The sequence below is a fragment of the Macrobrachium nipponense genome, chromosome 33, assembly GCF_015104395.2.
Source record: "Macrobrachium nipponense isolate FS-2020 chromosome 33, ASM1510439v2, whole genome shotgun sequence".
Taxonomy (NCBI): Eukaryota; Metazoa; Arthropoda; class Malacostraca; order Decapoda; family Palaemonidae; genus Macrobrachium; species Macrobrachium nipponense.
Window position 1 is genome coordinate 14,916,651 of NC_087219.1, and position 68,308 is coordinate 14,984,958.

General features: G+C 37.6%; 4 protein-coding genes across 14 annotated transcripts; all 4 read left to right on the forward strand.

The window, feature by feature from the left end:
- The first annotated feature begins 14,787 nt into the window (after positions 1–14,787).
- LOC135202772 (SET and MYND domain-containing protein 4-like) lies at positions 14,788–20,516 on the forward strand. Its single transcript, XM_064232235.1, has 5 exons — positions 14,788–14,921; positions 17,520–18,267; positions 18,898–19,019; positions 19,522–20,002; positions 20,455–20,516. The coding sequence occupies exons 1-5, from the start codon at positions 14,862–14,864 to the stop codon at positions 20,514–20,516; spliced, it is 1,473 nt and encodes a 490-aa protein (XP_064088305.1). The 5' UTR covers positions 14,788–14,861.
- Positions 20,517–27,445: 6,929 nt separating this feature from the next.
- LOC135202954 (SET and MYND domain-containing protein 4-like) lies at positions 27,446–35,946 on the forward strand. Of its 5 annotated transcripts, none has more exons than XM_064232456.1 (5): positions 27,446–27,598; positions 30,632–31,418; positions 32,648–32,769; positions 33,732–34,202; positions 34,540–35,946. In XM_064232456.1, the coding sequence occupies exons 2-5, from the start codon at positions 30,644–30,646 to the stop codon at positions 35,113–35,115; spliced, it is 1,944 nt and encodes a 647-aa protein (XP_064088526.1). In that variant the 5' UTR covers positions 27,446–27,598; positions 30,632–30,643; the 3' UTR covers positions 35,116–35,946. The 5 variants fall into 5 exon arrangements, with proteins under 5 accessions (XP_064088526.1, XP_064088529.1, XP_064088530.1 ...); XM_064232459.1 differs by having other exon boundaries at positions 34,056–34,202; XM_064232457.1 differs by having other exon boundaries at positions 27,454–27,598; positions 30,625–31,418.
- A 1,053-nt stretch (positions 35,947–36,999) lies between these two features.
- LOC135202956 (SET and MYND domain-containing protein 4-like) lies at positions 37,000–47,894 on the forward strand. 6 transcript variants are annotated; one of them, XM_064232461.1, is made up of 5 exons: positions 37,000–37,143; positions 40,153–40,906; positions 42,671–42,792; positions 44,693–45,172; positions 46,544–47,894. In XM_064232461.1, the coding sequence occupies exons 2-5, from the start codon at positions 40,456–40,458 to the stop codon at positions 47,138–47,140; spliced, it is 1,650 nt and encodes a 549-aa protein (XP_064088531.1). In that variant the 5' UTR covers positions 37,000–37,143; positions 40,153–40,455; the 3' UTR covers positions 47,141–47,894. The 6 variants fall into 6 exon arrangements, with proteins under 6 accessions (XP_064088531.1, XP_064088537.1, XP_064088532.1 ...); XM_064232462.1 differs by having other exon boundaries at positions 37,017–37,113; XM_064232465.1 differs by having other exon boundaries at positions 37,036–37,153.
- A 3,404-nt stretch (positions 47,895–51,298) lies between these two features.
- LOC135202957 (SET and MYND domain-containing protein 4-like) lies at positions 51,299–60,614 on the forward strand. 2 transcript variants are annotated; one of them, XM_064232469.1, is made up of 5 exons: positions 51,299–51,394; positions 53,494–54,298; positions 56,337–56,458; positions 57,015–57,494; positions 59,315–60,614. In XM_064232469.1, exons 2-5 carry the CDS (start codon positions 53,506–53,508, stop codon positions 59,897–59,899), a joined length of 1,980 nt encoding a protein of 659 aa, XP_064088539.1. In that variant the 5' UTR covers positions 51,299–51,394; positions 53,494–53,505; the 3' UTR covers positions 59,900–60,614. The 2 variants fall into 2 exon arrangements, with proteins under 2 accessions (XP_064088539.1, XP_064088538.1); XM_064232468.1 differs by having other exon boundaries at positions 51,305–51,461.
- Positions 60,615–68,308: the final 7,694 nt, after the last annotated feature.

Sequence of the window (68,308 nt, forward strand, 5' to 3'; positions counted from 1 at the left end):
GGTGTCCCATTGAGTATCCGCCATATTTAGTACTAGCACCCTAGAGGTGATGCATAGGTGGATATATATACTGGGTTAATACCTTCTGTCACCTCTATCACTGGAAAATGTCATATTAACACCTGAAGTCTCGTCTGTGCTTTATCTTAAAGAGGGTCCTCATTTCCTGTAGCGTGAGAGAAGCAAGGTGCTCAGTTTCCCATTGAGCCTGGTTAGTGAAGACTGACTGTCATTCAGTGAATAGCTGACTAAGACCCCTTTACCATTTAGAGGGGATATAGTCTTAAGAATAACAGCCTTCAGTAAGGAAACTCCCTCTGGTCCCATAACTAGATATTGTTCCCAGACTACTATAACTAGGCCACAGATTCACATTGCTAGACTCTCTGAGGGCTCGTTCGAAGGAGTTGTTCTTAAATGAGAGATTACGATAGATCAGTGTAAAGTGAAAGATGTTACACAACCTGGCCAGGAGATAACAGAGAGTATGGATGAAAAGGAGACAGAATAAAATGCAACCTGGTCCTGAGGGATGCTTTAGTAAGTTACCATCTACAGTATATACCAAGTGAATACACTTTCAGAGAGGAGAGCTGATCTTAGGGCTAATTCCACTGCTTGTGAAGAGGGCTCGTTCAAAGGATTTGTTCTTAAATGAGGGATTAAGAAAGCTGAGCTTAGGGCTAACTCCACCTCTTGTGAAAACACTGAATTTTTCTAAAGACATTGGGAACCTGTTATCTGCAGGAATGGTTCCAATAGGGCCTATAAAACCCGAAGAGTATAGGACTATCTAGGCTTCGAGATATATCGGTACGGTCAGTTTTCTTATGCTCTGCTACAGACGGGTTGTTCCTTTCAAGTGACTTCCATGGGATATGCCTAACCACTAGAAATGAAATCTAGGGCGTTAATTAACTTTACGTCCAATCATAGTTAAACTATCTTTAAAAACTGAAGTTCCAACGAGGGTCATTTCTAAAGAAGTTCCATTTGTCATCTGCAAATATCTCAAGCTCCCAAATTATCCTTTTGTTATTTTCAAACACCTCACTATTGTAGAGGTTCCCTTTGTTGTTTGCATACACTTACACCTCACTCTTCTAGAGGTTCTCTTTGTTATTTGCGAACACCTCATTCTTCTAGAGGTTCTCCTTGTTATTTGCGAACACCTCATTCTTCTAGAGGTTCTCCTTGTTATTTGCGAACACCTCATTCTTCTAGAGGTTCTCTTTGTTATTTGCGAACACCTCATTCTTCTAGAGGTTCTCCTTGTTATTTGCAAACACCTCATTCTTCTAGAGGTTCTCTTGTTATTTTGCAAAACACACTCATTCGTTCTAGAGGTTCTCCTTGTTATTTGCAAACACCTCATTCTTCTAGAGGTTCTCCTTGTTATTTGCGAAACACCTCATTCTTCTAGAGGTTCTCCTTGTTATTTGCGAACACCTCATTCTTCTAGAGGTTCTCTTTGTTATTTGCAAACACCTCATTCCTCTAGAGGTTCCCTTTGTTATCTGTGAACACTTCAATATTTAAGAAGTTCCCTGTGTTATTTGCGAGCAACTCCCCCTTCCAGGTGTTCCCCTTAGTTATTCCGGAACGTTCCAGGAGCGCAGTTCGAAGAATTCTCGCTAACAATTACCCAACCTGCGTTAACTTTGCAAGAGTAGAATTTACGAGCGAAGTTCCGGGCGGTTTCACACTGTAAAGTGCGCATTTTCACGAAGCCAACTTGTTTTGGTGACAGCCGCAATCTATTGCCGCTGAGGCACCTCTGTCCACGACGAATTCGTTACTAAACACGGGATCCCAAATTTGTTTGATTATTGATGGTGGTATTTATCCTGAACGTGTTGTTGCCGACGAGTTTGGGTCTTAGAAAGTCTCACCCCAATTTACTATCTCCGATTTTCCTCCATTCATGTTTAAGTATCTGGCCATATATTTGTTTATCATCGCTGGTTTTGAAATAACAGATAGGGAGACAGACAGACAGACCGACAGACAGACATACAGATAGATAGATATATAAACGAGCAGAAACAGATAGTCAGCGAGTCGGAGAGGAAGAAAGAAGAAAAGGCAGGAGAGAATCGTACATATATTCATTATAAAACTGAGGGAATAGATAACCAGATAGATGGTTGGGCAATAAGAGACTGAGAAGGAGTTTTGCAATGGGTATAAAATAGATGCCCAGGCATATAAACAGGTAAATGGGCAGGGAAAGAAAAAAAAAAAGGCCGGGAAGACAGAGAAAGGGAGAGTTGGACGAGCAGTGTGTTAATGTCAGGATCCTGGTTAATGAGAGAGAGAGAGAGAGACAGAGAGAGAGAGACAGAGAGAGAGAGAGAGAGAGAGAGAGAGAGAGAGTTTGTAGTGAGGTGATTACAGACTCATCGCGCTTCCATAATCTTATTAAAAACAGCGAAGGAACTCCCTTGTTCATTCACGTGGCAATAAAGGGCCAATTAGTTAATAAACAAGTTTAGTGATGCTTCGCTGGAAAGCAAAAGTGAGAGAGAGAGAGAGAGAGAGAGAGAGAGAGAGAGAGAGAGAGAGAGAGAATGGAAGTTTAGATTGTGAGAAGCCAGAAGCGAATGATGTAACTGATGTGAGAAAGTGAGAATTTTGTATTGGGGCAAAATAGAGAGAGAGAGAGAGAGAGAGAGAGAGAGAGAGAGAGAGAGAGCTGAGACCGTATGATAGAAGCTGAAAACGTAAGACATAACTAATATAGGAAAGTGAGTGTTGTGGATTATACAGAAAACGGTGATGGGAGAGAGAGAGAGAGAGAGAGGGGGGGGGGGGAGGGAGGTTTGAATCATTACAGAAAATATGAAACATACGAAAAGACGAAAGGTTGTAAATGATGATGATTAGATAAAAAAGGGAGTGAAGGAGAAATAAGGGATTAGAGGAACTAAAACAGAGAGCGAGAGTTATTAAATGATGAGGGGAAAAGATGTATTTGAGAGAGAGAGAGAGAGAGAGAGAGAGAGAGAGAGAGAGAGAGAGAGAGAGAATTGGGAAAAATGGAGGAAGCCTAAGACTTTTGTTTAAAATGATAAGGACAAGTTCGAGACGTGGAATTAAGAGAGAGAGAGAGAGAGAGAGAGAGAGAGAGAGAGAGAGAGAGAGAGAGAGAGAGAATTGAATTCAAGTAATTAAATTTAAAAAAAAACAGAGAACTGAGAAGTTTGTTTGAAAAAATAAATAAAAGATGTGTGGAATTAAAGGAGAGAGAGAGACTGGTCTGAAATTATAAGAAGATTCATGAGAGAATTCCTAAGATACATACATACATACATACATACATACATACAAACATACGCACATACACTCATACTTACATACATACATAAATATAGATATAATCGTATATTACTGATGTCTTCCACTGACCTAGTACAGAACGAGTCAATTTACAACAGGAATGAATCCATTCTTTTCTCTCTCTCTTTCAGTGCACCTCACGTGATGCGCTGTAGGCATTACTTCAGGGCCTTTGCAGCATCCCTTGGGACCTTAGCTGCAACCTCTCTCACTCCTTTTACTGCGCCTCCGTTCATATTTTCCTTTTTTCTGTCTGACTTTCCAGCCTCTTTAGCAGTTGTTTCAACGATCAATTTCCCTTTCAGCGTTGAATGACCCCGTTTTTGGCCCTCTCTCTCTCTCTCTCTCTCTCTCTCTCCTCTCTCTCTCTCTCTCTCTCTCAGTTCAATTCCACACTTCTCTAATTTTTCTCCATTTTTTCAAACAAAATTCTCCGTTCTATTCTTTTATACAATTACTTAGATTCTCTCTCTCTCTCTCTCTCTCTCTCTCTCTCTCTCTCTTAATTCAATTCCACACATCTCTAATTTTTCTTTATTTTTTCAAACAAAATTCTCAGTTCTTTTTCTTTTATACAATTACTTAGATTCAGTTTCTCTCTCTCTCTCTCTCTATCCACACATCTCTAATTTTTCTTCATTTTTTCAAACAAAATCCTCAGTTTTTTTCTTTTTGCGATTACTTAGATTCAGTCTCTCTCTCTCTCTCTCTCTCTCTCTCTCTCTCTCTCTCTCTCTCTCTCTCTCTCTCTCTCTCTCTACAGTAGTTAGTTTTCTTCGATCTTGAAACCTACGAACGACATGAGGAGTCAGGTGTAATCTGCAATGAATGGTACTGAGAACAGAAAAGCAATTCTGTAGACAAAGTGTTCACTTTCATATTTCCTATATTATTAAACTGCAAAAAAAAAAAATCTGTAATGAGCTGATTACGCTGTAATTACGAGCAATAATGTTGTTAAATCAGCCACATAAACATTCTCTGTTAATGTACTCGACAATTATCCGACGATAAATTGTTGAAAATGAGTTCATTGATTATTTGGAGAGAGAGAGAGAGAGAGAGAGAGAGAGAGAGAGAGAGAGAGATGAAGGATGGAAGGCAGTTGGTTGTTTGCTGGAAAAGGACTGGGGCAAAGGTCTGGACATGCTTCCGAGGCTGGAGGATATTAGGCTACTTGGGTGGCAGCTGGAACAGGACTAAGGCAAAGGTCTGGTCTTGCATCTAAGGCTGGAGGATGAGAGGCAGTTGGTGGGATGCTGAAACAGGACCTGAGATGTTCGAAACTAGTCATCTCCGTAGGATACTCAAATATGTGGGCAACCCATGCATGTGTTTTTAAAAGAACCCAATTGTGCTCTGCTAAAGTATAGATATACGTCAGATATCCTGATTTAACTTGTATTTGAGGAGGTATTTATGAATTCATATATAGAAATTATACTAGGAAACCAATGATCTGCTTATAGCCATATAAGGCTATAAACCATCATCGATCATAGCATAGCCCTTTTTAATATAGTTTCTGTTTTTTTTTTTTTAAATCCTTCAAGCCGTGTAGCCGTGATTGAATAACAGACAGACATACAGACGGACACGACGCCCATTATAGTATGATTTGCAGACCTCCACCGAGGTAACCTTTGGTGGGTATTAACCAGGTATAATATATCCACGTTTGTCGAAGTCCACAGTAAACGCATTCACCTGCTTCGAGGTGTTTAGTACTGTATATACACCCATTTCTGTATTGTGCGGTCTACAGATTATTATATTAGTAAACGATAGCTTCGTGCGGCCGTCTACTTTACTTATAGCTTAAGTTTGCCCTGGACTTGGACGAAAGAGGAGACATGCCGGCCTAATACCCATTAGGCGTTGGCAAGAAACTGTTTCAGCAAAATATCTCAAGAACGAATGAACGAAGATTGATGGAATTTCACGGAAACCTTTTGAGGGTGACTCTACAGATGATACACTTCTTGTTTGTATCAATAAAGAACTGGTGTATTGCAAAGAACGTCAATTTTTCATTGATGCTAAAAACGATCCCCGTAGAGGCATAGTACTGCATGGCGCATTGTAGACATTACCTGAGGCTCTTTGCAGCGTCCCCTTCGGCCACTAGCTGCAACCCATTTCATTCCTTTTACCGTACCTCCATTCGTATTCTCTTTCTTCCATCTTATTTTCCACCCTCTCCTAACAATTGTTTCATTGTGTCCAGGGATTTTTCCTGGATAGTGACCCACTTGGTGACACCCCCACCCCACCCCGGGGGGAGGGGGAGTTTAACCAGGTATGTATCCACCTTTGCAAAGACGTATTTAGTACAAGCCCGTTGGGGATGACCGTGAAATTACAAACAAAACAGTGGAAATGTCATAAAGATAATGACACCCAAGAAATATTGTGAATGTTTCCCTGTGACTTTAATACCGACCACCATAAATGAATGTGACTTTTTTTCCTGACTTTTTTTCTAATCCAAACATTTTTTTCTGTAACTTTTTTCCTGAGACTTTATTACTGGCCACCGTAAATGAATGTGACTTTTTTCCTGTGACATTTTTTCAAAACCAAACATTTTTTTTTCTGTGACTTTAATACCGACCACCATAAATGAATGTGACTTTTTTTCCTTTGACTTTTTTTCTAATCCAAACATTTTTTTCTGTAACTTTTTTCCTGTGACTTTATTACCATCAACCATAAATGAATGTGACTTTTTTCCTGTGACTTTTTTTCTAAGCCAAACTTTTTTTCCTGTAACTTTTTTCCTGTGACTTTAATACCGACCACCATAAATGAATGTGACTTTTTCTTGTGACTTTTTTTCAAAGCCCAAAAAAAAATTTTCTGTTACTTTTTTCCTGTGACTTTATTTCTGGCCACCATAAATGAATGTGACTTTTTTTCCTGAGACTTTTTTTCTAAGCCAAACATTTTTTTCATGTAACCTTTTTTCATTGTGACTATCACCGGCCACCGGCGTCATTTTGTTCGGATTGAATTAACAGCAAGTCGGCCCCTTATTCACCTATTCCAGAAAGAGTCCATTGAGCAGACGAACCGACTAGATGAAAAAAGGAAAATGTTTTGCAATATTGGCAATACATTGCAAGTGACGCATTGCAGACGTGCAAAGTAACCGTCAGAAATGTGAGTTGGCAGGAAATGATTTGAAATCCTCTGTGTGTGTGTGTGTGTGTGTGTGTGTGTGTGTGTGATGTGAGTGTGATATTTCACGACTGCATTTATGCATTCGGATGTTAAGTATTCATCTATTTTTAAGGATTCATGTATTCCTCTCATTTGTGTGGCCTGGGAATAGAATCGTATTCCAAAAATTCCCACCAATTTCCGGCCCGTTTTCACCAATTTACATCTGCGGCTGCTTGCTGCTGCCTGCCAATTTCTGCTTGCTATACTGGTGGTGGTAGTTGATCACTGCTTACGACTGTCGACTATTATGGCTTTTGCTTAGCTTTCGCTCGCTCAGTGTCAGCTGCTTTCTGCTGACTGCTTTGCGTTAGATGACAGCTCTAGCTGCTGTTTGCTGCTTTTTTGCTCTGTGATAACAAGTAGCATATATAAACGCTAGGTGGTTACTACTGCTTATTGCTGTCTCTTGACTGCTTGTGAACGATACTGTCCCTAGATGAGCGATGAATAAGGAAAGGAGATCAAATTCGACCTTGGGTATTAATAACCCCCGTCATGTTAAAAAATGATTTGACCTATTTCATCGACTTTCGTACCGTTAATATTTATATACTAAATGATTATAATCACTTCAACATGTGATTCGTTTATTGCGTATTGCCACAGTTGTTCAAAATTTAAGTGTATTTTAGTTTTACCAGACCACTGAGGTGATTAACAGCTCTCCTAGGGCTGGCCCGAAGGATTAGATATTTTAACGTGGCTAGGAAACAATTGGTTACCTAGCAACGGGACCTACAGCTTATTGTGGGATCCGAACCACATTATATCGAGAAATGAATTTCTATCGCCAGAAATAAATTCCTCTTGCTCCGCGTTGGCCGAGCCGAGCATCGAACTTCGGACCACAGGATTGGTAGCCGAGCGCGATGTCCACTCGGCCCACGGGGAAGTACCACAGGTGGTAATATATATATATATATATATATATATATATATATATATATATATATATATATATATAAGAACTCTCTTTATACTTTTAATTGTAATTTTCATGTGTTTAAGGATAAAACCAGACCAGGCATGATGCAGAGATGAAAAAAATTACCAGAAAATTTTTACATATTGATTTTAATGTATGAAAGTGGAGCCAATATATTTTTCATTATACTTTTTTTTTCAAACACAAAACAAATTCATCATATTTATCCTGTAATGATTTATACATATTGCTATATAAGTTACTGGCTGGCGGAGTGGCGGGGAACCTCAGGCTGGCATTGTTTGAACCGCAATATCATTGATATTTTTGATCGCAGAAGAGAAGTAAGACCATATTTGGAATCTTCGTGAAAAGTTCTGTCAGATTAATGCTTTCTTTTTTCCTCTACGAATAATAATAAAGAAGTTATCTTGGCCGGATATCCGGATCAAAATGACACCCGGGTAAAAACCATCCCCTATAAAATCTACATACATGGTCTGATTATGTTTCATTTCGGTCCAGAGGTTTCCCCGTCTATAGAGAACATACATACACACTTACATACATACATACATAGTCTGACCGTCAGCTTTATATAAAAGATGTTAAGACAACTTCATTACTTTTCATTAGTTGTAAAAAACTATAGATTTTTCTAAGATGCCAAAACATCAATTAGCTAGAACTATATACCTATAATAATTGATAGTTGAATTAATTAGCCTGTTTACTGTAATATGGATTCAGTATTAATTTTATTAATTTGCTGACAGGTAAGGTAAGTGAATCTTGCATCTCCTGCAGGATCTTGGTCAAGGTAAGTGGGTTTTAAATTTTTTTTTCTTTCTAATTTATGTTGCTTACAAATGATACCATTTAAATTATTTTCCTGAGATTATACGGGTTTAATTCATTTACAGCCATTTTAATTGATGCCATTTTAATTTTTTTCCGGGAATTATACGATTTACATTTATTTACCGCTAATTTAATTGGCGCCATATTAATTTCTGTCTTGAAAAGACGACATTTTAATTGACTCCATTTGCAGTTCTGTCAAGTAATGCTGTCATTTTAATTTCTTTTTTTATAGACCACCATTTGAATTGACACAATTTTAATCTAATTATGGGAAATATATTATTTTGATTATTTTTTTTATATTTACCACCATTTCAATTCTCAGAAAAGCCCGCCATTTTAGTTTTGTTTGTGAAAATTCCACTTTTTTATTTCTTGTTTGATTTCCTTTTTGGGAAAATTGCAGCCACTTTTATTGTTTTCGGAAATACCGCCACAAGTTTCAGGAATAAGCCGTCCATTTTAACTGTTGGTGGGAAAAACAGTATATATAACAGTCACTACCACTTTCATTCAGATGGATGTCCTGAGTAGTTAATTTCGACATCATTAACCATATATAAATATGTATATATAATATATATATATATATATATATATATCATATATATATATATTATAATATATATATATATATATATATATATATATATATATATATATATAATATATATATATATATTATATATATATATATATATACATATATATATATATTACATATATATATATATAAAAGTGTATATATATATATATACTATGTTTTGTGTATACGAAGGAAGCAAGGAATTGATGATGAACCAGTTCCTCCTGTGTGGAAGTGAAGTGTGGTAACTACTAAAAGCAAACGAAATAGAAAAGATGAAAGATGTAGTAGAGATGAATTAATTGGGTCACAAGAAGAACTGAAAGGAATGATAATAATAAATGCTTATAATTCACAAGCGTTAGGAGGAAGACAGAGCAATATGTGAAAATATGTTTGTGTGTTATCTATTTATCTTGTCCCCATTTTCATTCGCGCATGAGAGAAAACCGCGAGTTCGATTCTCGGGCATTCCGTTGAGGGGTGAGAGATGTGTATTTCTGGTGGTAGAAGTTCACTCGCGACGTGGTTCGGAAGTCACGTAAAAGCCGTTGGTCCCGTTGCTGAATAGTTACTGGTTCCATGCAACGTAAAAATACCAAACAAACAAACAAACAAGCGCACGAGAGAGACACAAACATCAAGGGGAGGGAAAAATTTACTGCGGACGCAACCCGGCGCCATAATAGATTTCGGTTCATACGTTTTTGGCGGAGGATCGGCCGTGCCCTGTGGGTAACGAGACAAGTATGAGGTATCTCCCGCGTGGGACTCGTAATCCTGTCGGAAATGAAAGCACTGCTCTGCCTCATTACGGCGTGAAATATGTTTATCCTCTGTGAAACACGGCTTTGACTCGCCCCCTGAAATATTATATAGTTCAGTTGGGGATGAGAGCGCGCGCCGTCGACGTCGCGTAGAAAACGATGATGTCGTCGTCGCCGCCGCCGCGCCTCGCTGATAAATCCCGAAGCGGAATGGAAAAATGTGTCGGAATTAGGAGGTTGGTTCCTTGCTAACCCCCAGCAAGATACTATTGTGAGGAGTGTGGCGTGAGTGGCGAGTGGCAAGGGTCACAATGTGGCCTTGAGGGACCAAGAGCGTGAAGAGGGGGGCGTGTGGGGGGGGGGGCGATTTATGTGTGAATTCAATTAAAGCAACACCTTTAGCTAACGAGGAGTGCACAGATAATTTTGACTTATTTTTTTTTTTTTTAAATTCTGTGCCGCATCATTCCTTTATTCACCAGTTTTAAGTTCACGGTTGGCTAAAGTAATCATAAACCCTGAATTCACAAATAATTTAAATTCGTTCCCTAAATTCATAGTCCTTATTAATTCAAGGGCTCCCAAGTTCACTTGGATCTTAATTCACCTGCTTCAGACTAAGTGGCTCCTAAATTCATAGTGTCCTTAATTTTTGAGCTCCTAAATTCACATGGTTCTAAATATGTGGACTCCTAAGTTCACAGAGCTCTGAATTTTCAGGCCCATAAATTCACTGGGCTCCTAATTTGCGGGCTCCTAAATTCACAAGTCTCAGAATTCGGGGGCTCCTAAATTCACTGTGCTCAAAATTTGCGGGCTCCTAAAGTCACGGGGCCCTGAAGTTGCGGGCTCCTAAATTCACGGTACTCAAAATTTGCGGGCTCCTAAATTCACTGTGCTCAAAATTCGTGGGCTCATAAATTCGCAGGGCTCTGAAGTCACGGGCTTCTAAATTCACAGGGCCCTGAATTTGCGGGCTCCTAAATTCACGGGGCCCTGAGTTTGTGAGCTCCTAAATTCTGAGGAATACTGAATTCGTGGGTTCCTGAATTCGCGGGCTCCTGAATTCGTGCATGCCTAAATTCACAGGGCCATGATTTCGTGGGCTCCTTAATTCGCGGGTTCCTAAATTCACAGGGCTCTGAATTCGCTGCCTCCCAAATTCACAGGGCTCTATATTCGTGGACTCCTGAATTCACATGGCTATAAATTCCTTGGCTCCTAAGTTCACATGGCACTGAATTCGTGGGCTCCTGAATTCACGGGGCTCTGAATTTGCGGGCTCCTAAAATCACAGGGTTCCTGAATTCGTGATCTCCTAAATTCTCGGGACTCAGAACTAGCGGGCTCTTAAATTCACGGGGTTCGTGAATTCCCTGGCTCCTAAATCACAGGGCTCTGAAATGGTGGGCTCCTAGATTCGCGGGCTCCTAAATTCACGTGACTCCTTAATTCGCGGGCTCCTAAATTCACGGGACTCCTAAATTCGCGGGCTCCTAAATTCATCCGGGGCTCCTGAATTCGCGGGCTCCTAAATTCATGGGGCTCCGAATTCGCGGACTCCTAAAGTCACAGGGCTCCTGAATTCGCGGGTTGCTACATTCACTTGTTCTTAATTTGCTGGTTCTCAATGCTGATTTGCTGATCACTTGATTTTTAGCAATTATAATAATAATATTATTATTATTATTATTATTATTATTATTATTATTATTATTTACACTGGTATTATGATTACTGTTGCTGCTGTCTTTGTAAAACAACTGTTCGGGTCTAACTATTTATTACCATTATTATTATTATTATATATCTTAATTCTGGTTCTTGTGCGGTTTATACGTTGTCTGTGTCTGTATAGTATGTCCTTAAGCTGAAGTAAATATTATTGTTATTAATTTTCATTGCCAACACTTATTGTAATTACTGTTTGAGTGTAGCTGTTTACTACTATAAGTTGTCCCATGTACCTTGATTCTGTGTACTGTATTGGTTGAACGTTGTGTGTATATCTATATATGTCCCTGAGCTGGAATAAAGCATTTTATTATTATTATATTATTATTATTATTATTATTATTATTATTATTTGGGTGTAGCTGTTTATTATTATAATAAGTTTTCCCGTGTACCTTGATTCTGTGTACTGTATTGGTTCGACGTTGTGTGTATCTCTGTATATGTCCTTCAGCTGAAAAAAGCATTATATTTATTATTAATTAGTAGTCATTATATTATTATTATTATTATTATTATTGATTAATTATTATTATTATTTATTTATTTAAAATAATGACCTATATTCGCTTAGGGTCTAAATAATGGCCACTTTGGACGGACCCCACAAGCGCAGACGTAGAGGACATCTGAGCAGAGGAATAATAATAATAATAATAATAATATTAATAAATTGGGGGACACTAAACTGGCGCTTTTTGATGGCGGCCACTTCCTGGCGTCGCTTCCTCGGAAATCGACCAGGTGACGAATGGGCATTTCGAATGGGCATTTCGGGTTCCCAGAAAAGCAGACGTCGCGTTATCAGTTATCTGCCGCCGACGGTTGTTTGTTATCCGTTGTGTTATTACGTTCGGTTATCTGTTGCGCTTTCATGAAGGGGAATGTTGAATGTTGATTTTCATAATTTAATCTGTCGGCTACTTGACATTTTGCTTATTTTACGTGACATTTGTCCTTTGTGTCAAGACTTTTTATATTATTAATTGCTACTATCGTCTTATCTTGGGAATGATATTGGGACAACAGTTTATATATGTATGCATGTGTATATATATATATATATATATATATATATATATATATATATATATATATATCTGTATATATATACATATATATATATTTATTTATTTATTTAATTACTTATTTAATATATACATACATACACAAGTAATGTTCAGTATATATATATATATATATATATATATATATATATATATATATATATATATAGAGAGAGAGGAGAGAGACGAGAGAGAGAGAGAGAGAGAGAGAGAGAGAGAGGAGAGAGATGAGAGATGAGAGAGAGAGTGAGAGAGATCCTACGATACCGACTTAGCTGTACCTACTAGATTTTCCTGTCGAAGTCAAGTTCTGTTCCCAGAATCGATATCACCCAGTCTTAGCCCCACCACCACCCCTGACAGCTGATTATTGGTGCAGCTCATGATTACCGAAATAATCTTCGGTGAATAAAGGAAAAACTTTCCTGTTTCGCAATTCGTTATTTCACCAAATTTAACCGCTCATTTTCAAAGAAAATAATAAGAATTATGTGCCTGGTCGGTAGTTGACTGTGCTGTGCTCAAAAAATGGATGTAAACATGACCCTCACGGTAAGGGTGCCACCAAGAATAGCTATCCTTTTATTTTTCCCCACTTGACCAATCCACTACAGCCGAGTAACTACCAGGTGACATGTCCTCCTCTGTCTACAGCATCAAAGTGCATCGTTCAGGAAAAGGGTAAAAAAAAAAAAAAAAGGAAATTAAATAAAAACCAAATCGAATTCTCCTTTTCCTGGAACGGTGATATATATTACGGTTCTTGCAGTTGTGTGTATGTGTCTGACATACGTGGTCACTGTTTCTATTCTATCCGGCGAGGGTAAGTTAAGCCGCGATATTATGTATGTTACTTCTACAATGTAATGTATGTATGTAATGTACATAACATACATATATATATATATATATATATATATATATATGTATATATAAAAATATAATTTCTTATTATAATTATATTTATTTTATTATATATAAATGTATGTATATTATAATATAAATATATATAATAAATATTATATACAAAATATTATTATAAGTATATAATATTATATATATATATATAATATATATAATTATAAATATATATAATATATATTATAATATAGATATATATAATATATATTATATATATATATATATATATATAATTATAATAAATAAAGATATAATATTGTGTGGTGTGGTGCTTGTTTTATTTGTGTGTAACACCGTTACAATGACACGCTATTTTTAATGCAATGCAGCCGCAAGCCAGTAACAGCACAGTACAAAGGTGACATTGCTAATTATTATCACGATAGGAAGCACCGATAAATCTCGATAAAGCTTGCGATTCATCGCCATAATGACACGAGACGATAACGCTGCGTTATAACAGTTACGATAACCGTTATCGTCCTGCTTTGAATTTCTTGGAAGCCTGTATCACACAAATTTTTTTTAATGGGTGTCACCCATTCGTATGCTGACCACACCAGATACGTGAATAAATAAGATAAATTTTTTTTATTATTATTATTTTGTGGTTAGTCACTACGTTATCAGTAATAGCCGCCAGTGAAGGTGCAATGGATTTCATGGAAATCTATAATGATCACAATTATGTCTACTGTAATGGGTGCTATTTATTCCTGTGCTGGTCAGTCCAGATACGTAGATGTATTGTGAAATCAATTTTTGAGCGTTAGTCTTTTTTTTTTCTGTTGAAAAAAAAGCATAAGCTTAGGAATTTTTTTTATTCTACCAATGATAATAATAACAACAATAACAAAACAAAGGCAATAGATCAAGATAATAATAATAATAATAAAATTTTTATTTACAAAATATTTCCTGATAGAACAGGCGATTGCTATTTCATAATTTCTACTCATATAAAATATAAAAATGTGTGTGCGTGTGTAATATGAACATTGGTCCCCCGGCCACCCTCCCCACCCCATGAAATCTTTCTGGATCCGCTATTGCAAACTTGTTGATTGCAACCCCTCTTACGGGTACTGAACGAGATTCAACTTGAACATGTTCGGTAAGGGTAGCTGTGAGTTGGCCTAGGGAGCTGCTCGATGTTGCCAGAACAGACCACCCGCCCGATTAAAATATATTTTGAAGTTTGTGGGAATATACTTCGGCAGGGAGGAAAAAGATCAGAGTAAATTGAATGTATTTCTTGCAGTGAACATGTACGTACATGACAGTTGTTTGGATGTGGCTGTAAAATTCGCCGAAGATGATTTTCACGAGGGGAGAGTAAGGTATCGCTGTCGTGAGGATCTGGTAATACTGAGCCGTCATACGTTGCAGATAAGGATTGGGGGAAGTCTGCTATATAAGCACAGAGCGGTCGAATGTTCAATGTGCAACCAAAGTTTGTACACATTGTAAAGAATTGCCGAGTGGTGAAGATCGTAAGAAATTAGTGTTGAAAATAGTGTTGACTGGAGTTAACAGTGTATTACAATAGTGGAAATATGATTTCACAGAGAAATGTGACTTTGATCATAACGCATGTCGTGTAAAGCTAGTGCCATTGCTACGTGACCTTGACTTAGCCCAGCAATCCTGGTGAAGACATCGCCAGGCCGATGCTTTTGCTTGCATTGCAAAAGTAGTTGCTTCGGTTCCGTTGAATAAAACAGAGCAACATGCCTTTTCTAGGAATCAATTCTTAATTCAGATACTGAAATGAGTTAACGCAAATGACCATTAATGATGGGTATGAATTCAAAGCAATTTGCTCAGTATGGTCTCATGCTGCTCACGAGGTGTTTGTTCAGTGACGTGATGGCAATTTTTCTCTAATTATGTATATATATATATTATAAGTATGTATGTATGTATGTTTGTTATGTATGTATGTATGTATATCACACCGTATAGCATATTTGATGATATGTACGTATATGTATAGTATATATATTATATAATTATATCCCACTACCGTATGGCAGTCTTGATGATTATATGTTTGCCTTTACGATTTCGATTATTACATGTATAGGCTATATATATAAGCCTCTGTGAGTGAGTACGTGATTCAAGTAAGTTAGCCCTCATTACCAACAGGAAAAAAAAATTGTAAATCCTGACTGGGTGTGTTTCCAAGCCGTCGCGGTAAATAGTAAGGTCTTTAAATCTTTCTCTTCAGGCCAGCGTTCTCAGGAATAAGGAAAAATTATTCATGCATTAGTTTAAATTATATATATTATGTATGTATTATCAATACATAAACATACATGTTTGTGTTAAATTATATACTAGTGTCAACATTACTTATACACGTAACCATACATGCATTACACTTCAAATATTATATTGTGAATATATATGTGTATATATGTGTGTGTGTGTGTGTATAAAAGTAAAGAGAGACCGGCCTTCAACCTTACTTTCGATTTCTCTAACAAAGGTTGACCTCGTAACTGAAAACATGACATTTGTCCCCACCTCAGTCACAATCTAGGCAGGATTGATTGATTTTTTTTTTTTTTTTTTTTTTAACCTGGATTCGCTTCCTTTACCCAGGATTTTCTTGTACTTCCTTGTAACAACGCCACAGGCTGCTCTGATCACTAATCTATTATGTTCCGTTCACTAAATCCTGCTTATCCCGCCCACTGGCTGTTCCGAAGAAAGAGACCGCATTGTTTCATAAACGAACCTCGGTGGCCGCGAGTTCGATTCTCGGGCATTCCACTGAGGAGTCAGAGATGTGTAATTCTGGTGATAGAAGTGCACTCGCGACGTGGTTCGGAAGTCACGTAAAGCTGTTGGTCTTGTTGCTGAATAACCACTGGTTCCATGCTACGTAAAATCACCATACAAACAAATAAATTTAGATCTTAGAAACTAAATCAAACTTATCCAACCCTGTTATAAAAAAAGTTTAATTTATAATATCAATTTTCTTTTATTGCATTTTTTCTTTTGTTTACTGTAAATCATCCATGACTCGTCATCGAATTTCAGCTATTTTGCGCATTTTACGTCTAAAGTCTTAGAAACACAGAACATTAGTGTCAAGCTGTTTGTCCTTTCTGACTTGGTGATAAGGTAGATGTGGGAAATTTCCTGCCACATCTTCGCGATACCCCAACTTAGGTCAAGGCTTTATGAATGAAATCCTGGGAAAAGTTGCAACGTCTAAAACGTACTACATGTTCGTAGTCATTCTGGTTTGACTGTAGCAGCTCCACAGTGTACAGGTAACAATAGATGTGGGCTGTAACTCTATTCCCTAAATATTCCTCCTCCTTTCCATTGCTGGGTGAGGAAACTCTCAGTGGAAATATCTATGTTCTAATTCCCATTGAAGACTTAGTGAATTCCATGTGGACTTAGCCACTAAATAATTCGGGCAATGTAGATTCAAATCTGTTGTTCGATGGATATAGCAGTGATATAAAGTTTACTGTGTTATGTGTATATTAGGCAAAGCTAGATGGTGTTAAAACTTGATATGTTGATGTTAAGTTGTGTAGTGAGTTTTAGATAATGAAAATTTATTAGAAGTGTTATACAATAGATTCAGTCGTATTGCTTGTAATATAAGACTTTTTAGTCATTTTTCAAGTTCTATCAAATGTTGGAAATTTGTTGAATAATCAGTTCGTAGTACAGATTTTTAAATAGCATTGTAAAACAGTTGTTTGGTGTAATGCCTATTGCATAGAAAGAGATAAGGCAATAGATGGATAAAGGTATCAATACCAAACAGCCTTGTGCATCCGAATAAAGATCAAGACTTGTTAAAGCAATATACTTAATATCCAAATGGTAGTATATTTGAAAGAAAATGGAGAATGCATGTGGATGTCACCTGTTACTTGGAGCATGTGCTACTTGGAACTATTACATGTAAACACGACTTCTTGGGGTTTGCTACTAAGTAACTAATTGACGTAACAGAATTATAGCAATTCACCCTATGTTGCTCACACCTGTGGCTCGGTACATTGTTACTATGTTAGTACTTAAATGCTGTCATTGTTCATATTCATTTACAGGAAGCAGAAGAAATGGCAAGTTTTGACTTTGGCAGACGAGCCCCTGAGCTTACCCTTGCTCACTATCGGGGAGAACAGTGCTTGGATGAAATCTTGGAGTGGGTTTGGGACAATTGCAAGTTTGATTGCAAGGCCTTAGTAGAATCAGGAAAGTCTGAGGATAGAGCCAATATGTTACGATTGCATGGCAATCAGTGTTACAAGGCACAGAATTATGCAGATGCCTTAGACTTGTATAATCAGAGTATCATGGCTGCGCCACATCCAGTGTTGGATAATGTCGGAATTGAAAAGAGTGAAGATAACACAACGTTTGGTTTTCCTCGCATCGACCCTGCTAGGTATGGTGGCGTTGCTCTAGAGAAGTGTAGTGCCTTAGGAAAAGGATTTGCAAATAGATCAGCTGTTATGCTTTGTTTAGGGGAGTATGAGAAGTGTATAGAAGACGTTGATCTAGCTCTAGAGCATGGATATCTTGAGGAACTGCGTCCGAAGCTAGAGGAAAGGCGGTTTAAGTGCCAAGAAGCACAAAAGAAAGGGGAGCCATCAAACTGCAGGCACAGAAATGGGAATCTTCAGAAACTTATCCTACAAAACATTCTTGGGGAAATGAAGTCCACCTCAGCTAAGAAGCCTCCAGTGTTAAGAGATCCTAATCCATGTATACCAGCTGTCAGCAGTGCTGTTAGTGTGTCCCATTGGCCCAATAAAGGGAGAGGCCTTGTTGCAACGAGAGATATCAAACCAGGTTAGTATTGTGTAACCTGTGTAACTATTATTAAAGCAGTGGTTCTTCAACTTTTTATTGCCACACTACCCTCTGAAGAACTGGTCCTTCACTCTACGCCCCCCCCCCCCCCCCCTTGCATTTATGAGTAAAATTACCTCCCAGATTTAAAGGAAAATAAAAAAAGAAAGAAAGAGGAGTGTGTAGAGAAACCAACGTTCGATTCTATAATTAGTTTCTGTGCCAAATTTTTTCACAAGAAGAAATCATAATTGCTGAACAGACGAACAATATAATATAGGGAGGAGGAAAGTGATAAATTTTGAGATGTAGTTACAAGGCAATATGCCAAGAGAAGACTATATTGTTAAGAGATTAGTATAAGCAGTCGTCAGAGGATTTAAATTGTTGGAAGTGTCATCCACCACTTCTTCCATTCATGCTATATTGATAAGCCATAAATATAAAATGTTGAAATCATTACACCTTAGTTATAATGTACAATCAAGGGGAAATAAAAATCATTTGGGCATAAGGTGAAAGTTATTCTCAAGATAAAGAGAATTTGGTATTAAGGGGTATTTACTTGAAATAAAGAATCTTCGTAGAGTACCACACCTGTTTGAATTAATCTTAAATTTGCACCTCCAGGTGAGGTCCTTGGTGTGGAGAGGGCATTTGCCGTTTTTCTGAGGCAACATCTCCTGGGCACAAATTGTTCCACTTGTACTCATCCTTGTGTGAACCCCCTCCCTTGTCCTGGGTGTTCCAAGGTAGTGTACCTTTGTTACTTTGTAAAAATAAAATGCATGTCCAGGTACAATATTTTGTATTCTTGGGTTCCTAGGGAATGCATACTCATACCAGTTGTTGTCGTGAGTCAAAAGTTCGTTTTATATTGCGTGGTATTGAAAGTTTTTATACCTTTTACATCAGCTGATAAAAAGGCGAAATATTATTTGTATTTACCAGTAAATGCAGTACATAGGTGGAACGGGGTAAGATTTGATTAAATTTAAATCTTTTGAGTTACCTAACAAGAATAGTTTGATACATTCTCCTATTGATGTAGTTAGGCAGTATTCGTTAATTGTGGGTTAAAATTTTTAATGGATGTCTGAGACATTTTGAGATGTTCTGTTTTCCAGCCAAAATTCAAAAGTCTGAGACTGGCAGTTTAAAAACGTGTTAAAGTTTCTTGTGTGTTTTTCATCTTGAGAAGATCTGAAGCAGCGGGAATTTCTTGTTATTCATTCAATCCTTTTTATTCTCCAGGTGGTATTCTGCAGCAGATCCTGTAGGGTTAAGGGTCTTTCAGAAGACCATTGGTTAGAGTGCAAGATCCTGAGCTCAGTACTTGTTCATGGACTGGAGGAAAGGACATGTTCCTATAAACTGCTGAAAACTTGGAACTTCAGGCAAATGAAATCTATCTACAATAAACTGAAGAAGGATAAGCCTACTCTCCCTGAAAAGTTAGGATTTGATAAAAGTGGAAAATATAGTTCTTCCTCATTTCAAGCCATTTACCATCTTGATCAAGACTTGGAAGCTTTTCCTTTGGAAGAAGTGATATCCTTATGCATGGATGCATTTCGGTTGACCAAACTCTTAGAGTTGAGCAAAAGGTTCTTTGTGAATCACTTGGGCAAACCTGTACCAGTGACCAAAGAAGATTTTTTATACACATGCAAGATTTTGGTCAACAACTATACTAAGTTTATTCAGAATTCCTTTGGAAACCCAAGGCCAAGAGGTTAGTTGATCATTCAAATTGCAAAGTTGGCCTTCTCAATTGCCAAATGTTGACACTTAATACGTTTTTATTTGATGTCGCTTAAAGGTTGCACCTTAATTCCCAGGCACATGGTGACAAAGTTTTGACATTTTATTTTGGAACTTCAGAGATTTCAGTCCGTGTAATTGGCACCTCGAACTATGCTTCTCGTAGGCATAGCAAATAAGATGTGATCTACTTATACTAAATCGTCAGCAATTGTTTTTCCACTCGCGTCTCTCAACAAAATACATTAGACTTAAAATCATCACATATATTTAATGCAAATGGGAGTGATATAATATGTTATCAGTTGTAATGATAACAACGACTCTAAAATCGTTTGTTAATGTTAGGCCTGATTCTTTCTGAAATAGAAGGTTTAATTATTTCAAAGTGAGCCTGATTCTTTGTTCCTGTGTTTTTTTCAGGTGATGCAACTGTTCCCAGCGAAAAGTCTCATCAACCACTCCTGTTTTCCTGTTATATCTAATAATATCTTTGGTCGAGATGCGTTCTGGTATGCTGTAAAACCTATTGCAGCCGGCGAGGAGCTGACAGTTTCCTATGTACCTGACTTTAGCATTCTCCCAAGACAGCAAAGAAAAGGAGAGTTGGTGCCTGTCCAGAATATTGTCTGTAGCTGTCAAGCTTGTGAGGAGAACTGGCCAACGGTGATGTATCTACCTGTAATTAGGATGTTATGTGTAGATTGTAAGAAACCTTATTCAGGTACAGGAATGCATTGTAGTGAGTGTTCGAAAAGACTGAGAGGAAAATTAGATATTTTAAAAGCTTTCGAACTGAGCAGCATTTCTGAAAAGGTGAAGTCAGCCTTCAATGTTTTATGTCAAATGCAAAACAAAGTATCTCATGGGGTACCCATATCAAAACAAGACTTCAGACATCTTTGTGGAGCGTCAGAGGTATTTTTTGAACATTCAGCAATGCCTTCTAAAGTACTAGTAAGTTTCGTGAGGTTAATGGATGTTTGTTCTGAAACTGGTTTGATGTGAAGAGTGAAGTATTATTGAATTTCACGTTCGAAAGTGCAAGTTTGCACATCAACCGTGCATTTGACGTCTAGGCCCGTCCCCTACGACGCTCCTGATTGGCTTTTGATAAGCCAATCACAGGGCTGGAAACTAGTCTCTCGAGAGAGTTCACTTAAGCAGGATGTATGTTCCACCTCTCCTGAAAGACGTATCCATCAGGAGAGGAGGAACATACATCCTGCCTATGTGAACTCTCTCGAGAGACTGAGAGTTTCCAATCCTATGATTGGCTTATCAACAGCCAATCAGGAGCGTCGTAAGGGATGGGCCTTTACGTCAAATGCACGGTTGATGTGAATCTACTACACTTGTAACTTCAGTCGACTGTAATCGTGCACATTGGATCGTGGGAAGGGAAGAAGGCAGTATTAAGTGTAAGAATTAGCAGAGAGGTTTTGGTATAGTGAATAGTTCCTTGAATATTGTAATCAACCAGAAATAAATCCTATGTTGGTGCCAAAGTTTTTTTTTCTATTGTGTTCTGTGATTGACTGTCAGTGTTGTCACTTTTGATTTGGGGAGTAGTGTCAAGAGTATATATTGCCCTAAGTTCCAGATATACTATTTCATGTGTAACATGGACTGTGCATACTATTCAAAGTCTTCTTTCATAATGAGTTAATAGTATTGGTTTTTGGAATTCAGGTAATTTTCAAAAACGAGCTCTTTTTAAAGATGTATCATTTAGCGCTCTTCAATGCTTCAGTTTGTTTGATCGGTAGTAGTACACACTGGCATTGCTTTGTAACAATTCATTATCCTATATACATAGGTCAAGATCCTTAACTATTGTGGTGACGAATGCTGCAATATATTTCTGACAAGGGTAATGAGGTATGTTTATGATAGTTAACCAATAAAGTATGCCTCACATCTTGTTCCTTTGTTTTCGTTTGTCCATTTGAGTGTATGTGGTGTATATAAGGTAGACTGTTAAGATGACTTTTGATTAGACCACTGAATGTCAGAATTCAGAGAAGCACTTAACAGTGAAACACTTCACGTGACTTTGTCCAAAATATAATCTACAACGAATGAATACCCAAACACTTTGGCTGCCTGCACATGGGACGCTTTTAGTGGAATACTGCAGCGAGCCTGTAAAAGTGGATACCACTCAGAGTGGGTTTGAAGTGGCTACAGGATCTATTTTTTTGGCCACACCACATTGGCTCACCACTAGTGGCCAAGGATAGAAACCATTATTCCAGATCAGACTCTAAAGAAATGGTGTTACTGTCTTGAGCCCAAACTTTCTAAGGAAGCCAAAAACAATCGGATCTCTTTAGATTTAGAGACACTGTGGACCATACCTCGTGCGTTTTTTGGTGGCGTATAAGTTCCACCAAAGCACCTCAATGGCGTGATCGGCATGGTGTTGGCGTACCACCTCGGTGGCCGCGAGTTCGATTCTCGGTCATTCCATTGTGGTGTGAGAGATGTGTATTTCTGGTGATAGAAGTTCATTTTCGACGTGCTAACCGATTCTCATCGTGGCGTTAGACACAGAACAGGGCCTACTTTGAGTAAGAAGGAGTTTTCCAACACAAGAGAACGTTAAAAACAGCGTAAATCTTTTGTTTCCTTTGACAATTTTGAAATCTTGGAGCAAGCTGTTGGTGAAACTTTTCTTTTTCCATATCCTCGAATCGTTAACGATCAAACAAATTGTTACATCTTTGAATAGGCAAGTCTTTTTCTTTATAGCATAAGATGTTTCTTCTTGGTCACTCAATTTTCTTTCTGTTGGGCGTTACAATGGGTTTCACAGATGATGCAAGCACGTTTTTAGGCAATAACTCGATAACGAACTCTCGTATCAGTACGGGTTTTGGTGTAGTGTATTACACCTAGTGCCGTAATTTTTAAGAGTGTCATGAATTGTAAACAATAAAGACACTTGTCCCTGTACCAAGAGGCAAAAACTCGATTAGCCAGAAAAGGATACGAACATAGCAGTTTGAAAAAGCTCCGCCTACCTCTTCCCCCATTTCCACCTCTACCCCCTCCTTCTTCCTTCCCTCACCTGCCCTCCTCCCCACTCCCCTTTTCTCTCTCTCTCTCTCTACGTTGCTTCAGTTTAAACTTATTTTGTATTTTTTTTCTATCTATCTAATAGTTTACATTGTTGTATATATATCTAATGATCCACTCGGTTGTTACCTACCAGGTGACTGATTTATTTATGCATTGATCCATTCTCTCTCTCTCTCTCTAGTAGTAGTGGTACTGTAAATGGTTATTAGAGTGAGAGATATTTCAATGTATGGTGAAGTAGAACGAATAGTTGATGGTAAGGCGACTGCTATACTTGTGTTTGGTTACCTTCTTCGTAATCCTCATTTGGACTCAGGACGTCAGCCATATGGGACTTGTATTACAAAGGTGAAGAAGAGATGGCCACCTCGGTACATAACTGTCGGTCGGCATCGTTGCAAAAATGCGTTTGTCAAGCAACATTTCAACTTTTTTTAGCAAAGAGAAAGCCGCCAATTGCCTTCAGATTGGTTTGAATAGGTAACTGGTTATAGTTACTCTGTGTTACAAATAAAAATTGAGGCTTTCTACCGGACTTTCTTTAGAGTTAAAGCCTTGATTTACACCGATGCACATATATTTAACTCATGAATGTTTATTTTGTGTGTTCATGATACCACTACCAGAGAGAGAGAGAGAGATGAGTGGAAAACGCATAAATAAATTGGTCATCCGGCTAGAATCATACAAAAGAAGTTTAAACTGAAGCAACTTTCACAGAGAGAAAGAAGGGAAGGGGAGGGCAGGTGAGGGAAGAAAGGAGAGGTTAGGAAGGAGAAGGGGGAGGGGGGTTGCGGAGGTGGAGGGAGAAGGTAGGCGGAGTTTTTTTGTACTGTTGTGTTCGCATCCATTTCTGGCTAATCGAGGTTTTGCCTCACAGTACAGGGACAAGTCTCTTTATTATTTACAATTAGTGATACATGATGCTCTTACAAATTACGGCACTGGGTGTGATACACTATAATAAAATCTCGTGCTGATACGAGTGTTCCGTTCCAGAGTTATTGCCCAAAAAACGTGCTTGCACTGTCTCGGAAACCATATAGTAGGTTGGTTTTAACTTTAATGTTACGATTCAAATATCTATATTTTAACAATTAATCATTTTAGTGAGTCTTACGTATTGATTCCAACTGTTGTCACTTTTGTATTATAGCCCTGATGACGAAGCCATGCTTTGAAAAGCGTTGGCTGGAAATATAGTAGAAAGATGCCTCACCTCATTTGAGAGAGAGAGAGAGAATATGTCTTGCCAAAAGCAATATCAAAGTTTCTTTTCTTGTTTATTGGATTGCCTGATACTGAGGTCAAATGGCAGCAAGAGTTTGCGAACAAACACATAATGTGATGATCTTACCGTTTCATGATCATGTTATGCGATTCTAAACTTTTTTTTAATTAAGCCCAATCTGCATTACGGATCTATTTCTTCCCCTAAATGCGGTTGCCATCTCTCTCTCTTAATGATTTCACTAAGGTTAATCTTTTGTGACTTGGTGGATTACTACCCGTTTGTTTATCCCTTCAATCTTTAACTATTCTTTCTGCTATGTTTCTCTCTCTCTCTCTCTCAGTGGTGGCTCGACAGTGGAACTGCAGCACCCGCCACAGATTTCATATATATTCCCAAAATTATGATATATGCATGAATAAGAGAAATTAACTATAGATTATCAGTCATGAATAAGAGAAATTAACTATAGATTATCAATAATCCTTTCAAAAATTATTGCCATTCTCTTGTTTTTGTAAATAAAAAAAAAGCAAATGAACTGAAATCTATAATTAAGTGGAACAGCTGGTGCTCAGCAGTTCTAATCTTGCTAGCGGAGCGATAATGTGGTAGCCAGCCGAATCATTAAGGCGGCCAATACCATACTGCCCATACACGTACGCGACTGGCATGGGGTTTGTCCTGTCGGGATTAGCGCGCGCTCCAGTCCGCTTGGGTATTGCCCATACACGCAGAGGGGACTTGCTCTACGCATATTTTGAGAGGGCAGAGTTAATATGCAGTAGCCATGTTCCTTTCAGACCTGTAGTGTCCTGATATGGTGAGTGTTTTTAAATCATGGCACCAAGTAAAAGGAAGATAAGTGCAATAATGATAATAGCACTCCTGCAAGACGAATACGAGTATGAAATATGCAAGAAAAATCGTAAAGTATGGGTGAAACCATGGCTAATAAAGAGAAGTTTTACCATATCACATAGATAAAAGAATTAAAGGAAAATAACCCGGAAGATTGCAGAAGTTATTCAAGTATGACTGATGATGACTGGGGCGTTCCTAATTTTGGTACAGTAACGGGTAACGGAATCCATTCATATAGTTTAGGAGGACCTCTGAATATACAATATGCTTTTCAGCTTTTTCATTTTACTTAACCAACGCAAAAGTTTGCCTGCATTTCAGAATGTTTCTCGCTCGCTCAAGATATGGAATGCATCATTCTTAAACATACTTTACTTCGTATAACAGGAATCTAAGTTGACTCTATAGATGAATGAATTTGAATATCGATGAAAGGTGTGATATCGATCACTATGGACAGATTTCCTCAAATGTTTTACTAGTGAAATTCACAGTCGTTTAAGAATGTTAATGTTTTTATCGCCACGTTTATCCTTTAAAATGTTTTACAAATGATTTGTAAAACTCATTTATATTAGTCAAAAGATACCATGAAAGGCTGGCAGTTTTGGCTTTCACAAAAGCTGTTTGCATCTTTTATCTATTTTTTTACATAATTCCAGTAATTGCTCATAAGCTGCTTGTCTTTTTACTTACTTGGAATAATCCGGACTTCGTATTTTCCAAAAGCACGGTAGTGCTCTGTACAGGTCCAAAGAAATCAGAATGAAATCGTGAGATAAATCGTTATGAAATCAGCGTGCCAGTCGCGTACGTGTATGGGGAGGGGAGCATTGCCCTCTCGATCAGTGTCAGTCTTAGTGCTGTTAAAGGGGTGGGGGTTGGGGCGTGGGAGAGGTACGTATGCATTGAAATTCGTCAAACCTTGACCAATATGTACTATTAGTGATAGGGATCAAATTAGTGATGATACTGGTGATATGTTATTTAGTGCAGAATAATCAACTCAGTGGCGAGTTGCAGTAAATGAAAAAAAAAAAATATAACCACATTAATGTCAGTGAGAATATATCAAAATTACTAAAATTCAAAACAGTAGCTTTCGGCAGCGGTTCTGCTGCCTTCCTTAGCGAGAGAAAGAGAGAGAGACAAAGGGGAGAGAGAGTATGTGTGTGTGTGTGTGTTTTAGCTGGGTGTTATAATTAGTCCTTTTGTTTTATTTACGTCTATGTTTAAATGTGTTTATGCAGTTAATGTCAAGGAATTAAAAAAATATATATGTAACCGCACCCCTATGAATGATAGCCACGAGCCGCCACTCCTCTCTCTCTCTCTGTGTATGTGTATATATATATTTTTTCTTGACAGTCATCTGTTTAGAAATAAAAGTCATGTAAGTAAATTCACAAGCGTTTCTCTTATCTCAGTAAGGAAAGAGAGAGACGAAAAAGCTATAATGAATATGGGTATCGGGCACGCTCCCTTCTTAGACCCGGGTGTATGTGACTACATACACAGATTAGGCTTTTATTGGTGTGATTTCGACGTTTGACCTGGTCTTTCTAGACCGTTTTCTGTTTCTGCATAGAAACCCTCCCCCCCCAAAAAAAAAAAAAAAAAAAAAAAAAAAACTTTTGTCCTTTACTGCAATTAACAACCACCTAGACCTCAGTTTTTTTTTTTTTTTAAGCTCAACATACTTGAATTTACTATGTATATACATAAATGTACCCATACCTATACACTGTACATATATATGTACTCATTTCGCATACTTATACATCTGTATATGCTAAAATTTTATTGATTCTGTATATACATAAATTACATATGTTGTATATATATTTATTGTAAATAGACCTTTCAAGTGTGTTTTTATTTAATAAAAGAGGGAAAAGTTCCCACTTGATTACAGCTTTTCGTATGAGTAGTGGAGGCGTCAGGCAGCTGAACGTGACCGGTTCGGGTCAGTGGGACTTCGGGCCGAGGGAGGCGCTGTTGCCAGAGACCGTCCTGATTGTATATTTAAAAATAGGTAGAAATATACTCTGGGAAGGAGGAAAGATTCAAATAACGTGAATATGTTTCTTGCAACAAACGCCTATATAACTTTTGTTTGACTGTGGCCGATAATTTCGTCGTAGAAGAGACGATTTGCTAGTGTGGCGGGATGAAAGTAAGGTATCGTGGTTTTGCGGAATTGGGAATACTGGCTTGGTGCGTTGTTGACGCGAAGGATCGGTACCAGTTCGTTAAACTGTTGACGGCTTCTGTCCTTAGTAGTACGCAGTGCTCAACTGTGCTGTTCGAACCTCAATTAGAGAGATCTGCAGAGAATTGCCTATTGGTGGCCATCGTAAGAAATTAGGATAGACAGTTGTCGAAAAGGTAATGTTGATCAGAGTCAGGTATGTTTACGTTATTAAAAATGTGTATTATGGAAAAATGTGTAGTTTACCTGTTGCGTAAGTTGCCATTGTTCATTAATTAGGTGGTCTGCCTCGAATGACTGCCCACCGTAGGCCTTTTTTTTTATTATTATTTTCCAATAGGTGGTCTGCCTTGAATGACAGCTTAGCGTTGTAGGCCTATTTTCCTTGTTCATTAATTAGGTGGTCTGACTTGAATGACAGCTCAGCGTTGTAGGCCTATTTTCCTTGTTCATTAATTAGTGGTCTGCCTTCAATGACAGCTCTGCGTTGTAGGCCTATTTTCCTTGTTCATCAGATGGTCGGCTGTTACGGAAGCGGTACTCTAAACTGTGTATGAGGCAGCTTATAGGCAGCTTATGAAATAAATTCCTCTATATTGTGGATGATTTCCGATCAACCACGAAACCTTAACGGAAAACTGGTTCATGAAATATGTAACAGTTATGACGTTTCGTGCTGGCGTCACCACGCATATACAAATGCTGCAGAGACTACTACGCGTATATTCGTTTTTAAAGACGTCCTTAGCATTTATTTCCCTTTTACCCTAACCAGAAGAATTTTTTTTTCCTTTTACCTGTCCAGAAGAATACCCGTGTGACACCTTTAGATAGATAGATTCGGGTATTAAAAATACGGTACGAAATGTACTGGGAAATGGCTTATTTTCGTGGGCGCCTTTAATTGTATTGTCCAGGAACTATGATAACCTCCAGTATTTAGTTTCCTAAAGACAATATTTTTTAAGACTACTGTTTGGTCATTTTTAGTATGTCATTACGATCGAAGGGAAGTTTTGCATGAAAACAGGCTAATTTCTGGTCCCAGCTCGGCCCTAACGCTGTGCAAATGCTAATATCTCCAAAAGTATTGAGGATAGAAGAAAAATCTTTCGGCCATATAAAACCTTACATCGTTCAATTGCATCCCATGGAAGATTTTCAAAACTAACTCATATTCAAATGATTTATTAATTATTACATTAATTCTCTCAAAATTGATGATTGCAGCACTAAATTCGGTAGTTTCCTCGAAAAGGTACGACGCTAGGTTAACCGACCCATGTCTTCTCATCTCCACTATAAAGAATCATTTCTAATTGTGTTGTTTGTCTTATTATTAGCAGTTTGGTGGTGGTGATATTAGAATATTTGAAATGCAATTAACGATAAGTGACGGAGATTTTCGGGGTACCTATACTCTGTTTTTTCCATCTGTCCATCCGCCTGTGGTGGTCGTGCTTGGTAACACTGCGTTCTAGGCTTTGAATAGTTACGCTATGTATAAGTTATAGGTAAATAAAAGAATATCTTGGTGTACATTTGCAACTGAAAAAGTGTTTTAAAAATTTACTGTATGCAAATTACACCGTCAATATTCGAAATAGGATGTTATTTGAAGCCCGGGACGCAGTGTTACCATGCGCCAACACCACAGGCAGATGGACAGATGGAAAAAAACAAGAGTATAGTTAACCCTTTGATGGGCCAACTTGAAGGTTTGCGAGTTACCGCCCTTTGTGCCCCCTACTGGTGTTGGTTGGTTTGTGGGGGGGGGGGGGGTTTGGGAGTGGGCAGCCAATCAATCATTCTGGCACCACTGTAATACAGCATTTCATCTGTGGTCGCCTCAGTTATATTATTCGAACCTCCGCAGGGGGTTAGTGCCGTCAGCACACCTCATGCGGTGCACTGTAGGCATTACTTAGGTTCTTTGCAGCGCCCCCTCGGCCCCCTAGCTGCAACTCTTTTCATCCTTTTACTCTGTCTCCATCTACTTTCCACTCCTCTCCCAACAGCTTCATAGTGCAACTGCTTTGAGGTTTCCCTCCTGTAGCACCTTTCAATCCTTTTATTGTCCAATTCCTTTCTAGCGCTGAATGACCTCGTAGGTCTCAGTGCTTGGTCTTTGGCGTAAATTCACTATGTTTGATTCAATTCATTACATAATTCGATCACTAAACTATATATTTCACAAATCCAAACCTCCCTTAAAAAAAAGATAAAAAATCGAGGAGTCCACTTCCCTCCTGTTCTCTCTCTCTCTCTCTCTCTCTCTCTCTCTCTCTCTCTCTCTCTCTCTCTCTCTCTTCTTATATTAGTTAGCTGGTACAGCTACATTTTGGCATTTATAGATTTTTCTTAACATTACACAGAGCTGATGAACATCTAACTATGCTGCAACTCAACAATGCATAAGTAATAGATATGGTCTGTAACTATGGTGTAAACATTCTGTTTTGTATTTCCATTATGCCTTCCAGGCAATTTCTCGATACTGATTGACACTGAGCTCCCCCTTTCCTCCTCCCTATGTCTGTGTTTTGTGGAAACAATAATTTGGAGATATTTATTTTCTAGGTACCACTCAAACCTTGATTGAATTCCATGTAGTCTTTAACTACTAAAAAATTGGTAGCATAAATAATATAAAACTCTGTCTTGTGCATGTTGGGTAATAATAGTATTTGTGAAATCTTCATGTATTAATGGTTAGTAGTAATGTAAACTTTATTTTGAGAGTGCTGTACCTTGGATTCAGTTGTATCGATTGCCCTCTAAGCAAGTTTTAATACTTATTAAAGCTTGATCAATATTTAGAAATGTTTTTTAAAATTTAGTTCATAATAATTTCAGGTTTTTAAAAAGCAATGAAAAATAGTAGTAGCCCTTGGTGCCTACTGCGTTAAAAACGGTAAGGCAGAAAGATGGGTAAAGGTATGGATACAAAACTACCCTGTACGTCTGGAAAATGACCCGGACTAGATAAAGCAACATACTTAATATCCAAATGATAATTAACAAAAAAAGTTGAAAATACATGTGGATGTCACGTGATAATTTTGATACCTCATGATATTATAGTGATAGTAAATAAAGTCGAGATTACTACCTAATTGACATTACAAAGTTGAACCATTGAACCTTACATTGTGCATATCTGTGGATTTGTATTCTGTTACCTTATGTCATTGTTTGTTATTTTACAGGAACCAGAAGAAATGGCAAAATTTGGCTTAGGCAAACTGGCCTCTGAGCTTGGCAAACTAGTCCCTGAGCTTACCCTTTTTCATTACCGGGGAGAACAGTGCTTGGATGAAATTTTTGAGTGGGTTTGGGACAATAAGCAGTTTGATTGCAAGGCCTTAGAAGAATCAGGAAAGTCCGAAGAAACAGCTAATATGTTACGATTGCTTGGCAACGAATCTTACAAGGCACAGAATTATGCAGAAGCTCTAAGTTTCTATAATCAGAGTATCGTGGCAGCACCACATCCAGTACTAAGTAATGTCAAAATTGAAGAGGCTGATGATGGAGAATTTGGGTTTCCTCGCATCGACCCTGCAAGGTATGGTGGAGTTGCTGTGGGAAAATGTAGTGCCTTAGGAAAAGGATTTGCAAATAGATCAGCTGTTATGCTTGATATAGGGGAGTATGAGAAGTGTTTGGCAGATATTGCTCGAGCATTAGAGTATGGCTATCCCGAAGAACTGCGTCCAAAACTAGAGGCAAGACGGTTAAAGTGCCAAGAATCGCAAAGGAAGGAGAAGATATCATACGACACCCGTAGAAGTTTTGTTGACGAGAGGCTCGAGAGTAGTACTTTAAAGGAATGTCTTAGGCAAGAGAAGTTATACCAAGCTGGGAAGCCCCCAGCGTTGCCCCCAGTGTTAAAAGATCCTAATCCTTGCATACCAGCATGCAGTAGTGCTGTCAAAGTTTCTTATTGGCCCAATAAAGGGAGAGGCCTTGTTGCAGCAAGAGATATCAAACCAGGTCAGTATTGTTCTATTAACTCATGACTATAGCTGTACTATATCGTAATGGTTTAGGAAGCCCGCATGCACAGTCTCTCTCTCTCTCTCTCTCTCTCTCTCTCTCTCTCTCTCTCTCTCTCTCTCTCTCTCTCTCTCTCTCTCTCTACACACAAAATTATTGTGTAACCACGGACCTCTTATCATTGATTTTATAGTCTGATAAGTTCCTAGCTATTCATTCAAATTATGGAAATTTTGAGTTTTTCTAAAGGAATCTTCATTGAATAAAGAGCAAAATTAGGCCCTGTACGTACGTACGTATGTTGTAAGGTTTACCTGAAGGTCAAGAAATTAAATTAGATATAAAGCAGTAAAATGATTATACGGAATGAAATGGGAAAAAGAATTGCATAATATTTATCTATCTTGCACATGGTAGATTGAGAAGTGTATAAGTAGCTGTGCGTAAAGTGTAAAAACAAATGAGCATCTGACAAGTGGCGGCGAGATGAGAAACTACGTAATGGCTGGAATTTATTTAATGAAATTTCAGTGTATACAATTATTTTGTGTAAAAGCAGTACTCTAAGGTAATGGGAGGAATAGAGTTTTCAGTGCAACATGTAGGACCAAAAATATATGGAACAAAATTGCACAAATTACCTTCGGTATCAACTATGAACAAGTGTTGGAAGAAGAGGACCCCTCTGGTTTTGGTTTTCATTTAGAAAGTTTCTTTAGGATACTTTCAGTGATGCTTTCTCATGAACACAGGCCACAGTTTTCAGGATGATATCTTTATTTTAATTGTACTTACGATATTATCGTGTATCATTTGGTCTATATAAGCTTATTAGCTATAATAATTAAAATCTTACTGATTCACATGTGAAATAGTAGCCACATGTCATATGTTGTTTTAAGATGGTGGGGGAATGCCCCTTATAGTATTGCATAGCCTTGATCAGTTGTGTGTGTGTGTAAATGTGGTAATGCGTGAAGTTATAAATTTTGATAGAAGTGAGACTAATCTAGTTCATGTAAATACTGCATTTGTAAGTAAGATAAAGGTAATAGCTCAAGAAGCCTTAGAGCTGAGAAAAGTAGTGCACCTTAGTATAGTGTGCCCAAAGAAAAAAATTAGTTTGAACTTATTATCTTGTAATGGGTTTAAGTGAAGTTGTTCATATTGGGTATATTTGGGAATACTAACACCAGTATGATTTCATCGTAAATTTATTCCTGCAGGTGAGATCCTAGGTGTGGAGAGGTCATTTGCTGTTGGTGTTGGGCAAAATATGCTGCTTAAATGTTGTTCCACTTGTGGTGTACCATGTGTGAACCCTCTTCCTTGTCCTGGGTGTTCCAAGGTAGTGAACCCTTGTTACTTTGTAAAAGTATATTTCATGGTCTGGTACAACATTTTGCATTCATGAATTAAACCATGCTTAATTCAATTTTGTCTATAAAATCTTACCAAAGCATCAGGTATAGATTTTATTTTGGAAATAGCAATTTGAAGCCACAGTTAATTGCCTAAAATATGCAGTGATGTCGAATGTTGGTACTTATTGAACTTGGAGAGGGAAACAGCTAAATTCAGTAAGCATAGACAAAGGCTAGTTGTGACGTGAACTATGACATCAGACTTAATAGCAGGGTTCTCAGTAGCATGATAGTGATCATAGAAACAACTATTGGCCCCTCTTGTTCAATAAGTATATTTTAGCCAATTAGGCTGTGACCTCAAATAGCCATTTCCAAAATATGATCCAGCGGCGTAGTTGGTATGATATTAGCGTTCCACCTCGTTGTTCGCTGGTTGGTTTCGCGTCCATTCCGTTGAGGAGTGAGAGGTGTGTATTTCTGGTGATAGAAATTCACTCTCGACGTGGTTCGGAAGTCACGTAAAGCCGTTGGTCACGTTGCTGAATAACCACTGGTTCCATGCAACGTAAAAGCACCATACAAACAAACAAAATGTGATCCATATTTGATGCCTTACTAAGATTTTATCGACTAAAATCAATTAGACTCGGCACAGAAATGCACTGTAGTTTTATTAAATAGATGTGATTGTCGACGTACAGTTGTAGGTATTAATACAAATTATATTGGTTCACAAAAAGGTGAACCAAATTTTGTGGTTTGATGGTCCTAGGTACTTTGCTGGTTATTACCAGTGAACACATTACATAGCTGGAACTAGATTAAATTTTAATGCAATATAAAATCTATCTGGTTAGTTAGCTAGAAAGGTTAAATACAACAGAGTATAATACAGATTTTGTAAATTGAGGGTTATTTTCATTCAGTCCCTCTTATCCTCCAGGTGGTATTCTGCAGCAAGTCCTGTCGGGTAAAAGGTCTTTCGGAAGACCATTGGCTAGAGTGCAAGATCCTGAGCTCAGTACTTGTTCATGGCCTGGAAACAATGGCACATTCCTATAAATTACTGAAAACATGGAACTTCAGCCAAATGAAATCTATGTACGATAAGCTGAAAAGGGATAAACCTACTCGTCCCGAACAGTTAGGATTTGATAAAAGTGGAAAATACAACTCATCATCTTTTCAGTCTGTTTACCATCTTCCTGAAGCCTTTGAAAGTCATCGTTTTGAAGCAGTGATTTTCTTATGCATGAATGCTTTTCAGATGGCTAAGCTCTTAGAGTTGAGCCAAAGGTTCTTTGTTGATGAGTTGGGCAAACCTGTTCCAGTGACTAAAAAGGATTTTTTGAGCACATGCAAGATTCTGGTTAATAACAATTCCAAGTTTATTGACACTTCGTATGGATACCAAGTGAGTTTTCACAAATACAGCAGTATATTCGAAATCTGCTACTTCAGAGTTTATCTTTATTATTAAAGTTTGCCTTCTCCTTTTTAAGTATTGAACACTAAGCTTTATATTGGGCCACTTTTAGTTACAGTTTTGTCTTCTGTTCTTTTATTGTATGACTTCGCGTAATTACGTATAATCTTGCTTTGTTGCACGTCAACTAGCAAAATGTTATGATGTCAGATTAATCTTCACAACAACTCCAAAATAGTTAGTAAACATTGGGCCTGATTCTATCTGAACAGTAGACACACTTATTTCTAAGTAAGCCTAAGTCTTTATTCCTTTGTATTTGCAGGTGTGGGAACTGTACCCAGTAAAAAGTCTGATCAACCACTCCTGCTCTCCTTCGATGTCCTCTATTCGTTTTGGTCGAGAGTCATTCTGGTATGCTGTAAGACCTATTGCAGCTGGCGAGGAACTAACTGTTTCCTATTTTGGTAAAGATGATTTCAGCAGTCAACCTAAGCAGCAAAGGAACGGAAAGCTGTTGACTGCCTCAGAGTTTCTCTGCAGCTGTCAGGCTTGTGAGGAGAACTGGCCAACTTTGCGGTATCTACCTTACATTAGGTGGTTGTGTGTAAAATGCACTAAACCGATTTCAGATGCGGGAATGCAATGCAATGAGTGTTTGGAAAAACTTAGAGGAAAATTAGATGTTAAAAAAGCTTCTGAAAAGATGATGTCAGCCCTTGATTTTTTGCTTCGAATGCAAAGCAAAGTTGCACTTGGGGAACCCATGTCGAAACAAGAATTTAGACATCTTTGCAAATCGTCAGAGGTCATCTTTAAGTATTCAGCAATGCCTTCTATAACGCTTGTAGGCCTCATGAAGTTAATGGAAGTTTGTGCTGGAAATGGATTGATGTGGTGAATGAATACTCATTGAAATTAGTGTTGAAGTTAAATTTCAGTTGTCTGTGTAGGAGAGTTTTATTAAGTATCCAGTGGGTTATTCCCAGTAGCCTGTAATCATAAGCATTGTATCATTAAGTTTAATGTAGTAATTGTTGGGTACACTTTTTATTAATAATTAGAGGTACAGTATTTTGTTATGGAAATAATAGTACAGGTGGAAGTCGGTTGTATTCTGCAGTGTCTTGAAATTGTAGAGATAAATATGTTGAAGACCAAGAAAAAAAAGTTGCTAGTGAGTATCAGTGTTGTTATTGCATTTGAGCACCAGTTTCTAATTCGGTTGTGTATCTTGTTTGTACAACCTGCTTGTCTGCATGCCAGAAATTTGCAATGTATGTATAGGCATGTGCAGTATTTTTTTTTTTTTTTTTTTTTTTTTTTTTTTTTTTTTTTTTTTTTTTTTTTTTTTTTTTTTGCCTAAAATTAAGCAGGTGCAGTATTTTTTTTATGTTTACCTAAAACTCAAATTACTCTTATCATTTAAGGATGTGAGCACATGGACTGTATTTTATTTAGATTTTCTTTTTCTTGGAATGACCTGTGGTAATTTTTTTTTTTCTTGGAATGAACTGTGGTCATTTTTGAAGGAAGTGTCTTATGCAAATATATATCATTTATTATTTTTTAATGCCTCGCATTGGCAATGCTTTGTAACAGTCAATTTCCCCTGTAACATACAATTATTACATAGGTCAACATCCTTAACTTTTGCAATGAGGAATCCAATAATTCTCTGACAAGGAGTAAACTATGTTCTTAATAATCAACCATTAAAGTATGCCCCATATATTTGTTTCTTTTTCTTTTGCCCAGTTGAGTGTATGGAGGCAGTAGGCTGCCAACAATTCCTTTTGCTTAGGTCACTAGAAGTCAGAACCCAAAATAACACTGAACTGTCCAATCAGTAAAGTATTCGCAAATAGACACTTCCAGTCCATTAGCATATAAATTCAAGTACATTACAAGAGTCATATTTTTGCCACCCATTTCAGAAGCAACTTTGTCGACCCTTCCAGCTTTTGACTGACACACAACAAAAAAAAAAAGACAAAACAAATATTCCCGTATTTCTGGTTATGCTTCCACCGGAAGTTTGTTCACAAGTCATTAAGTTCTTTTGTTTGGCTTCAGTTCTCTCTCTCTCTCTCTCTCATACATATATATATATAATAATATATATATATATATATTTAATTTATGCATATTTTTTGTTCATTGCCTGCATGTTTTCATATACAGTAAGTCAATATGAACTATTTCTCATATATATATATATATATATATATATATATATATATATATGTTTGGCTTCAATTCTCTCTCACACATAAGTCATTATGAACTATATATATATATATATATATATATATATATATATATATATATTATATATATATATAGTTGTATCCATAGTTTTGTTCATTCACTGCTTAACATGTCTTCATATACAGTAAGAACTTATTTCATTTACTCTGCTGTTTGTTAAGATGTAATATGTCAATTTGTGCTTAAAGGCAGATAAAAAGAAAAAAAAATTCATTCTTTCCCTTGCCTGCGTTTGGTGGAGACCCAAACATCATTGATTGCAGCTTTTCGTATGAGTAGTGGACGTGGCAGGCAACTGAACGTGATACGTACGAGATAATGTGATGTTCGATGTTGCCAGAAGACACTCCCACTATTATATTTTCGAAATATATATAGGAGTATAATTTGTGTAGGCGGAATGCTTCATGTAACGTGAATGTATTTCATGCTGTAAACGCTTATATAACTTTTGTTTGAATGTGGCCGATGATTTTGTCGTTTAAGTCCGGTTTTCTGGTTGAGACGGTGAGGTAGTGTGGTCTCGAGGATTTGGTAATACTGGCATAGTCCATTGACGGGAGGAGCGAGCGGTGACGACGAGTGTTTTAAGCTTTGCAATGTAGATGGTGCAACGTCCACTGCTCAAGTTCGTGTCTTTTGCTATATCTGTGAAGAAGTGCGTAGTGGTGAAGAACATAAGAGTTTAGTGTTAAATGTTATGTTGATTAGAATCAGCAATTGTATACCATAGTGGGTGGAATTGTCAATTAAGAAGAAATCTTTGGTGTGTTGTGTGTAATGTTGCCATTGCTGTTTGTCCTTGACTTCGAGTGTGACGTTTCCCGAACAGTTCTGCCGACTGTTGGTGTCGTAGGCCTATTTTCCTTGTTCACTAAACTATGTATGAGTCAGCATGTATAATGAGTCAGCTCCTCCCATTTCAAGAATTGCCGTTCTCCCACGAACGTAAAAACCGAAAGAAAAAAAAAAATTGGGTCGCGGAATTCGTAACGTTGTCGACTTTTTCTGCTGGCGTGCACCACGCCCTTATAAATGCAACAAGGAGTACTCATTGATTCGTTTTTAATGACTTACACACACACACACACACATGTGGGGTATGTTATACTATATTATCCACTATAATTATATATATATATATTATATTATATATTATATATACGTATATATTTGTATGTATATTATTTTATATTAAATAATCTATTGCTTTGAACAGGTTTTGATAATTAGTTGTAATAAATTGAGTATAGTACGGGAGTCATGATCAAATCTATCGCAGATTCATATTCTGATATATTTACTGTCTTTTGTTAATGATTTACGCTTCATTTGCAATGTGTGCTGGTACTGAAGACCTGAGGGAGACTTTCACCCTTAATCCTTTCCCTTCTCCAGAGGTTGCTTCACAAGGCAACAGGACAGTTGTCACTGCCCCAGTCAAATTTCAAGTGCCGAGTTGCTTATGAACCTCGTGCAGAAAACTTCCACATCATCCGCTTCCCACTCTAACTTAAAAGCTCACCTCCGGTGCATCGAAGCTACTTACGGATTTCCATCCACTGGGATCTAGCATGTACATGCTCACTTTTACCTTTCCACTACCTGTTCCATCTTATCAACCCAGCATTTTGTTGTACTTCCTCATAACACCACGACATTGTACCCATTTCACCAATCTATTGACTTTCATTCTTTACATATGACTAAACCATATCAATTTCCAGACTTACCCTCGCCAAACATACACCAAACCTAGACGTGTTTAGCACTTAGAAATGTTTTCACGTCTTGATCACTAGATTTCTCACTATGCCAGGTTCACTATTCATTTTTATATTCAATGCCATCAAGTGGTTTGCTTTCATTTTCATCAAACAACCACATTTAGCTTCCACATAGAACTCTCGACAATCTTGGTTCACCAATTCCTTGATTTAGCTTCTCTCATGTCTTATCTTCTGTTACATTTACTTCCAAAATATTCTGCAGGTAGTTGACTCCATTTGATCACCATCTATATTACTAGTCCCTGGTTCCCGTAGGGGGTTAGTGCCATCAGTGCACCTCATGCAGTGTAATGTAGGCATTAAGGTTCTTTGCAGCGTCCCTTCGGCCCCTAGCTACAACTACTTTCATTCCTCTTACTGTACCTCTTTTCGTAACTTTCCTCATCTTGCTTTCCACCCTTTCCTAACAATCGATTCACAGTCCAACTTCGAGGCTTTCCTCCTGTTACACCTTCTAAATCTTTTCACTGTCAATTTCGGTTTCATCGCTGAATGGCCTTACTTGCCCCAGTGCTTGGCATTATGCCTAAAACCCATAAGTAAATCAATCAAATCAATCACTAGTCCTCTACTTCATCAATTGGTTTATGATTCAGCAGCATATCCTTACTTTTGCAAACGTTCATGAAGTTTTCACTAGTTTCTTTATCCCCAGTCTTATCTGTGGCATGTACACCTTTCAACCATGCTGTGCATTAGTCATGACAGCTGCCTTTCACATTACCTTGTGCCTACACCCTTTGTTCTGCCTTAGACCTCTACACCCCACTTTGCATTAAGTTTTTAAATAGCAGTATGTGTTAAGAAGTTTCCCCTATACATGTGACTCCTTTCCGTTGGGTCTACTTACTCTGGTCCGGCTGCAGAACTGCGGGTCATGCTTAAATAAGACACGGTGGGTAAATTTACCAATGACCTGTATTATCTAAAACTGACGGAAGATCCCAAGCATTTAAGGTAACTAATAATTACAATTACAGTCAATTAGCAGTGACCGGCTACAGCAGGGGAATGTGCTGTACTATGGGCACATCATTACCCTTAGAGTGCCCAAGACCAAATCCTCACAAAGGTGGCCGAGAGGCATCAGTGCACTGGCTTTTTCTCAGCCCCTCAGGGTTGACGTTGGTTGATTCCTCCTACCAGGGATGTCTGACCAATCATATTTCAGATATACCCATGCCAAAAGCTAAGGTTTTTTTATTTTGGGGGGGAGGATATTTTGAGGGTGTCTGTGTTTCCTAATGTCCTGTGGTCGTGGAAACTCTGCAATAATTTGGAGTTATGTATTTATTTTCTAGTTACCACCCAAACCTTGAGTGAATTCCAAGTAGTCTTTTACTACTAAATAATTTGGGCAATTTAGATGTCCACAATGACAATAATTTAATGTTATATTAAGTATATATCTGTGTTTTGTGTTTTGGACAATAATAATGTGTTGTGTTAAACCATAAGTATTGGCTAGTAATGTAGTAAAATTTAGATGATACAAATTTACTTTCAGAGTATTATACCTTGAATTCAGTTGTATTATTTGCCATATAAATATGTTCTAGTCATTTGTAAAGTTTGATCAGTGATTCGAAGAAAAAGTTCACATAACCAATATTTAGGACGCATTGCAGAAGTAGATTAGGGTATATTGCCTAATGCTTGGAAAGAGATACAGCAGAAAGATGGATAAAGGAATTGATACCAAACAACTCTGTGTATATGAAAAATAAACTGAACTGGATAAAGCAACTTACTTGATATCCAGATGGTAATATTTTTGAGAGAAAATTGAGAATGCATATGGGTGTTGCTTATACCTGTTGTACTGTTTACTGTTACCTTGCCAGCTCTTTCATGTCATTGTTTGTGTCACTTTACAGGAACTAGAAGAAATGGCAGATTTTGACTTGGGCAAACTGACCTCCGAGCTTACCCTTTTTCATTATCAGGGAGAACAGTGCTTGGATGAAATCTTTGAGTGGGCTTGGGACAATTATCAGTTTGATTCAAGGCCTTAGAAGAATCAGGAAAGTCTGAGGATAGAGCCAATATGTTACGATTGCTTGGCAATGAGTGTTACAAGGCAAAGAATTATTACAAAGCCCTAGAATCTTATAATCAGAGTATCATGGCAGCGCCACATCCAGTATTGAGTAATGTCAAAATAGAAGTGACTGAAGATAATGCAGAGTTTGGGTTTTCCTCGCATCGACCCTGCCATGTATGGTGGTGTTGCTTTAGAGAAATGTGGTGCCTTAGGAAAAGGATTTGCAAATAGATCAGCCGTAATGCTTGATATAGGCGAGTATGAGAAGTGTTTGGAAGATATTAATCTAGCCTTGGAGTATGGATATCCCGAAGAACTGCGTCCAAAACTAGAGGCAAGACGGTTGAAGTGCCAAGAAATACAAAGACAGAAAGTGTCAAACTGCAGCCATAGAAATTTTGTTAATAAGAACCTTGAGAGTAGTATCTTAAAGGAATGTCTTACGAAAATGAAGTTCTTCCAAGCTCAGAAGCCCCCTGTGATCAAAGATCCTAATCCTTGCATACCAGCATGCAGTAGTGCTGTCAAAGTTTCTTATTGGCCCAATAAAGGGAGAGGCTTTGTTGCAACAAGAGACATTAAGCCAGGTGAGTATTATTCTATAAAACCATGACTAGTATTGTATTATATCGTATGCTTTAGAGCACCTACTCGTACATTATCTCTGTCTCACTCAGTTGTTGTATAACCACTGTCCTTTAGTCATTGATTATATAATCTAAAATCTAAATGATAGTTTCGTGGCTCTAATTCACATGCAAAGTGTTGTCCTTCAAATTATGCAAAGTGCAGTTTCAGAGGAATGATTATCATAAGTATAAATTTAGGCCTTGTGTGGGAAGCGGCAGGTGAAGGTGAAAAATGAAGTCCAATGTAAAGCAAGTAAAATTAGTATAAGAAATGAAATGGACGAAATAACTACACAACATTCGCTTGTCCTTCAAACGGCAGATTGAGAAATATAAGTAGTTGTACTATAACTTGAAGAAACGAATCATGAGCGTCTTACAAATATCAGAGGGTTGGCAATGACAAGTATGTTTGCTGCAATGTCTTTAATTTGTTAGTTAATGAAATTTTAAGTATATATTTACCATTTGTGTGAAAAGCATTCCTATGTGACGATTAGAGGAAAAAAGTTTTTAGTGCAACTAGTAGTTTATGATGCAGATTCAAAGTCATGACAATGAGTTGTAGGAGACCACGAATTGTAGTGCCGTTTCGATGATCACAGGTACCATGTTTTCGGTGCAATATGCCAAAAGTAAAATTAACAAGCACCCACATCTCCAAAGGGCATTCTCTCTTAACCAATATTAAAGTACGAGGCACTCGCTGATTTTGATGTGCTTTTAGAAAGGTATGGAATACTCTGCACTAAAATTTTACTTACTTCTTATTTTTGAAGGAAGAAATTTAAGGGGAATGCCAAGGGTTTATGTAACTTTGAGTATGAATAGGTTGCAGCATCTGACAGAGGACTTGACAGTGGTTTAGTGGCATAAAACCATATTAGGCAAGAATACAGTAACAGTGCTATAGTGAGAGTATTAGAGAAAGTGATAAGTTTTATAAATGACAGACCAATCTGTGGTTCATATAAGGAATGTATTTGAGAGTAAGCATAAAGGAAGTAGATCATCAAGTAGAAGAGCTGAGAAAAGTAGTGCACCTTAGTAAAGTGTGCCTAGAGAAACAAAAGTGTGAATTTATCATGGGTTTTTATGCAAAGGTTTTTTTTGGCAGAAGGAAATTACAGTTGTTGAACAGAAGTACAGTTCGGTAAAAGGAGGGAAATGATAACTGATCGAGGTGATCTACTTGTAATGCAGTATGTCAAAAGAAGAATAATGTAATGTTAAGAGATTAGTGTGAATGGTCTTGAGATGATCTAAAATTGTGGCAAGTGTCAGGGATGGTGTAGAGTATGTGAAAGCACTGATGTCCCATTTTATTATGTAAAAGCCTTGGTGTATGTACTGTAAAAGTTACAGGCAGATTGCAGAACCAGGCATTTCATGAACTGCTTAAAATTTAAGGCAGATAATAAAATGCACTTAGGGACATTTGGTGAAATACATTTGTCCCACGAGGCCCTAGTACTAAACACGGCGAAACAGTGTAGGTGAGTCACTGTTTTGCAGTGATTGCAAAATGCCTGGTTTCGCTATCTTGCCCGTAACATTTGTTCATTAGCAATAACTTACATTCAAAGATAAATGGAAATCCTTTGGATGTTGGGTGCAAGTATTCTGAAAGTAAAGAGAAGTTGTTATTATTGGATATGTTTTGGGAAAAATGTCGAGTGAATACTACTCCAATTTGAATTCATCTTGAATTTATACCTGCAGGTGAGGTCCTAGGTGTGGAAAGGTCTTTTGCTGTAGTTGTTTCTCAAGAACTGCTAGTTACACATTGTTCCACGTGTACTCGCCCATGTGTGAACCCTCTTCCTTGTCCCGGGTGTTCCCAGGTAGTGTACCTTTCTAGTATATTTCGTGTCCAGATTCAACATTTTGTATGCAAGTGTTCCAAGAAATGTACGAACAAACTAGTGGTTGTCATGATTCGAAAGTTAGTATCAAATTACTGAATAGTGAAAGTTATCTTTGCACTGAACTAGTTTTCATTAGATAGATGTAGCTTAATTGTTGAATACACTACTATGAGATTCAGGGTCTCTGTAACACGGTTTTTTGGACTTTGCTCCTTGTCAAAGCATCGGATGTAGCTGAAAGTTGACATATGTATATTTCACAACCACACACAAATTTTGTCAGCATTATCAATAACCTAAACCCGATAGTTTTGATTTTTATAGAGTAAAAATGAACTAGCCGACGCCATGGCCAATGATTACGAGCCAAGAGTCGAAAAACATTCATTACGTAAGCAAGGTAAACAAACACCTTTTGAGTAAATGTTGCCCCGCCCATCCACCAGACAGAGATGCCATCGGCTCTGAAACCCAAAGACTTTATGAATGGCGGAACGATACATAGATGTGGGTGGGGTATCAGTGCTAGCGTAGTAATACTACTGTAGCAGTAGTGCCGCAACAGTATAGCAGTAATATACATGAATTAAACGTTTAGACCAACTGCTGGGATCCTTGAGGATCATTTAGCACTTCTTACAACTACTCGAGAAATAAGTTTTTATAGCCAGAAGTTAAATTTTCTAATCCAACAATGCCCATGGTAGCCTTCAGTGTTATCCTGAATTATAACGAGGCGAAAGTGGGTGGAGCCTCATGAAGTCACCATTCTGACGATAATTATTGGTGAAGGTTTAAAGCCAATATACGGTACCGGCTATTTTTTTTTTCAGTAAATAGGTAGATAGCCAATAAATAAAAATTGCTTGACATTGGATATAGCAGTTATCAAATCAAGCTTGTCTACTATGTTTTTTGGTAATTACCAACTATTCCCTACATCTTGTCAATCTGATTGTGACCTATAAAGTAGACTGTAATTTCTTTGGAAACTTATTTTGGGAGTTAGACTAATAATCGAAGTGTTTTTGTATTTATTAACATATTTTGTTGGTTTGTTCATTATGACAATTATCAGTGGGGAGGTTCCAGAGTTCATAAAGGTGTACTGCTTTGCTTGTATTTAAATTTGTATGTCATTGTTGCCAGAGGTTTAGCCTTCGTTACGTATAGCCAATCATCCATCGAATAGAGGGAAGAAATGCTGTCATAAGTTACATAACGAGTGCGTTCGAAACCTTTTCTCTGAGTAAGTTGGCCCGTCTTCAAAAAAGGTCACTTTTACATTATAAGTACCAAATTTATTCAACCTACGTAGTGCAGAATACACTCAAAATTTATGTGTTGATATGATATGTATTCTGAATAAGCGTTATATTTATGAAATGCATAGATAAAAAGTTATTGCGAAAAAACCGTGTTACAGAGGCCCTGAATCTCATAGTAATAGTTAATACAATGATATGTCAGTAACATAAGTTGATAAATAGTTGAAACTTTTATTTTTTTCATTTTCCCAGGTAGTTTGCAGGTGTTACCGTGAATATAGTACAAAGCTGGAACTAGGTGAAATTTTAATGGAATTTAAAATCTGTCTGGTTAGTTAGCTAGAAAAGTAAAGTCAGGCCAATACTTGGTAGATGTGAATTACAGTGGCAAGCTCATTTTAAAATAAATTTAAAACCCATTAAAAATGCTCATGTGGGGAGATTTTCAATGTATGTACTGGACATATTTTAGGTGCTGTTTTCCAGCCCACATTCTAAAGCCCGAGATTAGCAGTTTAAAAACATATTAAACACTGTTCTGTATGTTATTCATCTAAGATTTGAAATCATCGTGATTTTTTTTTCATTCAATCCTCCTCCTCCTCCAGGTAGTATTCTGCAGCAAGTCCTGTCGGGTAAAGGGTCTTTCGGAAGATCATTGGTTAGAGTGCAAGATCCTGAATTCAGTTCTTTTTCATGGACTGGAAACAGTGGCGTGTTCCTATAAACTACTGAAAACATGGAACTTTAGTCAAATAAAATCTATGCAGAATAAACTGAAGATGGATAAAGCTCTTCTTCCTGAACAGTTAGGATTTGATAAAAGTGGAGTATACGACTCATCATCTTTTCAGTCCGTTTACCATCTTCGTCAAGACTTGGGAACCTTTCCTTTTGAAGGAGTGATATCAGGATGCATGAATGCATTTCGGTTGGCCAGACTATTAGAGTTGAGCAAAAGGTTCTTTGTTGATGAGTCAGTCAAACCCGTACCAGTGACTAAAGAAGATTTTTTGGACGCATGCAAGATTCTATTCAACAACTATGCAAAGTTTACTCAGAGTTCATTTCGATCACGAGAGGAAGAGGTTAGTAACAGGAATGCAGCAGACTATTAGGTATCTGCTCCTTCGTAGTTGATCTGTAATGGTAAAGTTGGCTTTCTCTTGTGTAAATGTCGAACACTATATGCTTTGTTCTGTGTCACTTTTACAGGAAGTTTTGTCTTGGTTCAATGCACATTTTTGACCAAAATGTATTGTAATGTATTTGTAAAGTTGCAGGCAGTTGTGAATGTTGAGAGCTCTGCATTTGCAATATAAAAATATTGGAAAATGTCAAATAACATATTTGAGACTAGGCACTGTTGTGTATCCAGTACTGTATATATGACCCGCTAACAATTCCATTTCTCTTCTTTGACTGTTATCCTCTCCCAGACTCTGGAGATCTTCAGGTGTCATTTATATTTCATATATATGTGTGTGTATTTTGGCTGTTGGATCTTTATCCTCTTACAGCATATCGTCCTGATTTCTATTTGTTTTTAGCTTTTTTTTTTTTTTTCATTACCATTCTTATGCATTACTCTTTTTTTTTTCAAATTGATTTTTATTTTTCTACATGCTTGCCTCTTCAAAATTTTTTCTTCCATTTCAAGTTCAGCACAAAGAAACCATGTTATATTTGATACTATTTCATTGGACTAGATTTGTTATTTTGAAAATTCACAAATATCCGTATAGTTATTAAATATATCTACAGATTTGCAATGATAACGAGTATTCTCAGCATCTAAGTTTATAGTGACAAAATGAGGTCACACAAATGGAGGTGGTTTATATTATGAATTTAATTATATATATATATATAGTATATATATAATATTATATATATATATATATATATATATATATTACATTTATTACACACACACATACACAGCGTCGACCACTGGTATTCGCGGGAGATGCGTACCGCAGCCACCCGCAAATAGTGAAAATCCGTGAATCCCATAAACCCCCTGAAAATGCTTATAACTGCCTATTTTAATAGTTAAACGACAAATGAACCCCCCATAAAATGCTTATAACTACTGATTTCAATAGTTCAAACACCAAATATACTATAAATCCATCATCCTCAAACAGTTAATCATGAAAATAATATGAAAATACAATAACTGCTTTATGAAAAAATCCGCGAATAGACGAATTTTCTGCTAATAGTGTGGATGCGTGTTCCACGAGAAAATCCACAACTCAATGAACCTGCGAATTGTGAGACCGCGAATAGCAGGGGTTGACATGTAATGCAAATGCTTTTCCAGAATTGCGATGTTTAGCAGTGCAATCTTCACTCTAAAATGGTTTCTTACAATCTTCACTCTAAAATGGTTTCTGAACAGTAGGCATTATTTTTTTAAGTATTCCTAATTCTTTGTACCTTTATTTTTGTAGATACTTGAGGTGGTTGAATTGTACCCAGCGAAAAGTCTGATCAACCACTCCTGCTCTCCTGTTATGTCCTCTAAGCGTTTTGGTCGAGAGTCATTCTGGTATGCTGTAAGACCTGTCGCAGCTGGCGAGGAACTAACCATTTCCTATGTACCTGACTTCAGCATTCAACCCAAGCAAGAAAGAAGAGGAAATTTGGTGCCTGTCTATAATATCGTCTGTAGCTGTCAAGCTTGTGAGGAGAGCTGGCCAACTTTGCCACATCTACCTGAAATTATGTGTTTGTGTATGAATTGCAAGGAACCCTTTTCAAATGTAGGAATGTATTGCCAGGAATGTTGGGGAAGACTAAGAGAAGAATTAGATATTATGAAAGCTTTTGAACTGAGAATTATGTCTGACAAGGTAAAGTCAGCCCTTGATTTTTTGCGTCGAATGGCAAACAAACTAGTGCAAGTGGAACCCATATCGAAACAAGAATTCAGACATCTTTGCCAAATGTCAGAGTTCATCTTTAAATATTCAACATTCCCATCTCAAGCACTTATAAGCTTCATGAAGTTGATGGATATTTGTGCTGAACAGGAATTGTTGTGGTGAATGAAGTGCTCGCTGAATTAAGTGATGAAGTCAACTTAAGATTGTCTGTGGAAGAGAGTTTTAATAGGCATCCGGTTGGTAACTTTCAATAGTGTAATTATAAGCACTGTATCATTTAAGGGAAATATGATAAATTTTTGTGTCCGTATTTTGTAAAGTCTTTAGTGAAAGTAAATTCTTACTGAAATCAAATACATACTGATATATTTGGAAGTCAGTTTTAATCTAAAGTCTTTTTATTATTGTAAATAAGCTGAAACAAATAGTATGTTGATGTCAAAGAAAATTTTTTTTTTTGCCAGTATCAGTATGTATTTGATTTCAGTAAGAATTTTCAAAAGAACTGTATCACCCTGAGTTTCAATTCAAATTTAGTGGTTTCTCTTGTAGAACGTGCTTGTTGTCTCTTGACAGTTTTCTGTTGCTCTATGGCCATGTGCAGTATAATGATCTGGGGTCATTTTTTAAGACGGCATCTTCATAAAGGTATATGATTTAGTGCTCTTTAATACCTCGCATTAGCATTGCTCTGTAACAGTCTATTATCGCATAACATCCATTGATTGCATAGGTCAAGATCCTTAACTATGATAATGATGAATTCAATATTTCTCTGACAAGGGGGTACAAGGTATGTTCTTGATACCACCATTAAAGTGTGTCCAATTGAGTCTATGGGGTCAGTAAACTGCTTATAGTCCATTTGCTTAGTTCACTGAATGTCAGAACCCAAAATAACACTGAACTGTTGAAAGCTTTGTGTCATTATCCAAAATACAATTGACAACGAATGAATACCCAACCACGGGATAGCCTTTGGGAGACAGGCTCCCAAGACATTCATTGAGGCATGGATCCCACAGCCTCAATCCAAAAGTTGCTGCATTAAGATTTGCGACATGGCCCTAATTAGAGACCAGTTCGAGCAGTAGTGAAACTTTTATAAAGAACAGTAAGTACATGAAGCATGAGATTTTCATCCTAAGTAATTTAATATTGTTGACTATAGTAGGTTCACATCAACAGTGCATTTGACGTCTAGGTCAGTCCCTTACGACGCTTGTGTGTGTTCCACGTCTCCTAAGGGATACGTCTGTCAAAAGTATCCCCCAGGAAACGTAGAACATACATCCTGCCTATGTGAACTATCGAGAGAGAGAGACAAGAGTTTCCAGCCCTGTGATTGGCTTATCAATAGCTAATCAGGAGCATGGTAAGGGACTGGCCTAGACATCAAATGCACGGTTGATGTGAATCTACATGCAATGTAAAAACACCATACAAACAAAATCTACTCTAGTACCGTTTTTTTATTTGTTTGCCAAAGTAAACCACAGTAATTGAGCTACGTTTGCATACAAATAAAGCCGTTCAAGGTGGAAATTCATGCTGTCCCATAAATGACATTTTGAGGATGTTATGAGATTTTAGTTTTTAAAGGTAATTTGTTTATAAAAATTAGATCAGTAATTCCAGTGACTATGGAGTTATAAATGTTAAAAGCATTTACAATATTGTCAAACCAATAGGTCCATGAAGTCAAGAGATGTAATGTACCACCCAACTCTTAGAAGTAAGAAGATGATGCTTTGGGTTGCGGAACTCAGGTCATAGGAATCATGTTTTCTCAGTGCACCCCGAGTTTTAGTGTACATTACTCAATAACAACCTGCCACCAGCATTACATTCCGGTTTCATAAAGTCCTTTGTACTTGTTATGCACTCTTGTCATTATTACCATATAGCAGAGTGCTTGTGATGAGGGTACAGATGCAAGCATGGTCAGTCTAGAATTTAGTACAGCCCTTGACCATGGAAATCATGAAGCTCTCACCTACAGGCTAAGAGTACTGGAAAATTTTGGGTCTTTTATCAATATTCTTTATGAATTCTTACTAGGCAAAACCCGAAGGGTCTAGTCTTGATGGATAGTATAGTAGCTTTAGTAAAGTCATTTGTCTTCCTGACGATAGTGTTCTTGTACTTTTTTTATACTGATTTTAGAAGTGACATGCGGCAAGGCCTAGAGAAAAAACTGATTGCATACGCCCACGATGCTACAGTGTACCTGCTGTTTTCTCTGTGCACCTTAGGCGTGCTGATGCAGAATCCTTGAAAATACATCACCCCCCCCCCCCCCCATTCATGAGTGGAATAGGGTATGGGGCATGGAGCTGAAGAGTATGGTAGTCGCTCCAGAAATCTTTAGCCTTTGCATCCTGATTTACATTCAAGTGGTCTGGTTTTAAATGTCAGTAGTAACTCATTTATGAAATAGACTTTTGGCCAGCATTTTATGTAATAATGCTTCCTCTGTTTCTCGGAAAGTTGACATCTTTTTGAAATGGTTTGGTATGAAGCTGGTATGTCTTAAGTGTTTGAACTCATTCTTCTTCCCTGGTTGGAGTACTGTTCTGCAGTGTGGTCTTTTGGTGCTGGCTCTCATCTCGAAGTCTGTGATAGTTACATCATCAGTGAAGTATATTTTGCCAACTCTTTAATGCTGACAACGACAAACATCCTATGCAGTCTTCTTTACCTGACCTTGGTGTGTTTGCTGACAACATCAGGTAAACTGCTGCTGCTGCTGCACACATTGTGATGTTTTCTAGCATCAGGTTTAATACTAGTCAGTTTGCTAGGAGTTTTATCTTTGCTACAGTTATAACGATCTCCAGTATTTAACCAAGGGGCAAATTCATTCCTGCTTGCTTGGTGACACCCCCTGAATTTCATTTTTTTTTTAATTTTTTTTATTTTACTGTTCCCTTCTTTATTTATCACCTTATCCTATAACTTGTCTCTGTCTGCAGACTGATTTCTCATTGGAAGATCATCCAAGTTTATATATAAGTTATGCTAGGCAACTGAAATAAGAATACCTGCTCTGTAAAGGGAAATTAATGAATTATAATTTTTTTTTAACAATTGAACTAGCTTAGCTCTACTTTTGTTACTTAGATATTGTTCCAGAATACCATATAGACAATTGGGTATTAATGGGCATGTCTTCAGTGATGCACCGTCTTGTGATTACTGGACGAAATAATATCTTTTTAAGTTGGATATGAGATGTGTTAAAAGTTTTAAGATTATGACACAACAGAGAAGATCTGCAATCCCTTCAATGCTAGAGAAGTCCCAGATGAATCTGAAGAAGCTGCTCAAAGGAGAGGTACAATTATTAGTTGTAACTGCTTAGGGAAGTCTCGGAATTATTTCGGTGGTGTAATAAATACTCTCTCTCAACCCGTGATAGCATAATTAGCGATAACATTTGCGAAATAAAAACATGCATATATTTGAAGCACTGTCCCCACGGTCTAGTTCTAGAGCTAGACCGTGTCTGTCCCATCTGATAAAGCATTCACGAATAGAAATCTAAAGGCCATTAACATGCAAATAAAAGTCCATTATAGAGTAATTTTTGCCATCTATATTAGAAGCAACTTTGCCACCCAATTCCCCCCTACCTCCTGGCTCCACCCCCCACCCCCAAAAACAGTAAGTAGAAATAAATATTCCCGTTTTCATGATCAAACAATAGGTTCTTTTGTTTGGCTTCAGCATTCTCTCTCTCTCTCTCTCTCTCTCTCTCTCTCTCTCTCACATACATACATATATATATATATATATATATATATATATATATAGATATATATATATATATATATATATATCTTTCTAATATAATGTATATATAAACTGTATATTCATATTTTTTGTTCATTCACTGCATATTTACAGTAATAACTGCTGATTTCACCTAGCATTTTGTATAAATCTATGCTGTTTTTAAAGCATGTACAATGTCAATTTACACATAAAGGCAAAGCAAAAGAATAAAAATATAATTTTGTCCTTTACTGCGGTTGGGGAAGTCCCAAACATTGATTGCAGCTTTTCGTGTGAATAGTGGACGTGTCAAGCAAGTGAACGTGATCCGTACGAGACTTGCGATAGTCGATGTTGCCAGAGACAGGCGCCTTATTATATATGTGTAATTTATAGGAATGTACCTTGGGAATGAGAAAAGCTTCATATAACGTGACTAGTATAATTCTTGCGGTAGACGTGTATATAACTTTTCTATGAATGTGTCGGTTAATTACGTCTAGATGTCCGTTCCTTGGGGTGAGACCGAGGTAGTGCAGTCGTGAGGATTTGGTAACACTGGCTTGGTGCGATGACGGGAAGGGAGGAGCTTAGGAGCGGACGGACCGACGGTGTCGATTGCAGTCTTGATGTTTTGCTGTGAGTGCCACACACTCGGTGCTCAAATTCAACCAGTTTAACCATCTGTTGAGAAGTGTTGAAAATCGTAAGAAATTCATCTTGAAAGTTATTTTGATCAGTCACAGTGCATACCGGAGGGGAAGTGTGATTTATAAAGGAAATGTGAACATTGATCTGTAATGCATTGCACAAGGTTGCTGCCGTTGGTGGTTGTCCTTGACTTTTGAGTGTCCCGTTTCCTGCCAAGATGAAGCGCGACTGTCGGCGTTGTTGTAGGCCTATGTCACTTGTGCATCATCAGATGGTCTGCTTGGAATTACGAAAGAGTTGCGCTAAACTGTGTATTGAGTTAGCACATTCATATATAGTACATCAACTCCGAACATGGCAACCCAATAACGAAAAACTGGTTGCCGGAATGTGTATAATTGTGTCCTTCTGTCATGCATCAAGCACATGACATGCAACAGGGAGTATACTCATCGATTCGTGTTTATTGACTGTTCTATTGGCGATACACACAATATTATTTATATATATAATATATATATATATATAGTATATATATGTATATATATATATATATGATACATATATATATATATATATATATATATATATATATATATATATATATATCTTATAATCCGATTAAATCATCTGTATTCGTCATCATATTTCTGTTCTTTCGCTCAATTTTTCGTCTTCAGTATTAGAACACGGAACAATAGTTTCATGCTGTTTAACCCGTATTTCTGACCTGGTATATATATAAGGAAGATGTGGCAACGTTTCCACCACACCTACACGATATCCCAACTTGGGTCAAGGATTTTTAGAATCTAATCTGGGGAAAAAAAAGAGGAGACAGCCAGGCCATCCTGCCACCTCGGTGGCCGCGAGTTCGATTCTCTGACATTCCACTGAGAGGTTAGAGATGTGTATTTCTGGTGACAAGTTCACTCTCGACGTGGTTCGGAAGTCACGTAAAGGCGTTGGTCCCGTTGCCGAATTACCGCTGGTTCCATGCAACGTTTAAACACCATACAAACAAACAAACAGTCCGGCCATACCCGTAATTAGACGCTTATATCTCCGAAAGCATTATAGTCAGATGGGAAAATTCTTTCAGCAGAAGGAAATGTTCATCTTTAAAAATTGGTTCCACATAAAAAATATGAAATTCGAATTTTTAAGATTTAAATAAATGCTTAAGTCCATGTGAATTGTATTTTATTGTTGCATTAAAGAAATTCCCCATTGTTATTGTAGAATGTCCCTCAAATATTTCAGAAATGAAGTTAAACGAGTTGAAAACACATGGTGTGCCATAATAACAGATTTAGATCTGGTCAGTTAGTCTATTTTAGATTCATTATTTGTTCGGGCGTTATCGCCTACAGGCGTCTTGCTTATCTTCTAAGTACCGCTCAAAATATTCAGTAAAGTCCATGTGGTCTTTAGCTACTAAGTAATTTGGTTAATGTATATGTCAACAATTTACAAACATTTCATGCAAGTTCATATTGTTTGATGGGTAGCAGTAATATCAAATTTAAAGTTTTCTGTAGATTACGCGATACTGGATAGGATTAAAAGTTGATGTATGAACGTGAAGTGATGTAGTAAATTTTAGATGATAAAATTTTTTAGAACTTATACAATTGGTTCAGTCGTACTGTTTATACTATGAGCCTTTCAAGCCACTTTAAGTTCTATCAAATGTTAGAGATTGGTTATTGAATAATTAGTTCAAAGTACTGATTTTTAAAAACCATTGCAAACCTTTGTAGTGTGCAATGCCTGGTGTATAGAAAGGGATAAGACAGTGAAATGGATAAATGTATCAATATCAAACATCCCTGTATATCCGAAAAGTTAACAAGGGTTGATGACGCAACATACTTAATATCCAATTGATAATATATTTGACCTTGTAGGTGTCAAGGCTTTTTCGAACTATTACATATAATTGGGAAGTAAACACGACTTCAGTGTTTACCACCAAATGGACATTATAGAAATAGTGCATTGCACCTTACGTTGCTTACACCTGTGAATCTGTTACTAGTATAATAATAGCACTTGATGCTGTCATTGTTCATATTACTTTACAGGAAGCAGAAGAAATGGCAAGTTTTGACTTCGGCAAACTGCCCTTTGATCTCGGCAAACTGCCCTTTGAGCTTGGGAAACTGGGCTCCCAGCTTACCCTTTTACATTATCGGGGAGAACAGTGCTTGGATGAAATCTTACAGTGGGCTTGGGACAATTATCAGTTCGATTGTAAGGCCTTAAAAGAATCAAGAAAGTCTGAAGATAAAGCTAATATGATGCGATTGCTTGGCAACGAGTGTTACAAGGCAAAGAATTATACAAAAGCTTTAGAATCCTATAATCAGAGCATCTTGGCAGCACCACATCCAGTATTGAGTAATATCAGAATGGAAGAGACTGACGGTGATGCAGAAGAGTTTGGTGTTCCTCGCATCGACCCTGCAAGGTATGGTGGCGTGTCTTTAGAACAATGTAGTGCCCTAGGAAAAGGATTTGCAAATAGATCAGCTATTCTGCTCGATTTAGGGGCGTATGAGGAGTGTTTGGAAGATATTGATCTAGCCTTGGAGTATGGATACCCTGAAGAATTGCGTCCAAAACTAGAAGCAAGACGGTTGAAGTGCCAAGAAGCGCAAAGGCAAGAGGAGACATCGAACTTCAAACAGAGAGATTTGCTTGATGGGAATCTTGAAAAACTTGTCTTGCGGGACGCCTTGAAGGAATTTAAGTCCGTCGTAGCAAAGAAGCCTCCAGTGTTAAAAGATCCTAATCCATGCCTACCAGCTTTCAGTAGTTCTGTGAAAGTGTGTCACTGGCCCGACAAAGGGAGAAGAGGCCTTGTTGCAACAAGAGATATCAAACCAGGTTAGTATTGTGGAACCGTGTGTACTAGCTGTTGAAGCATCACTAACACTTTTATTATATGGTTACGTATGTTTTAGATCACTTGGATACACGCTATCTATTCCTCTCGGTTATTCTCGTGCAAAGTCTTCAAATTATACTAAGTGGTTTTGTAAATGAATTGTTATCATAAATTCTAAAATAATTAATTACTAGGTACCATTTTAAGAGACAGGTGCAGATCAAGAAAATACCTTTTGATTTAATGCAGGTAAAATTGGTATAAGGCATTAAATGGGAGAAAGTATTCCTTAATATTTACTTGCCCTTCGGGTAATAGGTTAGGAATCATAAGTAAGCATCTTACAAACAGTAGAGATGAGAATGCTGTTGACAGTAAGAACATGCATTTGTTTAGTAATGACTGGATTTTATGAGACCAAATTTCGTCGGACATTTACCTTATCTCTTAAGAGCATTTCTATGTAGCAGGTGGAGTAATAGCAAACCTACTGAGTAAGTTGGAGTAATTGAGGGTTTAGCACAAAATTTAGGTTGTGATGCACTTTCAAAGTCGCAAATCTAAGTTTGTAGAGAATACACACTACGAAGTGAAAGGAACGAAATCACATGTAACTCCAAAGTACTATTTGTACCAGCTGATGTTAGGAAAAGTTGCTTCCTTAGATATTTAAAATTATTTTTCGAAAGTTATTCTGGAATAGTCTTCACCAAAACTTAATTTTGTTTACATTCATAGGGAGCTGCTTTCTGTATGACATATGAATACTTTCAGTACTGTAATATGTAATATAATCTTTTCTTGTTAATCTTATATAAGCTTCAGTAGTAACAGCTATAATCCTGCATTTACAAAACAAAGTTGAGAGTCAGACAAACACACATCTTGTGCTTTACCTTTAGGTATTGTGGATACAATAAGCTTATTGCAAATTCATTAACGATTAAAAAGCCACAATGGGTTCAAGTGGTAGTGGGAAATGGCCCTCCTTATAACTTTGCATACCCCTTGGTCAGTTGTGTGTACATATTAAGCTGTAGTACCATGAAGTATAGACCATATCAAATTAATAGGTAGAAAACAATTTTTGAGAATGAGGGGAATGGTTTCGTTTCTTCGAAGTGGGCAGCTGTAGCTGTGCTAAAATTGAAACCTTATACTGAATTATGTTGTTAGGAGAGTATACTTGATCTGCCTTACAATTAGCAGAAATCACGGTGTGTAATGTTCTGAAGTTAAATACTACTCAAGTGAAAATAATTAATAGTGAAATCAATGAAGATGAAAGATAAGGAGAAAGTGTAGTAATAAGAGGATTGTAGATAATTTTCGTCACAAATATTGAAAAGCGGTTGAAGTTTGAAAGTGGTTGAAAGGTGAGTATTTAAAGCCATATTAGACAAGAGTAGTCGAACAAGGTTTTATTGAAAATTTTAGAGATAATGATGAATTGTACTATGAATAACCGACTTACAAAAATCTGGTAACTTGTGTTGGTTTTTGTATTCGAGAGTAATAAACTTATAAAAGTCACAGATTACCAAGTAGATCAGCTGAGAAAAGACTGACAACCCTAGTAAAAGTTCTCAGACCAAAGAAGTGTTAAGAGAAAGAAAAGTTTGAATTATAATGTTTCCTTGCCAAATGTTATTTTTAAAAAATCATGATTGTTAATCATGCATAATAGTACAGTAAAAGGAGGGAAATTATAAATTTTGAAATTACTTTCTTACAATGCAGTATGCCCAGAGTGGACATTATGATGAAGAGGTTAGCATAGGCAGTTGTAAGAGGATATAGAATTCTAGGTGTCATCCGCCTATTCTTCCATCCACACTATATTATTAAACCATTAATATCCTAAAATATCGAAAACATTACACCTTCATCTTTATGTACACTCAAAGGGAACTGTAAATAATTTTGGGTGTAAGGTGTAAGTTATTCCCAAGGTACAGAGAATCTGGTATTATGTGGCGAAAAAAGTCATTGAAGAATACCACACCAATCTGAATTAATCTTCATTTGCACCTGCAGGTGAGGTCCTAGGTGTGGAGAGGGCATTTGCCATCGTTCTGAGCCAAGATCGGCTAGCTATAAATTGTTCTACTTGTACTAGCAGATGTGTGAACCCTCTTCCTTGTCCTGGGTGTTGCCAGGTAATGTACTTTAATTACTTTGTAAAAGCTGTCATGAGTCAAAAGCTAAGTTTAAATCACAGAGTAACGGAAATGGTCTTTATACTGATCTGTTCCTTGTTAAATGCCTGTAATTGCTGAAACAATAGTTATATGTAAATTACATCCGTGTAGAAAACGTTGACAATTTTTTTTGTGGTCTGATGTTCCAATATAGTTTGCAGAACATAGCTGGAACTGGGCAAAACTTGGCTGCAATGTAAATGCTGTCCAGTTAGTTACCAAGAAAAGTTTAATACAAATTTGACTGGTTTGGTAATGTCGGGCAAGAATCATGAGATGTGAACTGAAGTTCTGGAAACTTTATTGAAGGCCAGTTCAACATGCACATCAAAGTCCACAAAAATTTCTTGTAGGGGTAAATTGTTTAAAGGAAAAATGGAACACATTTTGAGGGGCTTGATATTAAAGCCATATTACAAAGGCTGAGACTAGCAATATAAAAGTGTTGAAGTGTGTTTTTTTGTGTTTTTCACCTTCCCGAATTTATTTTCACTCAATCCTTCATTCCCTCCAGGTTGTATTCTGCAGCAGGTCCTGTCAGGTAAAGGGTCTTTCAGAAGACCATTGGCTAGAGTGCAAGATCCTGAGCTCGGTACTTGTTCATGGACTGGAGACACCAGCGTGTTCCTATAAAGTACTAAGAACGTTGAACTTCCGTCAAATGAAATCTATTTGTGACAAGCTTAAGAAGGATAAACAAACCCCTCCTGAACAGTTAGGATTTGATAGCAGTGGAAAATACAACTCATCTTCATTTCAAGCCATTTACCATCTTAATCATAACTTGGAAACTTTGTCTCTTGAAAGAGTGATATCCTTCTGCATGGATGCATTTCGGTTGGTCAAACTTTTAGAGTTGAGCAAAAGGTTCTTTGTTGATGAATCCGGCAAACCAGTACCAGTAACTAGAGAAGACTTTCTGGACGCATGCAAGATTCTAGTCAACAACTATGCCAAGTTTATTCCGAATTCATTTGGAACCCCAGGTCTAGAGGTTAGTAATAGTGATTTACTGCAGAAATGCAGCAAAATATTCTGAAACTAGATCTTCGTAGTTGACCTTTATTGTTAGTTTGCTTTTTGTTATTTAAATGTGTAGCACTATAAGCTGTGTATTGTGTCATTTTTGTAGGCAAAGTTTTCGTTTTGCATTGTATGTTTCCGAACAAATGCAGTCTTGCTTTGCTGTAAACATGGAGAAAATATTTTTATGTAAAGTAATACACTAATATGAACAGTTAACCATGCTACCACCATGAGACTTATCCAATTTTTTAATAAGACTTAATAAGGTCAAATAACGAACTTGAAATTAGGTACAGGTAATGTTGTACATTTTTGCTTTTCCATGGATTCTGACAAACTCTTCTGTAACTAATACTGTACTTCAGATCCTTTTAAACTTTTGCATGTTTCTCTACCTTACATTTCCTTTTGCAGACTTTGGAGACCTTCACTTATCAACTATACATTTCATATGTTTATTGTGGTGGTTAGTTGTACATATATTTTTATTTTTTTTTTTTTATCTATGCGTCTACAGCATATCTTCTAGATTTCTGCATTTCTTAGTTTCTTCATTTTCCTTCTTTTGCATGCCTCTTTCTTTAACTTTTTTATTTAAAGTTCAGCACAAAGAAAACCATCTTGATTCAAGTTTTTTTTCACATACAAGTATATCTATTTTATGACAAAATATTTTTATTATTTAGTGGTACTCAACATATTATTTTGAAAATTCATATTATTCAGATGGATCGCGATACGAATCTATGCGTTCATTGATGGAGTACTCAGACTCATAACATGCTGCTGATGCCCACTGACTTAAGATAAAAAAAAATTCTAACTGGCATGTTAACCTTTGATCTTAGGTGGGGTTGCTTGTCCATTTTGGCTACTGCCTTGTAGGTGTACGGTTGTTTGTTAACCACCCATCTCGCGTAGTTGAGATTGATTGTGCGTTTTGTATGTCCATGCTTGTTGTTCGTTTTCACCGCAGCCTCTTAGCCCCCTCCAGTTTCCCTGTGCTTTAGATCTGTGCAGTGTCAGCAGTAGTAGTTTTAGTGCTGAAGGGAGGCATTTCAGTGCTTTTTGTTTTCTGCAACCCTGCCAAGTGGGCGACAGTGGGTGTGTGTGTGTGTGTGTGTGTGTGACACATAGCGGATTGTGTAGTGTCCATGTTTGTCTCATCGCCCTTCTGTGTTTTTGCTGAGGGTTACAATTGAGGTTTCTTAATCCGATTTCCATGTTTTGTGGCAAGGACGAGCCCTTTAGTGATTCATGTCCCTGATTGTGGTAGACGCCCATTCTGTTTGTTTGTTGTGTTGGTGACGAGTGTGATGAATGTAAGGGGGCGCTCACCTCAGTGGTCTGTCTATGAAAGAGATGCCGTAAGAAGGGCAGTTCATTTAGGGAACTGACCCTGAGACACTCTGTGCCCTTCAGTGTTCTCGCCTTCACCTCCTTTGTGGCGCTGAATACTCCATGTAGGAATTTGGTATATTTCAATATGGTAATTTAGTATGACGACATATTTACAATGGCCTTGAGAGTTATCTCAGTGTCGAAGTTTATAGCAACACAAGATAAAGTAACACAAAAGGAAGTTTATGGAGTTAAGCAATGCATTAAACTTTTAAATTTCATCCTATATAATGTCTATTGCAAATGCTGTTTGAGAAATATGGCTATCAATTGTAATTTTCATAACGTCTCCAAAATTATCCCGAAACATTAGACGTTATTCTTTCTAAACAGTAGGCTCAAGTATATCTAAAGTCACCCTAATTCTTTGTTTCTGTATATTTGCAGGTTAGAGAATTGTTCCCAGCTAAAAGTCTTATCAACCACTCCTGCTCGCCTGTTATGTCTGCTTATCTTCTTGGTCGAGAGATGCTCCTCTATGCTTTAAAACCTATTGCAGCCGGCGAGGAGCTGACAGTTTCCTTTATACCTGACTTTAGCGTTCAACCAAAGTATGAAAGACAAAAAACTTTGGTGTCTGTCAAGGGTATCGTCTGTAGCTGTCAAGCTTGTGAAGAGAACTGGCCAACTTTGTTACATCTACCTGCGGTTAGGTGTTTGTGTGTAAATTGCAAGAAACCTTTTTCAAGTGTGGGAATGCATTGCAATAAATGTTCAGAAAGACTGGGAGGACAATTAGATGTTAAAACAGCTTTTGAACTGGGAATTATTTCTGAAAAGGTAACGTCAGCCCATGAATTTTTATGTCGAATGCAAAAGAAAGTAGAGCTAAGCGAACCCATATCAAAACAAGAGTTTAGACGTATTTGTGGAGCATTGGAGGTCGTCTTTGAACACACAACATTGCCTTCTAAAGCGCTTTTAAGCTTCATGAAGTTATTGGATGTTTGTGCTGTAAGTGGATTGATGTGAAGAATGAAGTATTCCTTAAATGTTGTAGATGTGCAATTTTGTTTTGATAAGCCTCCACTGGTTAACTTTCAGTTGTCTATGTAAGAGTTTTAATTAGTATCCAGTGGTTAACTTTCAGTAGTCTGTAATTATAAGCTCTTATCATCAAGGTTATTATATGCACATTTTTTAGTCTAGTGGAAGAAAGGAGTATAAATGTGTAAGAATTAGAGATGCGAAATTTTGGTATGGATTTAATACTAAAGTTAGAAGTCAGGTTTAGTTTCATGAAATTGAGCAGAGACAAATGTTATGTTTATACCCCCCAAAAAAATTTACTAGTGAGTAACAATGTTATTATTTGAGTTGAACGCCAGTGACAAAGGTATATATCGCCCCTGAGTTTCAAATTCGGTGGCGTGGCGTATCTTGTATAATAAGCTTTTTGTCTTCTGGCCAGCTCAAATTACTCTAATCATTGGCCCATGTTAGCGCTTGGGTTGTGTATTTTGTTAAAAAAAAGAATATGTTTTTTCTTTTTGGAATGACCTCTGGTCATTTTCAAAGATTCGGTCTTTATAAAGCTATATGATTTAGTGCTCTTTAATGCCTCACATTGGCATTGCTTTGTAACAGTCAATTATCCCTTAACTATGGTCATGATGAATTCAATATTTCTCTGACAAGGAGGAATAAACTATGTTCTTAATAATTAACCATTAAAGTATCCCCTGTATATTGTTCCTTTCTTTTTATTTTGTCCAGTTGAGTGTGTAGGGAGGCATACGTCAGACACCACCAACTCCTCCCAAATTCTTGTTAGCCCCGCCTACTGGACTGCTCCTTAGGGTGAGTTAGTGGTGTGGTGTGACTCTTGATGAGCAGTCCAGTAGGCAGGGTTAACAAGAATTTGGGAGGAGTTGGCGATGTGTCTTACGTACGCCGCATGCGGCGAAGCCTAGCGTAAACTCACCTTGAGGTGTGGAGCCAGCAGTCCCACGCCCTTCAAGGCTAGAGAAAACCCATATGAATCTGACGAAGCTGGTCAGAGGAGAGGTACAGTTAGTTGTAAGTGCAGTGGGTCGTCTTGGATTTATTTTAGTGATGAAATAAGTACTGGCAAATAGCTCTCTTTCTCTCTCTCTATCTCGGCCTATGATAGCATTTTTAGTGACAACATTCCCGAAATAGAAATATGCATATATTTAAAGCTGTGTCCCCATTATGTAAATGAGGGTCCCTTATACAGTAGTCATTTTACCTCTCCTCTGTAGTAGGAACTTTGTCACTGAGTAGGAAGAAGTATCGAATACCGAGGACAGAAGAACAAGCAAGAGAAGATTAGTGGGTTTGGAAGTATGGAAAATCAAAGAACGGAGAGGAAAGGTTTGCGACCCACCACACTAGAGCAACTACCAGATGCATAATTCACTGCTTAGGTCAACTAAGACACAGGGCCTTTTGGCCTCAGCCTATGAAGACGAGACTTGATTAGTAGCCGTGGATTATGCAACTGGTGGCTAATTCACTGAGGTGGGTCGCAGCCTGGGTGAATAAACTGTTTCTTGACACGACTTGTTAAGGAGGGGATATATTCCTTAAGGTCATGATAAGCTGTTAATTTTAAAGGTCTAATTTCTTGACTTGTCCTTTACCGCCTCGGTCAGTTACCTATATTTATTATTTTCTCTCGTCTGTTGCATGTTATGTTACTCTTTCATTGGCTTATTTTCATTCTTTGATTTATTGCAAGTTTTAATTTGTTATCGTTAATAATAATAATAAATAATTGTAGTATTCGTCGTAAGTTGTCGATGCATTTTCAGTAAGTAAGGAAGTAATGATGGTGACCGGTAATAAAGTCACGGGGGAAAAAAGTCACAATTTTGGCTAGGAAAAAGCCACAGGAAGAAAGTCTCATTATTTTATGGTGACTGGTAATAAAGTCACGGAAAAAATCCCACTTTTGGCTAGGGAAGAAAGTCATTAATTTATGGTGACTGGTAATATTCATTGGGGAAAAAAGTCAATTTTGGCTAGGAAAAAAGTCATAGGAAGAAAGTCTCATTAATTTATGGTGACCGGTAAAGTCACTGGGAAAAAAGTCATTAATTTATGGTGACCGGTAATAAAGTCACGGGAAAAAAGTCATTAATTTATGGTGACCGGTAATAAAGTCACGGGAAAAAAGTCATTAATTTATGGTGACCGGTAATAAAGTCACGGGAAAAAAAAGTCATTAATTTATGGTGACCGATAATAAAGTCACAGGGAAAAATTCACATTATTTTTGAGGGGATCGTTATGATATTTTAGTCTTTTGTTTTTATGTTTTTACGGTCATCCCCAACGGGTTAAAAAAATACAGGCCTGTACCTAGGGGGTGTCGAACGACCCACCCCCCCAAATTTCTAGAAGTCCATATTTTCAAATATTTCTCTTTTATAACACCTATATATGCAATGACTTTTATAGAAGAAAAGGTCCAGTTTTGGGGCAAAAGACCAAACCCCCCCCCCCCCCCATAAAAAGAACAAAAAACTGGGTACAGGCCTGAAATTTAACCCTGAAAAGGTCCAATTTTGGGGCAAAAGGCGCCCCCCCCCCCCATAAAAGAACTCTGGGTACGGGCCTGAAATTTACCCTGAAAAAAGCCCAGTTCGGGGCAAAGACCAACCCTCCCCCCCCCCCATAAAAAACTGGGTACAGGCCTGAAATTTACCCTGAAAATTTTCCAGGTAAAAGGCTGGGATGTACCTGATGGTCCGAGTTAAAAGGCAAAAGCACCCCCCCCCCCCCACAATAAAAGAACTCTGGGTACAGGCCTGAAATTTACCCTGAAAAGGTCCAATTTTGGAGGGAAAGACCCCCCCCCCCATAAAAAAAAACTCTGGGTACAGGCCTGAAATTTACCATGAAAAGGTCCAGTTCTGGGGCAAAGGCACCCCCCCTCTTATAAAAGAACTCTTGAGTACAGGCCTGAAATTGACCCTGAAAAGGTCCAATTTTTGGGGAAAAGACATTTTTACCTGGATTCGTCCTAACAGTGATCCAATCAGTGCAACCTGTTTTAGAATACTGTTCTGTTCTCCGGTGTGTGAGGAGGCCTGCTTCTACCTCAATTTATCCCTTACAGGTAAAGTGGTTCACGGGGGGTGGCGGAGGGAGGCGTGTTTCTGTTATGACTTGGACCATAGGTGGATGGTCTCTAGTTTGCCATTTTAACGGAGATCTTCCACATTCACAATTGATCCCTGATCTCCTTTTCCCCGCTGAAGAGCGCGCCTCAGTGGTGCGGTCGGTATGGTGTTGGCATGCCACCTCGCTGGCTGCGAGTTCGATTCTCGGGCATTCCATTGAGGGGTGAGAGATGTGTGTTTCTGGTTATAGAAGTTCACTCTCGGCGTGGTTCGGAAGTCACGTAAAGCCGTTGGTCCCGTTGCTGAATAACCACTGGTTCCACGCGACGTCAAAACGCCATACAAACAAACAAACAAAATAAAACAAAAACAGCAGCACCAATATGGGATAAATACTTAGCCTCGCTGTCGAACTTATCAGTTCCAGAGGTCCTTTATTCCCCACACCATTGGACTGTGGACAGCCTCCCTACTGAGGATCTTCCCCGTATTTTAATGATTTCCTTCCATTTCATTTATTTATTTATTCATTTGTTCATTCATTTCTTCTTTTCTAATAACCGACCTCTTTTTGTATTTACTATCAATTTTCTATTACTTCTTTCAAATGAACACCATATGCTTTGGAAGCTTGAGTTAAGTTAATGGCCACTGTGCTGCGTTTGTTGAATAATAATAATAATAATAATAATAATAATAGGAAACCCATTCTTCGAATGCTCGCCTATGGGAACTCTGGAAATATCATCGTATTACGTCAGGTCATGAGAACAAAAATACATCCGTCAAAGGTATGATTATGGTCAGAGCAGACAGATTGTTTTCATGTAACCAAAAGAAAAAAAAAAAGACAAGTAATTGTATGGACAGACAGACCACCCTCGGAGCAACGCGAGACAAAAATCCAACGAGAAACATATGGATAATTGTAGTGGCCCAGTCGAGGGGTCCCGAAAGTGCCACAGACCTCAACGCAAATAATATAGATTACGGTTTAAGCAACCCCGTACTTAACAGTGTTTTTCACGAGGTCTTTTAATTTCAAATTGCTCATTTTGACGGAATAACACCGCCCATTAACCCCGCCTGGCTACGGCGCCTGGATGGAGATTTCCCATAATGCATCGTCAGTTTTGGGGTCTCCTTTGCGAGCGAGGAACTTGATGGGCTTTCTAACCATGGAAGCCGGTTCATTACTTTAGATACAACGCATCCGACGTGTGACTTACTCATTATTCAGCTGGCGGACCACGAGAAGAATTTGGGTTTTGAATGAACGAAACGAACAGAAATCTCGTTGCAAAACGAACGAGCTATCTACTAGCGACGTGCGGACTACCACGAGCAGTGAGTGGGACCAGAATTTAACGCTCGTGAGGTGGAGGTAGGCGTGGAAGCTTAATAACAACCTATTCGAGTCGTCCAAGGAGATTGTTCCTTCTCGCGTTGTCTTGAGGCTCGTCACTCCCACCCTCCCAAACCTAAGGAATCCCCAACCACCACCCGCCTCCCCCCCCCCCACCCCCCCCCCCCCCCCCCATTTCCATAAAACCACCACCTGCCTGACGAAGACCTTCTATAACTGACATACCCCTAAACGGTAACCCCGTTCTTGACCTATTACACGGGGTCTTAAGAGCCCAGTCAGACTTCCATCAGAGGTAATCGCTGATTAGCGCTTCGGTTAGTCGCGTAAAATGAATGCTTTCTTCCACAAGAGGTGTTACTGTGGAGATCCTAGGAGTTATGCATGGTGCTCGTATATATATATATATAAGTATATATATATAATATATCTATATATATATATATATCTATATCTAATATAATATATATATATATATATATAGTATATATATATATATATATATATATATATATATTATATATATATATCTATCTATATATATATCTAATATCTATAGATATAGATATATATATATATATACGTATAATTATATATACCTATATATATATAGATATCTATATTCGATATATATATATATATATATATCTAATATATATATATATACAGATTCTATATATATATATACATATATATATATATAGAATATATATATCTATATAGATCTATATATATATATATATATATATAAGGGGTATATATCTATATATTTATCTATTATAGAGATATATAGCTATATATATATATATATATATATATACTATCATATATATAGATATAATATATCGTATATATATATATATATATATATATATATCCTATATATATATATATATATAAATATATATATATTCTATATATATATATATAGTAATATATATAGATATAGATATATATATATATATATCTGAATATTTATCCACATCACCGTGATTCATATAAATCATTCGAGCTACAAATGTCCTTTAATATCTAATTCGCTCTACCTCGGAATTGATATATTTTCATATATTTACCGAGGGGGAATTTTTTAGTCGATAATAATTTCGTACCCCCATGGGATCGAACCACGTCCACTTGGACGGGAACGAAATCAGGATCGGACAGTGACGCTGCCGAAACGGCTATCAAGAGAGGCTAAAGGTTTATATCGATTCTGACCATTTTCAAATCAACGCCGATCTCGTTGTATTTGTAATTAGAATCGATATGGAACCCCCTCCACTATGCTAGCCGATTCGAGCGTTTGACCCACGCAGCCTAGTTATGAATATTTATCACATCACCGTGATTCATATAAATCATTCGAGCTACAAATGTCCTTTAATATCTAATTCGCTCTACCTCGGAATTGATATATTTTCATATATGTACCGAGGGGAGAATTTTTTAGTCGCTAATAATTTCGTACCCCCCTCGGTACATATATAAAATATATCAATTCCGAGGTAGAGCGAATTAGATATTAAAGGACATTTGTAGCTCGAATGATTATATGAATCACGGTGATGTGATAAATATTCAATACCTAACTAGGCTGCGTGGGTCAAACGCTCGAATCGGCTAGCATAGTGTAGGGGGTTCCATATCGATTCTAATTACAAATACAACGAGATCGGCGTTGATTTTGAAATGGTCAGAATCGATATAAACCTTTAGCCTCTCTTGATAGCCGTTTCGGCAGCTTGTCACTGTTTGATCCTGATTTCGTTCCCCGTCCAAGTGGACGGTGGTTCGATCCATGGGGGTACGTAAATTATTATCGACTAAAAAATTCCCCCTCGGTTACATATATGAAAATATATTCAATTCCGAGGTAGAGCGAATTAGATATTAAAGGGAACATTTTGTAAGTCGAACTGATTTATATAAGGGCACGGTGATGTGATAATTATTTCATAACTAGGCTAGCTGGGTTCAAACGCTCGAATCGGCCTGCATAGTGGGGGGGTTCCATATCGTTCTAATTTACAAATAAGAGGGATCGGCGTTGATTGATGGTCGAATCGATGTAAACCTTTGCCTCTCATTGATAGCCGTTTCGGCAGCGCACTGTCCGAGCCTGATTTTCGTTCCCCGTCCAAAGTGGACGGTTTGGTTTTCGAGTTCCCTGGGGGTACGAAATTGATTATCGACTAAAAAAATTCCCCCTCGGTACATTATATGATATCAATTTCCGAGGTAGAGCGAATTAGATATTTAAAGGACATTTTGTAGCTCGCATGATTTTATATGAATCACGGTGATGGATAAAAGATTCATAACTAGGCTGCGTGGGGTCAAACGCTCGAATCGGCTAGCATAGTGGAGGGGGTTCCATATCGATTCTAATTACAAATACAACGATCGGCGTTGATTTGAAATGGTCAGAATCGATATAAACCTTTAGCCTCTCTTGATAGCCGTTTCGGCAGCGTCACTGTCCGATCCTGATTTCGTTCCCCGTCCAAGTGGACGGTGGTTCGATCCCATGGGGGTCACAAAATTATTATCGACTAAAAAATTCCCCCTCGGTACATATATGAAAATATATCAATTCCGAGTAGAGCGAATTAGATATTAAAGGACATTTGTAGCTCGATGATTTATATGAATCACGTGATGTGATAATGGCATACTAGGCTGCGTGGGTCAAACGCTCGAATCGGCTAGCATAGTGGAGGGGGTTCCATATCGATTCTAATTACAAATACAACGAGATCTCGTTGATTTGAAATGGTCAGAATCGATATAAACCTTTAGCCTCTCTTGATAGCCGTTTCGGCAGCGTCACTGTCGATCCTGATTTCGTTCTTCCGTCCAAGTGACGGTGGTTCGATCCCATGGGGGTACAAATTATTATCGACTAAAAAATTCCCCCTCGGTACATATAGAAAATATATCAATTCCGAGGTAGAGCGAATTAGATATTAAAGGACATTTGTAGCTCGAATGATTTATATGAATCACGGTGATGTGATATTCATAACTAGGCTGCGTGGGTCAAACGCTCGAATCGGCTAGCATAGTGATGGGGTTCCATATCGATTCTAATTACAAATACAACGAGATCGGCGTTGATTTGAAATGGTCAGAATCGATATAAACCTTTAGCCTCTCTTGATAGCCGTTTCGGCAGCGTCACTGTCCGATCCTGATTTCGTTCCCCGTCCAAGTGGACGGTGGTTCGATCCCATGGGGTACGAAATTATTATCGACTAAAAAACCCCCTCCCCCTCGGTACATATATGAAAAATATATCAATTCCGAGGTAGAGCGAATTAGATATTAAAGGACATTTGTAGCTCGAATGATTTATATGAATCACGGTGATGTTGATAAATATTCATAACTAGGCTGCGTGGGTCAAACGCTCGAATCGGCTAGCATAGTGGAGGGGGTGGTTCCATATCGATTCTAATTACAAATACAACGAGATCGGCGTTGATTTGAAATGGTCAGAATCGATATAAACCTTTAGCCTCTCTTGATAGCCGTTTCGGCAGCGTCACTGTCCGATCCTGATTCGTTCCCCGTCCAAGTGGACGTGGTTCGATCCCATGGGGTACGAAATTATTATCGACTAAAAAATTCCCCTTCCCCCTCGGTACATATATGAAAATATATCAATTCCGAGGTAGAGCGAATTAGATATTAAAGGACATTTGTAGCTCGAATGATTTATATGATCACGGTGATGTGATAAATATTCATAAACTATGGCTGCGTGGGTCAAACGCTCGAATCGGCTAGCATAGTGAGGGAGGGGGTTCCATATCGATTCTAATTGCAAATACAACGAGATCGGCGTTGATTTGAAATGGTCAGAATCGATATAAACCTTTAGCCTCTCTTGATAGCCGTTTCGGCAGCGTCACTGTCCGA

Bases quoted from the DNA above. Each gene is read 5' to 3' on its own strand.
- LOC135202957 (XM_064232469.1), top strand. From the start codon at position 53,506: ATGGCAAGTTTTGACTTCGGCAAACTGCCCTTTGATCTCGGCAAACTG. The intron at 54,299-56,336 runs GTTAGTATTGTG...TTGCACCTGCAG, and splicing joins AACAAGAGATATCAAACCAG to GTGAGGTCCTAGGTGTGGAG. The intron at 56,459-57,014 runs GTAATGTACTTT...CATTCCCTCCAG, and splicing joins CTTGTCCTGGGTGTTGCCAG to GTTGTATTCTGCAGCAGGTC.
- LOC135202772 (XM_064232235.1), top strand. From the start codon at position 14,862: ATGTTCAATGTGCAACCAAAGTTTGTACACATTGTAAAGAATTGCCGA. The intron at 14,922-17,519 runs GTAAGAAATTAG...ATTCATTTACAG, and splicing joins ATTGCCGAGTGGTGAAGATC to GAAGCAGAAGAAATGGCAAG. The intron at 19,020-19,521 runs GTAGTGTACCTT...TTTATTCTCCAG, and splicing joins CTTGTCCTGGGTGTTCCAAG to GTGGTATTCTGCAGCAGATC.
- LOC135202956 (XM_064232461.1), top strand. From the start codon at position 40,456: ATGCAGAGTTTGGGTTTTCCTCGCATCGACCCTGCCATGTATGGTGGT. The intron at 40,907-42,670 runs GTGAGTATTATT...TTATACCTGCAG, and splicing joins AACAAGAGACATTAAGCCAG to GTGAGGTCCTAGGTGTGGAA. The intron at 42,793-44,692 runs GTAGTGTACCTT...CTCCTCCTCCAG, and splicing joins CTTGTCCCGGGTGTTCCCAG to GTAGTATTCTGCAGCAAGTC.
- LOC135202954 (XM_064232456.1), top strand. From the start codon at position 30,644: ATGGCAAAATTTGGCTTAGGCAAACTGGCCTCTGAGCTTGGCAAACTA. The intron at 31,419-32,647 runs GTCAGTATTGTT...TTATTCCTGCAG, and splicing joins AGCAAGAGATATCAAACCAG to GTGAGATCCTAGGTGTGGAG. The intron at 32,770-33,731 runs GTAGTGAACCCT...CTTATCCTCCAG, and splicing joins CTTGTCCTGGGTGTTCCAAG to GTGGTATTCTGCAGCAAGTC.